Source organism: Amia ocellicauda, chromosome 7, assembly GCF_036373705.1.
Source record: "Amia ocellicauda isolate fAmiCal2 chromosome 7, fAmiCal2.hap1, whole genome shotgun sequence".
Classification (NCBI taxonomy): domain Eukaryota; kingdom Metazoa; phylum Chordata; class Actinopteri; order Amiiformes; family Amiidae; genus Amia; species Amia ocellicauda.
Genome location: NC_089856.1, coordinates 6738755 through 6810843, shown reverse-complemented (window position 1 = coordinate 6810843; position 72089 = coordinate 6738755). Strand labels below are relative to the sequence as shown.

The window sequence follows — 72089 nt, the reverse complement described above, 5'->3', positions numbered from 1 at the left end:
TGATTCTGAAGCTTACATTAATTAATGGTCAGTGAGTTTGCTCAAGATTTAAATATATTTTCTTAATTACAATTTGCCTCTAATATACACTACAAGTTTAAAAAAACTGTCCCAGACCATTGATTTTTTTTTTGTGTATATATATATATATATATATATATATATATATATATATATATATATATATATATATATAAAAAAAATGGACACTGTCAGTAGAAAATAATGTAAGATTTTTTTATTTTTCTTCCCCCAATCCATTTAGTTTTTCTAGTTTCAATATTGGTTAAGGATGTTAATCTGAAACTGAATAAGTCTAATAATTGTCTGAAAATAAGATTTACAAAACAAAACATTGCAAAGTATTTGATATCCTTTTGTAGCATTTCTGTTAAAAGGTAATGGTGTTCTAAAAGATGTACTATTAATACATAGCGAGTTTCATTTTATTTTCGAAATAAGGAGTAAAACACTGTGTAAACAAAACGCAAACAATACTGTTCTTACAGGCAATAACAGTAAAACATTTTTAATCATATAACAAAGTGAATATAACCATTACCTCATAAGTCTAGTCCTTACTTACAAAACAGCTGCTTTATTATATATTTTTTTACTTGGGGAGAGGTTTGTATGAAACTTTATAGTTTTGCTGAAAAAATTACCAAAACCCGAATTAAATAATTCAGATTTCGTATGAAGACTTAAATCCCCACATCACAATGTGAGGGCCTACTCAAATTAACAAGGTGTCATTTTATCTTAAGCTTTTACTTGGTCTCCGACATTTTAAGTCAGACTCTTTTTTGAAAGAGATTACGTCCAAAATATTTTTGTATTTTTGTTTTTAAATTCTCAAATGTTAGGATTTTGAAAAACTAAAGAAACATTACAATTTCAGAAATTTAGTTAATCATTTAAAAAAAAGAAAAACCTCTAAAGTAATTTAAATTATTATTGTGTTTGGTATATTATGTACAAACCTTAGTGACTGTTACACTTAAGAGCACAGTGACATTTTGCTTAGAGTACAGCTTAATTTTACATGTTGTGTTGGTGCCGTTTCTTTGAACCACTGACTTAAACTGCATTACAGTGCTGAAATGTCCATCTTGCATGCATAATTATCTATTAATATATTCTGTTCTGTCTTCTGAATGAACTGACACTTTTTATCCCTGCTAGGGATTTTTGTTTTTCTTCGTTTCAGTTTACAGTTTGTGCAGGTGTATAAATATCATGGACCAAATGTGTAAAGGTAGTGGTAAATCTATGCCTTTGGTCCTGTTTCTGTTCTCCATCGAAGCTGTGAAGTTCCTCAAGTCCAACAGGTTTTCAAAGCCTCTCTAAATAGTCTGCTTCAAACCTCAGAAGGAGGGATAAATTGCTCCCATTAAACCATAAACCTTGTGGCACTTGCCTTGGAGATCTTTAATTAAACCACTGATGGATAATGAGATCTGTAGTTCAAAAGAGTGTCCAGTTCTCTTTATGAGGTCGATTGTTTTTGAAGGCTTGGGAAGAAAGGGAGTTGGTGGGTCATGCAGATGATTGAAATGGTACCTGATTGGCTGGTCAGTCAAGTGCCTTGAGAACAAAGAACAAAGTCCATCCCCACTTTTGTCTTCACAGTGCTCCCTAAGTGGTATTTTTATGAGAATTTCAACATCCCGAACTTCACAATATTAATTACCTCTGCTCAGTAAGCGTCCTATGTTCTAATATTGATTTTAATGCCTTGTGTGTGCTCAGCTTATTCATTAAACTAATGGCTTCACCATATTTTAGCCTTTAATATCTAAGGCAAACCTGCAGTACCAGAATTGACCACCAGTAAATTTAACAAAATTACACTTGCAGACTTGTGTATGTCCTTCAGCAGAAAGAAAAGTGTTTTCATATGGATTGTCATGTCTGTAGCATTTTCAAACCCTTGTTTATGGTTGTTTCCATGTGTCATTCTATTTTTTTTTTTTTGCTTATGCTTTCTTATGCTTTCATAGCTTTCATACCTTCAGACATGACTGGGAAGTGGAGTTTATCCTTTATTTTTGAGCACTGGATTATCATGATAATGGAAGTGGATGAAGGGGTTGAAAATGGTTTCAGATTTTTTCCTACAATACTAGACTCATCTTTTTAGTTGTAATAAATTTATAAAATGGTAATACTGAAGGAAATGCATTAAAGTGTAAAAAATGCATAAAAGGCCTAATCAGGGAGAAAAAACTTAAATATTGTTAGTTATTTTGACTTGTCTAGTTATCCTTCACATTTGTAGTAATTGGTTTTGGTTTAAGTAGTTTTACCATATCAATCCTTGTGTAATGTGTAAAATTGTAAAGAAAAGAAAAAAAGTTAATTTAACACTTGCACATCATTCCTGCATTTTGTGAGAACTGGGAATAAACTAACACTTGAATTGCTACCCAATAAACATCTGTAAATACCTGTATTGAGATCATGTTATGTAGAAGCTGCAGGCTGGTATTGTTTTTTTTATGATTGGTAGATTTTTCTTCTTTCTTAAGTCAAAAAGCAATTGTAAAGATCTGGGTTGATTTTAGGCTCTCTGTGGTTGAAATTGACAATCGTGATGTATGCATGAGTGCCAAATTATAATTGCTGCTGCTATTGGACCTGCTTTCCCTCTAGGTTAACAGTAAAGGACACTAACAGTACTCTCTATTTTAGAGTAGAAAAAACTCAATAATGGGCACATACATGCAGGGGGAGAGACTACTTTTTCATTATTTTCCACAGTTTCAATAATCAACGTCTTTGGATTGATGTTAAAAGGAACTTGTGTCTAAACCAAATAGGCTAAATCCGATTTAGGAACATGAATTTGATTGAAATGCTACAATTTCAATAGTCAATAAATTCTCGATCTCGATCATTATATGGAAACTTAGAATTGCATTCCTCAACAAACAGGATAAAATGACACAATCAATTTTTGCTGAAAGTAATGTACTCATGAAAATAAATCTAGTCTTCGTTTGATGGGTAGTATAGATACAATATGGTTGTTGCCTCCATTCTGTTGGAGAAATCTAACCTTTTTATGGGCTAGAAAAACACGTTTAAAAGGAGACCAGCAACATTCTGCAACCCGATCAGTAATTGTGAAAGTGATGGTGGCATACACTAAAGCATGTAGCCAGAGTACTTGCAAAGGATTGGTATTGGAAAATGTTTTTTAATAACATTAACGAAAGTAGGGTCTAGGAGAGTAATGTACTTGTATACTGTTGAATGTTTTTAAATTGTTATTTTTAAAGAGCATTCTGCAACAGTTATATTCTAATACAGTATACATTCATACAAGAGTAATTTAAGGAATTGAAAAGCACATGCTGTCTAAATGCTGAAGACTGAATTTTTAACTGTTTCCTTTCTGAGTATTGTTGTTGGGTTTAAAATCTAATCTTTGAAATGTGGTTTACTTGAAATCCTATATTCTTCACATCACATTTTCTTGTGTCAAATTTACACTTTTATACTTGTTATTTTAACTCCAGATGAAGTTAAAGAGGTGTGGCAGAATTTGGATTTCATGATCCAGCATTTCATTTATTTTTCATTCTTTGAATAAGTACTACTGTTATTGTTTTAAAAAAAAATTGTTGCAATGTGTATTTTTGTATGCAGTAGGCATTTGAAGTATTCATATTAAAATGAATCCCTTTTCCTGATCTTAAACAACTGGTATATTTGAGGTCAATTGTATTTCCTCACTACAATTTGAAAGCTATGCTAGGTGCTGCTGTAGTGTAAGGAATGGACCTGAAGATATTGACCAGAACTATAGAGGGAAAGGGAGTATGGATTAGTACTATCAAAATGTATTTTATGTCAGTGTTATGTTATATAGAACAAATAGTGAACAGTTGTAATACCTCCATTAAATTTCACCATAAAACAGCTTTAAAAGGTCACAAGTGTTCTTGAAATTACTTATATTTTCGCTGTACCATATCCCAGTTAAAAATAGGTCCCTGCATTTTTTTTTTTTTTTTTTGCCCCCCAATTATAGTTCAACTGCTATGTCCTAGATGTCCCTGTGGCCTCCCTGGTTATAGGAATAGAAATAGAAATCAACAAATTGCTCCTTGACTAATTCAAAAAATAAAATTGAATTAAGATTAGTATAAATGGTACATTAATAAATTGATGCATTAAAAGAAACATCGCTAGGCCCATAGTCAAAACTAAGCAATGCATTTCATTCAGCTAATGCACTCAACAATATGCATATGCACATGTGATTCCATGCACTGATGTGTATAATTTATTTTACACAACTTGTAGGCCTAATATACTTTTAGACCTCACTCGAAAGTCAAGAAATGACCAACATTACCAGAAATAAAGGGCTTTCATTGACTGCTATTAGAAAACCTCCTCCAGTAAAAACATATGCCAAGATGTTGTTTGTGTTTTTGTTTGTCCTGATATTCCCCTGGAAAAAAGTGATAAATGTGAGATTGTTTTTTTACAGCAAGTCAACTGAAAAGGTGGAAATCAGCAATTTGCGGTAGATATTACAAGACAAAAGTTGTACGACTTGCAGGATGTCTGACAGTGTACTTGTAGTTACTGAAGTTTCTACATATGGAAGAGATCAGTATGTTTTGCACATTTTATTTGCTCTCCAATGAGTATCGAATACAGTACATCTGCACTGTGAATTACTCAACGGTTGCACAGGGCATTGTGAAATATTCAAATGCATTTTAAGTTAATTTCTCTGCTAATGTCAGTTCAGTGATCAAGGAATACAATTACATAATTTTTTTTGCCAAATTCAGAACATTTGACATGTAATGCCCGTATAATAAATCTTGCCAGTAACATCTGCACAAATCATTTTCTGAAAGCACACAAGCTGCTTGCATCCATTTAAAAGTAATCCAATATGAAGTCATCCATAAAGTTGCCACCTGAGCCATGCATAAGCCAGTGGGGCACTTGGTGTTCTATTTAGATGATTAAAGGAAGATTATGAATCAATGATTGTTTCATATAAGCAGACTACAAGGCCACCTTACAAATGAAGTGCAGCCTTAACAAGGTTTCATAAAACACAGCACTCTAGTTATAACACCCATGCATGTTCTAATGATCAATATAACACGAAATACACACATTCATTTGATTTGCAGATGTTTTTGTATCCATGCACCCAATGGGAAATAGCATGTTTTATTTATTCCTTCGTGTATTGTTATATATATATATATATATATATATATATATATATATATATTTGCTGTTTAAATAAAATCCATTCACTTTCAATACATATTTGGGTAATTTGTGTCAAACAAACACAATGATGCTTTTGTGTACCTCTGTGTTAAAGTGTCTAATGTCTATGTCAGTGGTGGATACATGTTTTAAAAGGAGGTTTAGGAGTTTACAAGGAATCTTTTCTAGTAAAAAAATATATATATATATTGAGTTTAGTATTTAGTGAAGTCAAAAGGAAACACATTATTTGTTATTTTATTAAACGATAATGATTTGATAAATTACTGATGTACAGTGATGATAATCTTTTTAGATTTTACAATGAATTCTGCTCCATCTCCTGTTACTGCTCTGTCCAGCAGTTCAGTGTTGCTGTCTTTCACATGGACAGCTGGGACAGAAAAGGGTTTTGGTCTTTGGAGACGTGCTGAGGAAGAAAAAACAGGTGATCTTGCACTTACAATCCCATACTTTTGCTTGATTTTGTTTTGCTTATGATTTTAGGGTGAATTTCCTTTACTTTAATTGGAATTTCTCATATACTAAATGTTTTAAATTCAATTGATGATGGAAGTAAAGAACATCTGTATTATTCAAAGTTAAAAACTGAATAACCTTTTTCTGTGTGAAACACCTGTATCGAGATTAGTGTGTGATACAAAAGATGGAGAAAAGCAACAAACTTCTTAAGGATCAGAAAGCCTACCTTAACTTTATTGCTGGGTATGGACACTGTGATGAAAAACTCGCCCCAGTTGGCTGTAGACTCAACGGGCAAGCTCAAGGCTGTTGCCGCCAACATCCCTCTCCCAAGCCACCGCTGCTCTCCTTCATTTCGTACATTGAGTTCAGCCTCACTGATCGACAAGGGGTTCTCCACAGAGACTGGCAGCCTGTATTCGTAATCCACATGTCCACTCAATAAAAGAAGGCCAAAAGCTGCCAATAAAGTCCTCATCACTGTCTGCATCTTATGTGTCAGGTTACAATCCTAATACAAAATGCCTAGTACAAGAGGCAGCATATTTGGCTGGTAGTTTAAAATTCAAAGAACTCAGATGTCGTGACTTCTGATGTCCTCTCAGTGGCAGAGCACAGGAGTGGATCTATGATGCCTGCAGATTACATCACAATGAACTTTAAAGATTAGGCTTCACTCAAGATATGTATTGTTTCAAATATTATATTAATAACAGTATTTATTTGGATGATGCCTGTCAAAGTAACTTAATTATTTATTAATTACATCAAAATACAGTGCAAGATAAATATACAGCAACTATAGTAAATGAAATGTATGATTACACTACAACAGTGTTCTAAGAGGGGTGACTTTCTATAGCCGCTGTATGTGACTTAATCATTAAGTGTATGTGAACTACATTATCTTGGTCATAAAATTTAGGAAGAAATTACTGTTTACAATCTGTTATTAAGTACGAAGGACAGATATCCCCCACCCACATTGTTAATTACTTTCATCAGATATTGACCTTTTCACACTGTAGTTTGTAAATTGACATTTGCTCTAGATTTTGACCTCTTTTCACAAACACCTTTATATGCAACATCTTATTTTGGCTCGGAGTTTGTTTTCAGCTTTCAATTCCAATGAAGCATAAACTATGTGATATTTTGGGTATTTGTATTTTGGCAACAAGATTACTTAAGCCTTTTTATTGGTGTGGGTAGTATGATTGAATGGGAGGTTTTTGTTGTATCATACAATGCTTTTGTTGTTTTAACTGTGACCCTACATCTTGATAGCACTTAGCTTTTACCGCCCAGGATGCAGGACCTCACTTACTGTACTTGCCTGTGTAAATTGTAAATTGTAAATTGTAAAATATATTATATTTTGAATTGCTATGTTTTAGTTAATTAGAATTTGTAATGATTGATGCCTTTTACTTAACTGTATTTTGGACTTTGTTTTGCACTTATGTCGCCTTGGATAAGGGTGTCTGCCAAGAAATAAAAATAATAATAATAATAATAATAATAATAATAATAATAATAATAATAATAATAATATGTGTGTGTAATTTAGTCAGAGGATGAACATGTAGCAAATTGTTTTTGTGGAAAAAGTGATATTGAAAATAATCCAACACCAACTCATATAGGAACTATTTTAAGCAAGGATGTATATTTATATATAGTTAATGGAAATCTGTGTCATGCTTAGTTAAATTGTTTGTCTGGCAACTGACAGAAAAGCATAGTGTAAGGACAATCTTTAATGACTTAAATTATATAATGTGACTGTAATAATATGCTAAGAAATCAATACAAATAATGTATTTGAAAAACAAACAAAAAATATTACAGTGATAGAAGTCACATCTAAAACTTTCAAAACATTAAAACAGAATGTTTTCAGTAGAACACTCCTCCTGTACTGTTTACATAACATCAGGAAGCCCCACCCCTGGATAAATGAGTGAACTGTTCTGATGCTACTTATTTAGACAAATACACATTCACACTTAGTAAGTTATAGTTGTTATTCTAAAATAATTCTCTTTATATGCTTTGTTGCAGGTCCGTTGTATAACCCAGCTAAGAATGCTAAATACCATGGATTAAGGAGAAGGAAACAGTATAGTGTCAGTTTTAAAAAGAGGGTCTACCTGATCTGGTTTGAGAGAGCTGATTTAGGGAATAGTGTATAGAATATAAAGGCCACTTGAATATCTGTGAAGAAATGTCAACACAGTCTTGTCTTCTGGAAGAGGAGCTCTCCTGCCCTGTGTGCTTTGAAATCTTCAAGGATCCTGTTGTTCTCAAATGCAGCCACAGCTTCTGTAAGACCTGTCTGCAACAGTTTTGGAAAAAGAAGCCAGCCCGGGAGTGTCCAGTGTGCAGGAGGAGGTCGTCTCTGAACAACCCTCCTATAAGCCTTGCTTTAAAGCATGTCTCAGAGTCCTTTGTAAAAGATAAAAGCGAAAAACATCCAGGAGGTTCGGAGTCACTGTGTGCCCTGCACTGTGAGAAAGTGAAGCTGTTCTGTTTGGAAGATGAAGAAGTTCTGTGCTTTGTTTGCCACGCTTCTAAAAAACATAACACTCACAAGGTCTGTCCAGTCGAGGAGGCTGCACTGGATTATAAGGTTTGGAAACTTGAGTTTACTTCCCAAAAAGTTATACACACACACACACACACGCACACACACACACTCACACACAAACACACATATATAAATTAATTCCACAACAGCTGAAGTGTATTATAAGCATGTGTTTGTTATAGTTTTTTTATGTGCACATTTCAAATAGGATTAATGTGTCTTGTCCTTCAAAGGTTTGGAGAGTCTGCAAAATAGTGTGTGGTGACATCACAGCTATGAACCAGCACATTTGGAGGGCAAAGTGATATGAATTACAAATAATCTTGAGAAATTAAACATGGTACCCAGCTGTGTGCTTTCCTTCAGCTGAATAGTGGATTACACCTGACAATTACAAAGATTTCCAGACCATAGTGCAGAAAAAGTGTGTCTTTGAAGAAGTTATTAAACGGAGTGTTTTTTCTTTTTTAATCTCCAATCAAAATCTATTTACTTTTAAACCAATGAACCTTGTACACTTGAAAAACCTGTTTTGTGATCTGAGCTTAGAATCCAATATTTTGTAAACATACACTAATTGTGTACTGATAAAAATTTGATAAAAAGTAAAAGGCCACACATAAATAAAAAGGGATTACAATTAGTCAAGCTTATGATCAATACTAAAGCCTGTATAAACAGGACTGTTCTACAAATATATTTTCAAGTTAGACTAATGTAACCTTGGACTGCCCTGCAGCAAAATCACAACTGACTGTATTTGGAATGGTACTAGTATGGGTTCGTATTGTTGCACATTTAAAATTTGAACCATATAGGTGCTGTTTCTTTCCTAAACCACTTCTGTTGTTTGTACCTCACCATAGCCAGTAAGTTATTCTTCAAGATCCACATAACTACAACTGTCCAGAGATGACAGAAGTAATACTCATAACTCCTCTATGGCACAAAATGTCTCTTGGTTATCGCAATCATTTCACTGATCTAAACTATGACACATAACAGGTTCTTAATTTATAAATAATATGTTTAAATGGGCACTCTTAAAAAATGGGCCTACATTTATTGCACATTCAAGCAAAATGCCACATGTTCAGGTGATATTCCTTTGTAGTATTAAGTTATAATTTACCATTATTTCAACAGTTTATCCTAAAACAATATACTTAAAATACTGAATAGTAGTAAACTCCCATAGCATGGTGAAATGAGCTGCACTGGAATTAAAATTCTCTCTCTGCATTTCCAATGAACTGTAAGGAGGTTATGAACAATTGGAACTTCTTATGTAACATTTCAGGAGGAACTCAGGACAGCACTGGATCCCTTGAAATCAAAGTTGGCACGTCTTTATGAAATCAAACAGGAATGTGATGACACGGCGCAGTACACAAAGGTAACTATCATGTTCAATTTTACAACACCAATTAAGCAGTACTACATATATATATATATATATATATATATATATACACACACTCACCTAAAGGATTATTAGGAACACCATACTAATACTGTGTTTGACCCCCTTTTGCCTTCAGAACTGCCTTAATTCTACGTGGCATTGATTCAACAAGGTGCTGAAAGCATTCTTTAGAAATGTTGGCCCATATTGATAGGATAGCATCTTGCAGTTGATGGAGATTTGTGGGATGCACATCCAGGGCACGAAGCTCCCGTTCCACCACATCCCAAAGATGCTCTATTGGGTTGAGATCTGGTGACTGTGGGGGCCAGTTTAGTACAGTGAACTCATTGTCATGTTCAAGAAACCAATTTGAAATGATTCGACCTTTGTGACATGGTGCATTATCCTGCTGGAAGTAGCCATCAGAGGATGGGTACATGGTGGTCATAAAGGGATGGACATGGTCAGAAACAATGCTCAGGTAGGCCGTGGCATTTAAACGATGCCCAATTGGCACTAAGGGGCCTAAAGTGTGCCAAGAAAACATCCCCCACACCATTACACCACCACCACCAGCCTGCACAGTGGTAGCAAGGCATGATGGATCCATGTTCTCATTCTGTTTACGCCAAATTCTGACTCTACCATCTGAATGTGTCAACAGAAATCGAGACTCATCAGACCAGGCAACATTTTTCCAGTCTTCAACTGTCCAATTTTGGTGAGCTTGTGCAAATTGTAGCCTCTTTTTCCTATTTGTAGTGGAGATGAGTGGTACCCGGTGGGGTCTTCTGCTGTTGTAGCCCATCCGCCTCAAGGTTGTACGTGTTGTGGCTTCACAAATGCTTTGCTGCATACCTCGGTTGTAACGAGTGGTTATTTCAGTCAAAGTTACTCTTCTATCAGCTTGAATCAGTCGGCCCATTCTCCTCTGACCTCTAGCATCAACAAGGCATTTTCGCCCACAGGACTGCCGCATACTGGATGTTTTTCCCTTTTCACACCATTCTTTGTAAACCCTAGAACTGGTTGTGCGTGAAAATCCCAGTAACTGAGCAGATTGTGAAATACTCAGACCGGCCCGTCTGGCACCAACAACCATGCCACGCTCAAAATTGCTTAAATCACCTTTCTTTCCCATTCAGACATTCAGTTTGGAGTTCAGGACATTGTCTTGACCAGGACCACACCCCTAAATGCATTGAAGCAACTGCCATGTGATTGGTTGGTTAGATAATTGCATTAATGAGAAATTGAACAGGTGTTCCTAATAATCCTTTAGGTGAGTGTGTGTATATATATATATATATATATATATATATATATATATATATATATATATATATATATGCACTTTACCAGGTCGCTTTTGCAAAATATTGGATTGTGGGTCTAATTTTGAATAATTTAGAAATATCTCTCTTACCAGGAGCTACACGAAGCCACTATTGAGGGAAATCAGTAGTACACTTAATCATCTTTTCCACACTGATCCAAGCAAATTACATGAACAGTAACATCATGATATCTGACGAATTTGCAAATAAATAGATAGTCAACCAAGAACATAACATTTTGTAAAAGCAACCTAGGATATGAAATCAGATGAGAAAACTAATACATAATAAGTCATCATAACTGATAGTTTGCAGGACCTTAAAACAGTATTGCCATGAATGTGTGTTGTTACTCACCATATTGGTTGTTGTTCTCATAGTTGCTTCTGATTTGATAGTTATATACAATACCTGTTTAAATTTGTCTCAAGTGTCAAATAAATGAAAATTTAGGAGCTATGGTACATATACATTGAGATACATTAACCCTTGAAATAAATTCTGGAGCAATGTGTTACTGAAAAGTGTCATTGTACAAATAAACAATAATACTGAGTATACCGAAAAATAGCAAAATAATAAAGGGAAAAATTGACACTTATTTACATACCATACATACCATATATTCCAGAATGTGTTATTTCCACAGATCCAAGCACACCAAACAGTAAAACAAATAAAGAAGGATTTTGAGAAACTACACCAATTTCTAAGAGATGAAGAGGCAGCCAGGATAGCAGCACTGAGGGAGGAAGAGGAAAAGAAGAGTGAAATGATGAAGAGAAAGATACAGAACATTACACGAGAAATACTCTCTGTTTCAAACACAATCATAGCTGTGGATAATGACATTAGAACTAATGATATAGTGTTTTTGCAGGTGAGGATTCCCTTTTCAATTTCATATTTAATTAGAGATTGTCAGAATCTTATGAGCACATTTAAATACAGAGTGCTTTTCAGTCTTGTAGTGAAATGCAACACCCACCAAAAACATTATCCTTAAATACACATGTGTAGCCAATTACTATTATTATTTATTAATCTTGTGGTTTTATAAAACTGAACTTAGATATATTTATTTTTTCAGAACTTCAAGAAGACAAAGAGCAGGTATGTAAACTCCAGCCTGTCTCGTTTCTATTGTATCAAATCCAAAGTCACACAGCACTGACTCCTGACTATGATTGCAGAGCCCAGTGCCCACTACAGGATCCAGAGGGGGTTTCAGGAGCGCTGATAGATGTTGCCAAACACCTGGGCTCATTGAAGTACAGAGTGTGGGAGAAGATGCTGGGGATTGTTCAATATAGTGAGTACTGGAGGGAAAGCAGAGGAAAGGTGTTTGTAATTCTGTTTCCCTGTTTAGTATTCTTCTTTACTTGTATATAGTTATTCCGGCTGTTGGTAGTCTAATATAAATGTTTTTGTTTTTCTTCACTTTTTTGATTTGTGTATTAACTCTGGTGGGGCAAACACAATTATGTTATTTGTCCAGTTTGTGCTGAGTGTTTCCATATAAGACTTGCCTCTAGCCCTTGTATGGGGGATGGGGGGGGGGGACTGGATCCAGTCTTGGATCCAAATAAATGATCAAAATACTTACAACATACTTGATACATTAGCTGAAGTCCTGAAACACTATAGTTCTCAGTTGCTTCAGTTGTTTACATAACATAAATGTATGTGTTTTTCCATTTTTAACATGCAGTTTCCCCACACCCCCAGCAAAATATCACTCTGTTTGAAGGTCACTTCTCATACACTGTGGTGTGTTCTTTGACCTCTCACAGAAGGAAAAATTAGTACAAATTATATTTGGTTTATTATTACAATTATTCCCAAACCGATAACTAAACAGCATTGATCTATGATGTCATAGGCATGGCAAAGAAATAACAGTACAATTTCTCCATATATAGTTAATATTTTGGCAATATGAAATGCATGCAGTTGGTGGATCTATAAATAGACAGGTTCTCTTAATTTCAATTTGGTAGAGCCACAATATGCATTTTCTGTCAACCCACTACCTTCTTTTCATACTGTAGGTATATGTCAAAATCAGCAATGCTATACAATCATGGGAAGCACAAACTCCAACTGACAAAAGTTTAGCCTCATAAATGCCCAGTCAGCCACAGAAATCACTCACTCACTGTTGTGAATCAAAAGGAAACCCTGCCTTAATTGAAACACCCCATCCCGGTCATTCAGTGCCAATTGTGCACCACCCAGTGGGGGATTCACATCAGCAGACAAAGCCCAGATCCATCTGGACTATAGGACTCCACCTATGCTCAGAGCAGAGTCATTTCTTAGTTGAGTCACTTGGAGGCCTCATCCAAGTCAATGTTTATTACTCTTTTGTTTTAGATCCTGTGATTCTGGACCCCAACACGGCATATGCCTGGCTTACTTTGACTGCTGATCTTACCAGTGTGAAAAATAGTGGAGAGATTCAGGCGGTACCAGACAACCCAGAGCGCTTTGATCACTTTGTCTTCATTCTGGGCTCTGAGGGATTTACCACAGGGAGACACTTTTGGGAGGTGGAAGTAGGGGATAAAGTTGACTGGGTTCTGGGCATAGCCAATGAATCCATCAGCAGGAAAGGAAAAATCTCTGGAAGCCCAGATGGAGGATTCTGGACAATATCTTTCTGCTCAGGAGATTACATAGCCATGACCATACCAAGGACACGACTCACCCTGAAGAGGAAACCCCAGAAAATCGGGGTGCAGTTGGACTGTGATAGAGGGGAGGTGTCATTCTTTGATTCCAATGACATGAAGCCACTCTACACTTTCAATGACAAATTTACTGAGAGAGTGTTTCCATTTTTCTGTCCTGGGGTGAATTTAAATGGTAATAACCCTGGTCCTCTGAAAATCTGCCCTGCTAAGGTGGTGGTGTGGAATAGTGCCATATGGTGAAGATGAGCAATTTTTTCCCCCTCACATTAAATCCAAGATTAAATTTGAGTTTGCAGCTGAACTTCACCACAAAGCCCTGAACTACCCTTTTTTAATCACTTTTAACAATTATGACTTTCCATGAAGATTTAAATGGGAATCAGTCAGTATATTATTTGTTTCATGATCCGCTTTCCTGTCTATTGTTCGGTGTGCCCCTTTTTACATTCTAAACCACCAGAGACCATTTTATAAACATATACATTCTGACAGTAACTTTAAAGAAATGGAAGCTATTTATATATAGGTTCAGCTCTAAAGCATCACTTCTTTTCTATCTCTAACAGTAATCCCCAAGTGAAGGCCCACACTAACATGTGAATGGCTTACAGAATTGAAAACATACCTGCTGAATATATATATTTGTATATTTATACACTGATCCAAATCCAGAAATTGAAAATGCACATTAATGTCTCAATACATGAAAAGTCAAAATATATAAAGAATAATACATAATGCTGGCAAACTCAGCAAGGAAAAGGCACAACATCCATGATAGAACCGTTTATCCCAGGCCCTTCTACACATTCCAGAGTTTGGAAACTCGTTTGCAGACTTTGGGCCAAATTGAACTGCATCTATTTTGGAGCCGTCAGACTCAAGACTCACAATACACAACATCAGCCTGGAAGAGAACCACAAAGAGATGAAAACGTGTACCTTAATACAGATTACAGATGAAGACATTGTATCTATTTACAATTAGGTTGTCTGATTGTTGGAGAGATTGGGAATCTGAGACCCATTGTTATATGCAAGAAGAAGATTGTAGGTAATCATCTGACATTTACTTGTCACACTGGAAACTGGTATCTCTCATGTATATAATGTGCAGGTTCCCAGGCAGCAAAATATATTATCTGGGCTTGTCAAGTGGTGGAACCAGTTCTAACCAATTCTAACCCATTGATCCTGGGACTACTTGATCAATTGTACACTGCCATTGGGGACTTCGTAATCACAAGGCAAGACCCTTTCTGCACACTACAAACTGCCAATTGGGCAGACACTGGTCTCTTACAAAAACTGAATCACACCATGACACTGAAGACCAGTGAAAGCTATTCAGATCAGAGAAATGAGACACATATAGACCTTCAATGACTCTCCTGTATTTAATCAGTTAATCAGTGGAGATGTTTGCATTGCAAGGACAGTGGTCTACAAAGACACACATGATTGGATAGCTTAGCTATTATTTGTCTGATCAAAACTATTGCAAAAGTTGTACAAGTTATAATCACTTTAACAACATACATGATAAGCTATTTTTTGTGTTAAAATTGGAAATATATGAGTATTAGAAAAGGGGTCAGTTGAAATAATAAAAACATGGATTTCATTGGCTGTTTGCAGAATGTTCACCTTTACTATTTACTACTTTGTGTATAAACTTTATGATGAAAGTGAAATTAGTGTGTAGTGTAGTAATCATGTATGCACACAATTCAGAAATGTCATCTCTTAGAAACAGTATAGTTATTTACATTTCACACAATCAATCCACTCAAGGTAATACAGTTGCTACTATGATTACAGTAAAGGCATGTAAAGGACTTGAGGTTATAAGTGGATATTTAGAGCAAGTGCCTTCAGAGGAACCAATTTAAATAAACAGCCATGGGAATGTAAAATAATTTGTGCAAGGTCTACGTTGAATTAGAATTAGAATTTTGAGATTAGCTGCTAGCAAGCAAGATAGACTGAATGTGGTTTTATGATTAGCATCTATTTTTCAATTTGACTTTCCCTTATGTTACCTTGCTAATACGGTTATGGACGCAATTAATGTATTGTTTTTGTAGCAATGAGTATGATTGCTAAATTGTTTTACTAATGCTTTAAGTGGTTGAAATGATCTACTTCTTTTTTTATTTTAAATACTGTAATATAACACTGTGTGCCATCTCTGTTCGGTCACAATTAAAGTACATTTGTTAATGGTAGAAAGCCACTTTTTAAAATTATATAAAATGTGTTAATGTTATAATTTAAATGACTTTAATGAGAAATATATTTATAATAACACAAAACCTTGCCCAGGGTTCAAAAGATTTCCCCCCAATTATTGAACATACTGAAATTTTGATTGAGTATTAGATGAAAATTATTGTTCTTGTAAAAAAACTAAATAAAGGCAGTATGAATCAAATGCTGTACACTGTATTCATTAGTTTAATATTAAAATTAATGCATTCTTTGAATACAAGTGATAGATTATTGCAGGCGTCACCAGTGGGCCTATTGTAGGCCACTACACAACCCACTGAGCAGGCACCAGGACCCAACACACACTTAGTATCAAACTATTCACAATACTTAGGAACTTGTGACATTAGAGCAACAATAGTGAGGCAGACCAGAGGTGCCATAATAATTTAAATTTTATTTCCAAGTTGAATCAAGGAAAATTTTGCATGATACAATTCTACACAATATAAAAAGACAGAACACCCACCACTGACTAAGATGCAAATTAGTATATAAGGGGTAGGAGAAGTCTGGGACTACAGCTCTGGCATATAGCAATAATGCAACTTTCAAGCTGCGCTGTTGTCACAGCTGTTCAGATCTTCCCCTCTGCTGGACAGGGGAACCTTCTGTGATGACAGGCGTTGCACAGGAGAGGTGAACCCAGGCACAGAGCTGAAAAGAGTGGTCAGGCAAACAAGGGGTCAAGAGCCAGTGACGGGAACAATGGAGAGAAGGCAGGAGAGTTGTTGATGAGGCAGACAAACAGTCAGGCAATCAGGCAAACCATTCAGAGAGGGCAATCCAGGACTCAAGTATCAAAACAAACACGCACTAGTCAAAACCGGTACCAGGATATACAGATCAGAAATCATACTAGGAGTAATTAAGACATCACAAATGGCAAGTGAAACAAAGGGGTATAAATATGTGGAGCAAAGGGAGGTAGGAGATGGAGGAGGGAGTGTAGAGCAATGGGAGAGGAGGGTTGATGGAACAAGTGCACATGTTAATTGGATGATTGCACATGTTGCTGTGGAATGTCAGAAGTTGGGTTTAGAATTCGGGTGGCTGACTGGGGAAATGTGGAAGGAAGATATCACACCTGGGGTGAAAAATCACAAAAAACAATACCAATCAGTGGTTTCCATAGATTAAAAAGACAGGTTTTTAGCACAAAACAAATAAATACTAATAAATATGCTTTCCCTTTGTGATCTCAACCTCAACCTTTATGGTGTAAAACACTAAAAGAGAAGATTAAAAGAAAATCCACTAATGCTAATCAAAGTTAAAAAGCAGCTATAAAAATAGACTTCAGGGGAGACTAAAAGTAGAATATATATTATTTCATTTTCAGTGCATATGCATCACATAGCTTTGTGGTCTGTACAGTCTTCCTTGGTGCTGCAGTCCATTTAATCTGTGTATCATTAGCTTGCATTCATATCATAAATAATATGTTCATAAGTTAATATTCACAAGGATAACTAAAGTATATAAGAATGTATTCAAACAGAACAATAACAACGTATTAATGTGTTAAATATGTAAATAAAGAGCTTTAGATCACACTGAGTAGGGACCCTTGTGACGCAGGTATACTCAATTGAGCTCAGGGGATTAATAAAAAAAGTATTATTAGCTGACTGGGCTTCTAGTTCTTCTTGTTTAACCTTGTCCTTGTTGAGCTAAAATATTGAATTATTTGCTTAACTGTCTTACTTTAAGCATTGCCTCCAGTGTTGAAATAGATACAAATTTAAAATAACTCCTGCTGAGCTCTTGAACTGAAAACTGGAAAGGGGAACCCCATCTTAAAACAATAATAATTATGCAATAGAGAAAAGAATGACAAGGCGTTTATTAATCGATCTATCAATAAAATCAATCAATTTGATCAATCAATCCATTTCAATCAAGGCAAGTTACTGCAATAAAAACCATGCCTGCTGCGGACCAATCAAAATGTCACCTTTTAGTATGTTTAGCCAAGAACATGAAGAAACCATTTATGAAGTACATTGTAGAACTTTATCACCATCATGTGGACATTTGTGAAATTGCATTGCACAACTTACATTCCACACATATGCACATTACAAATATATACTAAAATACATTACCTGCAGAAGCAATTTGGAACCTGCTAATTTTTTTATTAACTTTGAAAACATAAAAACATGCTGGATAATTCAGTTATATACTTTTATATTTAACATGAACTTAATTTAACTGTCTCTTTATATTTAACATGAACTTAATTAAACTGTCTCTAACAGTTTAAAATTGTTCATAAACTCTGATTAGACCAATTAGTAGTTCAGGTAAGGAACTGAGATCTTATTTGGAACACAAACTAGCTATTGAGTCCTTAGGTCCAGGGTTGGGAATCATTGGTCTAGCATTAGCTGCAAAAGTTCCTCTGCTTTTCCCCAGACATAGGTGGCACTCTCTGTATATTATTTTAGCAGAGAGAGTGGAAAAGAGAAAATCTATTTTAGTAATGCATAGTAATGACAATGGCTGAATAACATAAAACAAAGATCTACACATATTATAAATAACCTATTTACATCTCAAGAGAGATGAACTTGCTTAATCAAAAATAAATTATTATTATTATTATTATTATTATTATTATTATTATTATTATTATTATTATTATTTTTATTTTTATTTTTTTTCTTGGCAGACACCCATATCCAGGGCAACTTACAACATAAGTGCAAAACAAAGTGCAAAAATACAGTTAAGTACAAGTCATCAAATATTTAAAATTTTAAATTTTAAAAGGGCCCCCCCAAGGGCCCCACCCCGCCCCCGCTCCTGTTCACACCGGATAAAACACCGTCAGGCCCCCCTATCCCCCACGCGATCTGTTAAAACTCCGTCAGCCCGCCCCCCCACCGGTGAAAACTATGTTAGCACCCCCCGTATTGGGAGGCCCCGATCAATGGTTGAGCACGGGGCCCCAGAGACTCCAGCACTGCCTCTGATTACAGGAAGATAGAGAGATGATATTAGTATTGAACTGAAGACACAAACTTGAATCTCGGGTGTATCACAAATCTTGAACAAATTGTTATCTACAAGAAGTGGCAAAAGATATATAATAATAATAATTTCATATAATGCTTATCATGCCCAGACATCCCAAATCGTTTTACAATAAAAACAATACAATACTTATTTACAATAAAAGTAAATCCAACTAAACCAAGAGTTTCCCTAAAGCGGTTTAGAGTTTCCATGCAATTGTATTATATAGACCAAATGAGCACGATGGGTCGAATGGCCTCCTCGTTTGTAAACTGTCTTACATAAGAACATACATAAGAAAGTTTACAAATGAGGAGGCCATTCAATACACATCTTGTCATTTGGTGTCCATTAATAACTGAGTGATCCAAGGATCCTATCCAGTCTATTTTTAAATGTTCCCAAACTTTCAGCTTCTACCACATCGCTGGGGAGTTTGTTCCAGATTGTGACAACTCCGTGTGAAGAAGTGTCTCCTGTTTTCCATTTTGAATACCTTGAAGCCCAATTTCCAAATGTAATATGTAAAACTTATGTTAATGTAATACATTATTCTTATGTAATACTCAAGGTAGATTGATACTACTGTATTATTTTTTTCTTAAAACATCAGTGCCACAAAATGTATATTAATCTACCAGTTTTAGTTGTTTTACAAAATGTAAAAGCAGTAGATATTAAGTAAATATAAGGCACATTGGTAATGATTGAATGCAAGTGGAAACAAAACACAAAACAATATGGAAGGGTTACTAATGCAGGCAAATGAACAAACGTCTACTTCTTGTATGTAACGGCAGGACAATGGGGGAATCTGTGGGACTTTGTTTTGGGGGTAGATTGTGATTTTAGTGGGGGTTTAAAATGTACTTTAGCATTATAATCCTCAAATTTGAAGTGTGATGAAATTGTATGATGCACTTTATTCTTTAATGTTGTGACATGCTTTAGCATTGTGTTCCACATATAAAATTAAGATTGATTGATTTCATTTGAATGAGGATTAAAGATTCTCATTGTCCAAAATAAAAAGGCACATATTCCAAAAATGATCGAGCTAGTGAAGTGCTATTACTATTGCTTTTCTATATTTGTAAATTCACAATAATCTGTGAGCAAAAATGGAACCTGCATATTTATAATCTTTTTTGGGAAGAATATGTGCCTCGCTTCATTCAGCTTCATACTCTGCATCAGACTCCCATTAGCAGACTGGAGCTGCACTTGCTCTCCAGACCACAGAGGGATAAGGGGGAGGTTCAAGGTGGTGGTGGGGTGGGGTTGTTCTATCTGTCCATGTTTTTTAGATTGTTCTATATTGTGGTTTGTTTTGTTAGCATGTTTGCTTAATAACTTAATTAAAACCAATATATATATATACACTCACCTAAAGGATTATTAGGAACACCATACTAATACTGTGTTTGACCCCCTTTCGCCTTCAGAACTGCCTTAATTCTACGTGGCATTGATTCAACAAGGTGCTGAAAGCATTCTTTAGAAATGTTGGCCCATATTGATAGGATAGCATCTTGCAGTTGATGGAGATTTGTGGGATGCACATCCAGGGCACGAAGCTCCCGTTCCACCACATCCCAAAGATGCTCTATTAGGTTGAGATCTGGTGACTGTGGGGGCCAGTTTAGTACAGTGAACTCATTGTCATGTTCAAGAAACCAATTTGAAATGATTCGACCTTTGTGACATGGTGCATTATCCTGCTGGAAGTAGCCATCAGAGGATGGGTACATGGTGGTCATAAAGGGATGGACATGGTCAGAAACAATGCTCAGGTAGGCCGTGGCATTTAAACGATGCCCAATTGGCACTAAGGGGCCTAAAGTGTGCCAAGAAAACATCCCCCACACCATTACACCACCACCACCAGCCTGCACAGTGGTAACAAGGCATGATGGATCCATGTTCTCATTCTGTTTACGCCAAATTCTGACTCTACCATCTGAATGTCTCAACAGAAATCGAGACTCATCAGACCAGGCAACATTTTTCCAGTCTTCAACTGTCCAATTTTGGTGAGCTTGTGCAAATTGTAGCCTCTTTTTCCTATTTGTAGTGGAGATGAGTGGTACCCGGTGGGGTCTTCTGCTGTTGTAGCCCATCCGCCTCAAGGTTGTACGTGTTGTGGCTTCACAAATGCTTTGCTGCATACCTCGGTTGTAACGAGTGGTTATTTCAGTCAAAGTTGCTCTTCTATCAGCTTGAATCAGTCGGCCCATTCTCCTCTGACCTCTAGCATCAACAAGGCATTTTCGCCCACAGGACTGCCACATACTGGATGTTTTTCCCTTTTCACACCATTCTTTGTAAACCCTAGAAATGGTTGTGCGTGAAAATCCCAGTAACTGAGCAGATTGTGAAATACTCAGACCGACCCGTCTGGCACCAACAACCATGCCACACTCACAATTGCTTAAATCACCTTTCTTTCCCATTCAGACATTCAGTTTGGAGTTCAGGAGATTGTCTTGACCAGGACCACACCCCTAAATGCATTGAAGCAACTGCCATGTGATTGGTTGGTTAGATAATTGCATTAATGAGAAATTGAACAGGTGTTCCTAATAATCCTTTAGGTGAGTGTATATATATATATATATATATATATATATATATATATATATATATATATATATGTTACAAATCTGTTTAGCCCCTGTATATACTTTTATATCCCTAATTTATTACTGGCACCCTTTGGCACTTAGCAAAGTATACAAACCAGACTTTGGGCACTCCAGCCAAAAAATGGTTCGCCATCCCTGCTCTAGGCTATATGGAAAGCAGATCAGAGATGTAAATTGTTGCCAAACTAAGTTAACACCATAATTTTAAGTTAAACCCTGTACTAGAAGCCAATGTTAAATTATGCTAAAATGTAAGTACAATTTTCATCTAGTTAAGGTTGGTGCAGCCCAGTCCACCACGGTAAAGTTATCTTGACATTTGATATTAGTTTGATTTTCAAATCGCGGTACCAGACAATTCTCAAGTATTCTTTATTTCAATGCTATTCTAGATGTTTCTAAATTTTCTCTCAATAAGTTACAAAATGAAGAAGGACTGGGCACCATGGTAAAGTTAGCTTGACATTTGATACTAGTTTGATTTTCGACTCTACACTGCTACCAGACATGAATGAAAAGAGCTGCATCTGCCCAACCACAAGAGCTAGCATTTTCACATCAACTCTCACCAATTGTGAATTCTTTCACAACCTTTGTTTTACTTGTGAATCGGAAGAATAATTTGTGAAAATCAATAGCACACCACACATTGCCTATAAATGTCTGTATCTCCCCAGCCATAATAGCTAGCGTTTGCAAACCAGCTTTCACATGAAGACCAATTGTGAATTATTTCACATCCTTTGTTTTACTAGTGAATCATAAGAACACTTTGTGAAAATCAATAACATCACATATAGGCAAGCAAACTCCCAGAATCGTTGAAAAAATATGTATCTCCCTAACCACAGCAGATATAGGGTTAAAATATACTTTTATTTAAAAAGACAAATTATGAATTGTTTCACAGTCTATGTTTTTACCTGTGAATACTATGATTTGTGGCATGCCTGAAATTGCTTGATATCCCTAACCACCACTAGCAACAGTGTATCACTGATGCTGGCATGCATCGGGTGCTCCCACAGTTAAAAATAACTTCATGTGAAGAAGACCAGTTGTGAATTGTTTCAGAATGTGAATAGTATGGACATACAATTAAAACAAATAATACAAACACAAGTAATAAGAGAGACACATTGGAATCACTTCACAGTCTGTTTTATTTATGCTTAGTAATCTGTTGTGAAAAGCAATAACATCTCTCACACACCTAGGTCTTCATGAATAACAAAGACAATAACAACAATAACAAGACATATTCAGAAACACAACTAATATTTCCAAAGACATTTGAAAGAAACCTAACATAAACAGAACCCTAATAAAAGCAACAAATTGATTTAAATCAAACTATATACATTACTAAATAACAAAAAATTAAATCTGATTCATATTGACAAGGAATTTAGGATTAACTCTATACTGAGCCAAACTTGGTTATTATTATCTAATTACTAAAAAGCTAGTTTCCATTTTGTCCTTGTATATAATGTGGCACTGCACTGCTACCATGCCTAGGTGGCCTCTAGTGCTCATTTATAAACAAACAGGACACCACCAGTCGTCTTTCTGTTGTTTTGCCTTTTCAAATTCACCTTCAGTCATTTGGATGCAAGTGGTGTGTAGCCATTTCTACACACTATCACACTGTATCTGAAAGAAAGTATATACATGGAATCATAGTCACTGGGGAACATATAGAAAGAGCTTGATGTGAGAGCTGATGTGTGTATACACCGATCAGCCATAACATTATGACCACCTGCCTAATATTGTGTAGGTCCCCCTTTTGCCGCCAAAACAGCCCTGACCCGTTGAGGCATGGACTCCACTAGACCTCTGAAGGTGTGCTGTGGTATCTGGTACCAAGACGTTAGCAGCAGATCCTTTAAGTCCTGTAAGTTGCGAGGTGGGGCCTCCATGGATCGGACTTGTTTGTCCAGCACATCCCACAGCTTTTCCTTCCTTGGACCACGTTTGATAGATACTGACCACTGCAGACCAGGAACACCCCACAAGAGCTGCAGTTTTGGAGATGCTCTGACCCAGTCGTCTAGCCATCACAATTTGGTCCTTGTCAAAGTCGCTCAGATCCTTACGCTTGCCCATTTTTCCTGCTTCTAACACATCAACTTTGAGGAGAAAATGTTCACTTGCTGCCTAATATATCCCACCCACTGACAGGTGCCATGATAACTAGATTATCAGTGTTATTCACTTCACCTGTCAGTGGTCATAATATATATATATATATATATATATATATATATATATATATATATATATATATATATATATATATATATATATATATACACATACACATACCTGTCATTTAAAGCTTTCTTTCTTTTTTGTGTGTGTGCGTGCGTGCGTGCGTGTGCATGTGCATGTTCGTGTGCGTGTGTGTGTATGTTTGTATTCCACAAATCAACTAAGGTAATGTCTAACAGAATACTTATTTACCTTTTTATACAAATAACTTTTGAATAATAGTGTATACCAAGAGAGTACATGTGTGATTTTTCCTTTATGTACTGATATATGGGGGACAAAACTTGTTTCAAAACAAAAAATGTAGAACAATGTTCATACATCAACAGCTGTCTTTTAACTTGAAAGTTGGTTTTAACACACTATCTATTGTGATGAGCCAGTCAGCTCAGTTACTGATTCATTGGCTTTTATTAACCTCAAGCTGTCCAACTGAAGGGAAGTTCTCTGGCTCCATTTTACCTCTATATGTGTTTACAGTGTTTGTGGGATTATGTACAATTGTGTGTAGTTGATTGAATGCTTTCTTTGTTTTAATATGGTTTTATGTTTGTCCTTGTCCATAATAAGAGCAGTTTTTAACTAACTCATGAACTTTTGAATTAGACTTAAAAACTTACTGCCGTGAAATGGGGCCAAGTGATAGCTGGAATGAACAGTGCTGGATCCTATTAATTACATTATTCCAATCAACCGATCTAAAACAGCACATTAATCTATTTTTGGTTTATTGTGAATCCTGGGTTTATATTGAAGAGTTTGCATTGTTTTGTATAGTTGGAATTGTGGTATCTATATTGGTGTGCTTATTGTATGGTTTATTTGATATTTATAGTTGTTCTTTTTCACTGATATTGGTGTTTATTTTAGTATTTTATGAAGGTTATCTGCTGTTAGATGTGGTATGTTATAGATTTTCACAAATTATTCTTATGTTTCACAAGTAAAACAAAGGCTGCGAATGAATTCACAATTGGTCTTCTTAGTGTGAAGTTTTGAAAAGGCTAGTTATTATGGCTGAGGAGATGCAGCTCTTTTTATTCATGGCTGGTAGCGCGAACCAGTATCAAATGTCAAGCTAACTTTACCGCGGTGCCCAGTCCTTCATTTTGTAACTTATTGAGAGAAGATTTAGAAACATCTCCTAGAATAGCATTGAAATAAAGAATACATGTGAATTGAAAAGCCTAACAATATGAACATGTACTTTGAATGAGAGCAGTCTGCTATACAACACCCAACCCCTTTACTTCAGTGCTGGGAAGAATCTCACCTCCATCCGGTGGCAAAATTTACATTGAGTACAATCTTGGTTTTGTCTGAGTTCTGCTATAATGTGGTTTAGATAAGTGGATACAATTAGGCCATAAGCTATAATTCAGAATGTGGCTAGAAATATGGTTCCGTTCCACCAATATGGGGACTACGTTCTCTCAATGGTTTCTTGATCTCATATATGTACTTAAGATGGAAATAAAAGTTATCCATATGAAACTTGCCAGTATTTTAGTAATACAACATCAAACTTCGTACTTTTGATCAAAAATGTATAGTAAAGTTATGGGATCATGAAAAGCGATGAACTTCTCTTCAATTAACAAGCAGATTTATGAAGGTCCTATAGACCTTATTACTTTCTTTCAAATGCCTAAATGCCAGGGAGACTTATCTTTTATGTACAATATAAAGCAAAATATGTGCAATGTCTCAAAGGCACAATTGAAACTTCATCATACTTTACCGTCTTCTACCTATATTTGTTTAAAGCTTTAAATTAACTGCCTGCAAATCTATTAATCATTACACCTTTAGAAATCAATTAATTATCTTAATCATGAGTTCAATACAATTTAGACTTAGACTTCTGTGATCAATATAGCTGTAGCGTTATGTTGGGTGTATTTGGATAAGAGCATTTGGGCTCTGAGCTGAAGCACTGATCTAAAGAAGACCTCCCCCCCCCCCAAAGTTATCAGATTTCCTTAGCTCATCAGCTTGGAACTGGTTTGCATCAAAGTGACAGTTTTGGGGAGGATGGCACCGAGAAGAGGCCAAATAGTTTGGAATTCTGCTATGAGATGTCTGGAGAAAGGGGCCTGTAGGTGATAAAAACTCTTTGAAGTGGATGAGAGCCGAAATCCCGACATAGAGCTATGAACCCAGGCCAACCGGCATTTCCAAAAGATGGCATGGATTGACATCAGTCATAAATCAAGCCCCCCTCCAATAGGACACTGGGGGCTGAAACCGAAATCCAATCTCAAGAACTCAGGGACCAATCACCTATTGATCTGACAGACTATAAGGAACGCGGACAGTCTTTCTGGCTCTCTCTCACCTGAACCAGAAACTCGCTGCCACAGCTCAACCTGTAGCTCTGTTGCCAGAACCGGAACCAGAAACCAACCAAGTCTTTGCCGGCAACAGAAGAGTTAAACTGGGAGAAGGAGATTGAGCCGTACGAAGAATTCTTTTAAAGGACTTTATTAAATAAAGAACTTTACAGACTGCGCATGCCCGCCTGTGCCCACCTGATCAGTGGAGTTTTACAGCTGGACAATTGACTAAGTCGACTGTATACGAAAGTGTCAGTCATTTAAATAGCTATTTGAGTCTTAAAAAACTTGACCCTTGGAACGAGGTCTTTCCTCAAAGACTTCAAATAAGGACGGTGAGAGACCCTGCTTGCCAAGAAGATTTTGTGCACAACCTTGGAGCCTTCAAACCAGTGGAACATCTGTTTGGAAACGACTCTACTTTCGCGAAACCCCAACTTCCAGGTGCATCGACTGAGTGGAAGTTTTTGGACAAAGCTGAACCGGACTGCTTTTGTTCCAAACCACACGGACCTCATGCCGTGTGCTGTTATCTGAGCCCGAAGACAGAGAGGCCTCTCTGCGACGAAGTTCAGATAAGTTTAACAGTTTGGAGTTCATGATTCATGACATTTGAGAAATCAATTAGAAATGTTGATCTGTGATTCATAACTCTAGAATGTGTAATATCATTTAGTTTTCTTAAATATAAATGTGTGTTGCATTAAACTGTTTTGTTGATAATTTTAGAAATAAAATCTGTCAATGCTGAGAAATATCTTCTCATTCCTGTGTAACTGTTTAGTCTGAAATTGACACAAGTTAATAGACATTAGATTATTGGTGGCCCTGCCTATCCTTAATCATTTAATAATAATCAGTTAAGGGAAATTGTGGTAACAAGTAATGATAGGATCTTTCTCGACACCTAAACGTAAATGAGACTGATATATATATAACGAGAAGTTACCAGACATAAATACTAACCTGCGTAGTTGTTTAATGTCTGACTAATAATACTAACGAGAGACTCACCTTCGTCTTACTAACCGGTATTGTAGTCAATGTGTTTATAACCTTTTTTGGTTAACGATTTGTGTGTTATCATATGTGATCCCATGGTCTTTGATTTGGTCACGGAAGTGATTTGTCTTTGATTTGTTGATCTAGAGTTGAATTTTAATTAGTTTTTCCCTTTTGTATAATTAGTGTAGTGCTACATTTAGTCTTTGTTTTTGAATAAATTTGAAAATTTATATCTTTGGAATTGGTGTCTGTGTCCAATTATTACAGAAATTGAGTTCTACAAGATACGCTACATAGCTGTACAGCAGAACTTGTTGAAAACAAGTCCAACTTATAATACAAATAATACAGAAAGTTATCTTATGAATTGTATAATAAACTGATTTAATTATATTAATACAAACATAGTTTTTACAAGCTTTGAAGTGTATAGGAGGATTTAACAACAGGGCAAAATTATCAGGTTGAGTCAGTGATCATTAGAATGAACACAATCATTAATCTGTCACTTTCATCTGTGTCAGACTGACAGTCATCTATTTCATCAGTTAACACATCAGAATCGAGGGACAAATCCTCTGGAGTATCTTCACAATTTTAACACAATCCACGCATTGACAAAGTGGAATGCATTTATCCTTTGCCTTTAGGCATGAACACCTCCCCTGCTGGCATTATTTTTATTGCAGTACGTGTGGTCTTTAAAAAGCCCTATAGCCCTATTTTAAACACACCCACGTCCTCCCCATCTCTCTTTCAAACACTTTCTGTTCCCTACCTGAATCTTTTTTATTTCAAGGTCATCAGGCAATACCCAAGGTTACACAATTGTGCAATATGTAATTCCTTTGTTAAACGTTAATATACCAGTAGGTGACTAGTTAAATAAATGCATCAAGTACAAGAACAAAACTTACATTGAGTGACCGCCCACAACAAATATTCACCTGGTGTACTGCACATTACATTTACATGCTGGTTCATATGTAAGCATTCCTGCCAATATGTATTACTGGAATATTAGATCATGCAAACAGTTTTCTTTCACACTGACTGCAGAGAGTCTGAGCCTTCATTGAATAAATAGTCATATTCTGTGCAGAATGAGGACAGTAAGCACGAGGTGAACGCACCCCGTGTAAACACGCTGACAGAGTGAGGCACTTGTTTGTTATCAATAAAAAGTGCTGAAATGAGAGAGTTGAAAACCAGACTACAAATGCCATGGGTAACTGTGTCTACATTCCACTTCAGCTAATGTCTGGTCAACTACATTGAATGCTATCCATTTCAGGGCACTTTTGACTACTTTACTCCACTGTACTGCTGTTGTAATGGTATTTGTACGTAGATGCTGGGGTGCCAGGCAAGGATTAAACCTTACCAATATAATTTACATTTCTCTTGTAAAATACAAATAATTACAGGGACTCAGCAGCAAAACTAGGTTTTTATCCCCTGAAAGAGAGGAAAACATTAATAGAAATACAAACATTTACAATTTGAATTAATCTCCCTCATGTTTTTGTTATTTTCTTCCAAACATATAACATAGTTTCACAATTACCACTCGCATCACTGTTGCCAGATTGGGGGCAACATTTGTATAGGGAAATGTTGGGGTATATTTTGAACTTGGGTGAATTTAGGGGTGTGGCGCAATCGATTTTTTCCCCCCCTGGACCTCACTTCAGCAGCACCTCACCTGCCCCCACCCACCCGCCGGGCCTCACTTCATCGGGATCTACCAAAATGGCACCTCTTTGTGCCACTTGCAGTTGTAGGTTTCGCTATAATCAACAACCTCATGCAGGTTTTCTTTGAGGCTTTTAAGACTTTGAAACTGGTGCCCTATGTTATAAATGTGTGCAGAAAGTAGGCAAGTTATCCATTGTAATTTGAACCAGCTTTTCAATGCTTTCAAATCTTTTCTCAAGAGCTATAGTTTTCATCTCAAGTTCTTTTGTGGTTCCATGTGGATTTATTTTTTCTCACTTTAGTCGAACTACTGACCCATTCAATCCAGCACACAATGTTATTTTTTGTATCTGGTTTTAATTCTTTGCATTTTATACATCTCTTATACATGCCATCAATGTTGCTATAATGCCAAACAGAAGCCCTTCGAAGCCAAAGGTCTAAGACCAGGCCAAGAGAGGTCTGCCTGCAGCTGCCTGCCAGACCTCATCATTGCGCTGGAACCAATCATCAACAGCAGGGTTGTCGGTTAGTTCTCCAGACCAAAGGAAATGGCCAGATTGAAACCCAAGGATACATTGAAAGGGTGTGAGGCCAGTGGATGAGCTGGTAAAGGAGTTCTGGAAGAAACCAGTTCCAATCATGCGGTGACTACAATAGGAGCGCAGGAAGTGCCCTATCTCCTGATTCAACTGTTCAGTTTGTCCATTGGACTGTGGGTGGTATCTGGATGTAAGACTGATATTGACGTTCAGGGCTTTGAAGAAGGCGGTCCAGACCTGGGATGTGAATTGTGGACCCCTGTCGGAGACTATGTCTTCAGGCAGTCCATAAATCCGGACGACATGGGTAAAGAGAGCCTCCGCAGTTTCCAAGGTGGTGGGGAGACCCTTGGACAGGCCTTGGAAAAGTGATCAACTGCAACCAGGATCGCGGTGAAAGCCCTGGGAGTTGGGGAGGTCGGTGAGAAAGTCGACGGAGATGTGGGACCAGGGTCTGTGTCAGGAGTCGATGAGGGGCTTTCGACTGGGCACATACAGTTCATGCATTAACAAAGTGGGTGACATCAGAAAGGAGTGTGGGCCACCAGAATGCCTTGCAGACCAGGGACAGGGTGCACTGAATCCTGGGTTGTCCTGCAGCGGTTGAAGCCATTGCAGGAGCTGCTGATGCACCGAGACTGGGACGTAGATAAGCAACACTGAGCAGGCTGAGGGAGTGGGATCTCTGGCAAGAGCTTGCTGGATCTGTTCATGAATGTCCCACCTGATGACGGCCACTATACAGGTGGGAGATAAGATGGGTTCCACAGGAGAGACGGAGTGGTACGGGTATCAAATTGGCATGATAGGGCATCGGCTTTTATATTCTTGGTCCCAGGATGATAGGAAAGGGTAAAACAAAAATGCTTAAAGAACAGTGCCCAGCGTGCTTCCCGTGGGTTGAATCTTTTAGCAGCCTGAATATACTCGAGGTTCCAATGGTCAGAGAGGACCAGGAAAGAATGTAGGGCCACTTCTAGCCAATGCCTCCATTCTTCAAAAGCAAATTTAACGGACAAGAGTTCTTGGTTACTGATATTGTAGATGCGTTGGGAAAGTTCCACTCCTACCCCAGACTCAGAATCATCTACCTCGACAATGAAGGGGAGAGAGGGATTAGGGTGTCTAAGAATGGGAATCTGTCCATATCATTTTCCGGGCATTGGCTTTTAGGAGAGAGGTGAGTGGGGCAGCAACGGAGCTAAAATGATGATGAAATGTTCATTAAAAGTTAGTGAATCTAAGGAATCTTTGTAGCTCCTTTATGGTTTGGGGTTGTTGCCAGTCAGTAACTGCTCATACCTATTCCTGGTCCAAATGTAAACCAGTAGCATCAATGATATAACCTAGGAAACTGATGTGTTTTTGATGGAAGTCGCACTTTTCTGTTTTCACATAGTCCATTCTCCAACAGACAACTAAGAACCTGATGGATGTGGAAGACATGCTCCGCAAAGGTTTGGGAATAAATGACGACATCATCTAGTAAGCAATGAAAAAGCGATGTAGAAAAGGTCTCAGTGCTTCATTAACAAAGGCTTGAAAGATAGAGGGAGTGTTCACCAATCCATAAGGCATGACTAAATATTTGTAATGGCCATTTTGCGTAATGAAAGCAGTCTTCTATTCTTTGCCTTCTTTAATGTGAATTAAATTATAAGCACTGCGCAGATTAAGTTTAGTGAAATAACACGCTCCCCTGACTTTTTACAGGGCTATGGGCACCAAAGGCATGGGACAGCGATACTTAACAGTGATTTCATTAAGCCACCTATAATCAATGTATTGTCAAAGGCCTCCATCCTTCTTGATGACAAAAAATAAACTAGCTGCTGCAGGCAAGGTAGATGAATGGATTATTCAGTTCTAAGGCTTCCTTGATATAATCCTCAATGGCTTGGTATTCTGCAAGGGAGAGTGGGTAGATGCGTCCCCTGGGAGGAGAGGTACCTGCAAGGAGATCTATGAAGAATTAAAATAAAATAAAACTTGGGGGGCTGGGAGGGTGAATCACTATGGCAGAGCATGCTGTTCCCATGATTTCCTGAAGTTCAGTAGTTTAACAACACTGATTTTTGATTTGGCTTACTCTCTTGACAGAGTGAATGGGACTAGGTCCAGACCATCAAACCCCCCCTTACAGGGAATGAGACAATGAGCTGCCTGAAATGCATAATAATTCATGCTACAAAGTCCCTCACTTCCCTGTCTACCTCCACTGTCTCTGCCTGTCAGTCTATCCCCCTCAAGTCGAGAAGTCTGCATGAGGAGGGCATCGACTACCTTTAACATTACACTAACAAATAAAAAAGCTCAACAGAGTGGCTAGTAAGGTTATGTGGGCAGGGCCATTTCTAGCCTTTTGAGGGCCCTAAGCAGTTTAATTTTTATAAATGTATTTCAAGTATCTTGCTCATGTTGCAATCAGGAAGTATGGGTTTATATTTATATATATATAATTACAGAACTGAGAACTATCTTTCATAGCCTTGCCATACTCAAATGCACATACAGGTTCAGAATGTGCACCATGCAGAGTGAGTTTTATGGAAATGTCTCCTACCACACTAAAATCCAGCAAGAATCAAAGCAAGGTAAATATTATTATTATTATGATTATGATTATAAGCTGTATATGCTGCAATACAATTATTTAGTTCAATAACATAACAAATATAGGATTTTTACCCTATTATACTGGTTAATTGTTTTATAAATGTACTACGCTAGCACAGTTGTGTTTTTAAATATTATTAGATTTCTATATTATTACTATTATTATTATTATAAGCTGCACATGCTGCAATAAAATGATTGAGTGCAATAAACAAAACAAATATTGGATTTTTAACATATACTGGTGCAATAGCACCAATTTAGGCAAGATAGTTTTTTGATGAACAAATGTGATTCATTTATAACTTTACTACGATAGCACACTTGTGTTGAGAAATTCTGCATTCTCATCAAATATAATTTGTTCGATCAAGGCAGATCAAAAGTTGCTTTATTATAGTTGTGCTTTATATCCATATTTATAACCAAGCATGCTTCATTCATTTTACCTGATTCACATCTGCAGTCTTCTTATAACAAAACACTTAATTATTAAAATGAAACCCACAAAAAAACACTCGTGTTATATATATATATATATATATATATATATATATATATATATATATATATATATATATATATATATATATATATATATATATATATATATATATAACACGAGTGTTTTCTGTACTTCTGTACAGTACATGCAAATCTGGAAAAACAAAACTCATCTTCAACTCAATATCTTCAACAAAAATAAACTATGATTCTTATTTCACAAGCAGATTTTCAGCTTCACCTTAATTTTAGTAAGTTATATTTACATTTGTGTTATTTTTATTTTGCTTTCAGAATTTGTAAATTAAATCAAATGTCACTGTATAATCCTTTGTCAACTTTAATTTGACCAATTAATCTAAGAAATATATATTTACAGCACTTTTTAGATTTAATCATCATTAAAAATAATTACAAAATGTTCATGTATATTATGTATAATGCATACAATTTATAACTTTGTGATTCCATTAATAAAAAATCAACTTTTAGTGACTGAGACAATAAAGCAAGGAAGGAATATACACTCACCTAAAGGATTATTAGGAACACCATACTAATACTGTGTTTGACCCCCTTTTGCCTTCAGAACTGCCTTAATTCTACTGTGGCATTGATTCAACAAGGTGCTGAAAGCATTCTTTAGAAATGTTGGCCCATATTGATAGGATAGCATCTTGCAGTTGATGGAGATTTGTGGGATGCACATCCAGGGCACGAAGCTCCCGTTCCACCACATCCCAAAGATGCTCTATTGGGTTGAGATCTGGTGACTGCGGGGGCCAGTTTAGTACAGTGAACTTATTGTCATGTTCAAGAAACCAATTTGAAATGATTCGACCTTTGTGACATGGTGCATTATCCTGCTGGAAGTAGCCATCAGAGGATGGGTACATGGTGGTCATAAAGGGATGGACATGGTCAGAAACAATGCTCAGGTAGGCCGTGGCATTTAAACGATGCCCAATTGGCACTAAGGGGCCTAAAGTGTGCCAAGAAAACATCCCCCACACCATTACACCACCACCACCAGCCTGCACAGTGGTAACAAGGCATGATGGATCCATGTTCTCATTCTGTTTACGCCAAATTCTGACTCTACCATCTGAATGTCTCAACAGAAATCGAGACTCATCAGACCAGGCAACATTTTTCCAGTCTTCAACTGTCCAATTTTGGTGAGCTTGTGCAAATTGTAGCCTCTTTTTCCTATTTGTAGTGGAGATGAGTGGTACCCGGTGGGGTCTTCTGCTGTTGTAGCCCATATGCCTCAAGGTTGTACGTGTTGTGGCTTCACAAATGCTTTGCTGCATACCTCGGTTGTAACGAGTGGTTATTTCAGTCAAAGTTACTCTTCTATCAGCTTGAATCAGTCGGCCCATTCTCCTCTGACCTCTAGCATCAACAAGGCATTTTCGCCCACAGGACTGCCGCATACTGGATGTTTTTCCCTTTTCACACCATTCTTTGTAAACCCTAGAAATGGTTGTGCGTGAAAATCCCAGTAACTGAGCAGATTGTGAAATACTCAGACCGGCCCGTCTGGCACCAACAACCATGCCACGCTCACAATTGCTTAAATCACCTTTCTTTCCCATTCAGACATTCAGTTTGGAGTTCAGGAGATTGTCTTGACCAGGACCACACCCCTAAATGCATTGAAGCAACTGCCATGTGATTGGTTGATTAGATAATTGCATTAATGAGAAATTGAATAGGTGTTCCTAATAATCCTTTAGGTGAGTGTAAATAGCTACCATAAACAGACACTGACAATTTCCCTCAGGTTTCAAGAATGATCAAATTAAAATTTTCAGATCGACATAACATAATAGGATTATGCACTTAAATCTAAACAATGTGCTTGGTGTTAACCCAGTTGCTGGGGGGCTGTATGCATATAAGGAGGAAGTGAAATGGCTACATTCAAAAAATTGAATATCTTAGAAAACGAACAAGATGTGGCAAATGTTCTAAATTAGTATTTTACAGAGGTGTTTACAAAAGAGAAAACAGATAACATGCCACAGGTTAACAATCAGTCCAGTCAAACTCTAAGACAGATCAGGATAAATGAGGAGGAGGTACTAAAGGGACTAGCAGAATTAAAAACGAACAAATCACCTGGGCCAGATGGTATTTCTTTAAGTAATGTTGGAAATATGGGGTAAATTATTTATAGGCTGCTAACTCAAATATTCCAAATGACACTTAGAACAGGGGATGTGCCAACTGACTGGACAACTGCAAATGTCATACCAATCCACAAGAAAGGAGACAAAACTGAGCCAGGAAATTACAGACCAATCAGTCTCACCTGCATCACTTGTGTTGGAAAAATTGATTAGACAAAAGTATAGAGCAGCAACTAATGAAAATCATATTCTTGGAGATAGTCAACATGGGTGGATATGAGGCAGTTCATGTCTTAGTAATTTATTAGATTTTTTTTAACATGCAACTGCAGCTGTAGATCATGTGAAAGCATATGATATGATATACTCAGATTTTAAGAAAGCTTTTGATAAGGTTCCAAACCAATGACTGATGATAACATTGGAAGCTGTAGGCATTCAGGGTAATATAAGTAGATGGATTATGAACTGGTTGATGTATAGGAAATGTATAGGATGTGGATAAGAGGAGTTGTTTATAACTAGAGTGAGGTTGTTAGTGGAGTTCCACAGGAATCAGTACTAGGGCCTTTGCTTTTTCTAATCTATATTAATGATCTGGACTCTGGGATAGTTAGCAAACCTGTCAAATTTGCAGATGATACAAATATAGATGGCTCAGCAGATACAATCTCAGCAGCACAGGTTATTGAAAGGGACTTAGATAATATTCAGGTGTTGAAGAAATGGCAGCTATACCGCATAGCCAGGTGTTTCCCTTCAATAACTGGAAAGGTAGAGTGCGTTGATCAGAGAAGTTTATTCGTACACAAGTTAACTTGAGAGAATCTCACACAGAGGCGGTCTCAGTGTAGTTTCTCAAAAGTTACATTCCACAGTCAGGCATAGTTATACATAAATATATGTGACATGACGGACTTCTGTCCACTCCTGAAGAGGCACAGATGGCAGTTTTAGATGTCCAGAGGGTCGGCTCCACCTCTGTTGCTGGGTATAGACAGTTTAGGGAGACTTGACTCATGTTGACGATACACGAGGCCAGACACATATATATAATTATAGTGTATACCATCTTTCAGTTCCTCTTTAGCTGCAGACCTTTGAGCACACATACACTTTAAGGAAAACTCCATGTAAGGCATTTCTTATTGATATACAATATTTCATAGAACTTGTTCTGTTCCCATTTACCCTCTTTATAGAACAAGTTCCTTTTTCCACTTAAGACTGAAGCATTCTTTACCCATAGTCAGACAACTCTATCAGTCCTGTGGTTCTCTGTGCACTTCCTCCTTGTGGTTGCCATGTTATTGCTGGCAGTCTGCCATGGGAGACTCAGTAACCAGATATAGCATCAGACATTTAGTAGAGTCTACATTGATCCCTGAGCGTCCTGTAGTCCCCTCTATTACTATTATTTTACCCCATCTTTAGGTGTGGGCTGACAAATAGCAGATTAAATTGCAAGTGCAAGTGCAAGGTATTACATGCAGGTACCACAAATGTCCACTACACTATTACACTATGGGAGGAATAGAACTAGGTGAAGTAACGCATGAGAAAGACCTAGGAGTTTATGTGAACTCCTCACTCTCCCCATCCAAACAATGTGGGGAAGCAATAAAAAAGGCAAACAAAATGCTAGGGTATATTGTCAAAAGTGTAGAATTTAAAACAAGGTAAGTAATGTTAAGACTGTAGAATGCGCTAGTTAGACCTCATCTGGATACTGTGTACAATTCTTGGCACCACACTTCAAGAAATAAATTGTTGCTCTAGAGGCAGTTCAGAGAAGAGCAACCAGACTTATTCCATGTCTGAAGGGAAAGTCCTACTCGGAGAGACTGAGGGAACTGAACCTTTTCACTCTGGAATAGATGAGACTACATGGGGACTTGATTCAAGTCTTCAAAATCATGAAAGGCATTGACCACATCAAACCAGAGGAGCTGCAGGGACACACAGACCTGGGGACCCAAATGGAAATTGGGCTTCAAGGCATTCTTCACACAGAGTTGCCACAATCTGAACAAACTCCCCAGTGATGTGGTTGAAGCTGAACATTTGGGGACATTCAACAATAGACTGGATAGGATCCTTGGATCACTTAGTTATTAATGGACACCAAATGAGCACGATGGGTCAAATGGCCTCATCAAGTTTGTAAACTTTCTTATGTTCTTATTTCATCAGCTGTGATTGGGCAGGCACAAGGATATGCTCACTGTTCGTGAATGAAAACACAGAGTGCAGACAAAACCGAAAGTAGTCAGTCAATCAGGAAGTATGTGGAAACTAATTACTTATGATTACTAGTAAATTAACAAATGCATTGACCTATTAATTTACTATTTAAAGTATTAGTTTGACTCTGGGGGCAGGATTAAATGAAAAATGTCTGCAAGAAGCAAACGTGAAAAGCTGTGGAAGAGTCGCAGGAGGGAATCTCACAGCTCAGCTCCTTGCTGAATTAAATCTAAAATATGAGGAGCTGCGAACTGGGAGGAGATGTATTTTGCTGGCTTGACTTCCGAGATGGGAGGGCAACATGAGAGGCACCGTGAGACAATCACAGTGCTTGAAATTGAAGAGAAACCGGAGGTGGAAGAGCAAGACAGCCCTGCAAGAAGCAACGATGGGTCAATATAAACACAGAGATCTGGCACTCCGTGCTGTGAATCCACAACATTAATCTCCCCGTTGAGACAACACTACAAGCATATACTTCGTAGTGGTTACAAATATGAGTGGAAGAAAAAATAATAAAATAATAATAAAAACCGAAGCCGCCATTAATGAAAGCTATTGCTAGTGTAATTATTATTATTAGCAGACACTCTTATATGTTATCTATCAGCAGGTGGATCAATGGTGTGTAGGGTGAATCAATGTAAATATTTTATTCAGCGCCCACTTCCCAGCTAAGACACAACATCACAACATGAATGTATTTATTTACATAAATAGTAAATAGTGGTTATATTTATCATTGGAAGAAACTAGCAACTAAAACTAAGACGCAACGGTTCATTGGGAGTTTCTATGTGAATGCAAGTCTCCTGTTGTGATCAATATACATTAGCTTGAGGTCCTTATGTACCGGTGCGAGAGCACATAAAGTCTTTCTTCTGTCATAGTGGAGGGCAAATATGTTTTAAATAGTTTTAGCACACTGCATATAACTTGTAATGTAAGCACATTACAAGTGACATAACCCTGCGAATAAAGTACAGTGTTAAGACGCTTCTTTCAACAGATGTACCTGATTGGCCTAGCAGTAGTAACAGTTTTGTGGTGCTCTGAGTGTCTGAAATGTCGAATCCTGAGCGGGGAGCTCTGTCCACATTTGTTTTTTCAAAAGTGCCATGGCACTGTGCCCCCCCCTTAATCAATCAATCAATCAATCAATCAATCAATCAATCAATTTTTATTTGTATGGCGCCCTTCGCAGGATAGCCACAGAGTGCTTTAAAGACTGGTAAACATACAACAAACGTATAGCAAAATAAAAAACATAAATACAATAAAATCAAATATAGACCTGTAAACATTTTACATGATCTAGAATAAAGTGAGTGAACATTTAAGTAAATAAACCATTTAGGCACGGAGGAGAGAAAAACAAAAAACTCCTATGGATGGCATGTAGGAGAAAATGAATCTCTGGGGGTCCATGGCTTAGGGCCTAGGCCTAATGGTTGCCTCCCCTCCAGGCAGTATAGTTATTACAGCAGCAAGGAGATCAGAAAGTTCTTTATCGGTGCTGCTGGCTGTGCTCTTCCCTCTGGAGGAGGCCTCTCGCTGGCCATCGGGGGTGGAGTGTTTGGACCATCAACAGGCTTTGGGTTGCGATGGCTCGTCAAGCCTTGGGTGTGGATGCCCCGATGACCCTCCGTGGTGAGGTGCTTCTGGGATGGGTTGTGCCTCATCAGACTTCCATGGTGGGGGATGAGGTGCCTCGTTGGACCCTCAGAGGAGGCTGTTGCTGGAAGACAAGAGGGCAGTCATGTTCAGATACTGGTCATGCAGTGCAGGACATTTCCAAAGTCCATATATATAGAGAGAGATGCATGAATTATTGAAGCCATGATTTGTCCAAACCTCGGTTACAAAATGCATACATTAGATATACATTAAATCTGTGGTGAGTGCATTATTGCACATGCATTTCTAGGCTGTATCTGAATGTGGCAACAGTGAATGCTCAACTCTGGTACTGCTGTTATGCTGATATATTTTAATAAAAATATGTATGCTAACCTAATAAAAATTTATACCACAGGTGTTCTGACAAACTGAGCTACTTGTCAGAATGAGCTGCCTAGTGAAAGTATGCAGGAGTACTGAACACACCCCTAAATCTACTGGTAATAATTATTTACAGTTAAAATTATTTTGACCTTGTTATTTCATAGTGACTAATTTGCTATGTACACATAGATGACATGATGAGCTACCTAGGGTTTGAAGGGTTAAAATACAGTATGAGTGTTGAAAAACAAAGGGTAGCCTATTCTGATAGGTCCCTTCTGTCTGACAGGATGAGCTACCTCTGTTTTTAAGGGTTAAAATACAGTAATAGTGTTGCAAAACAGCTGGTAGCCCATTCTGACAGGTCCTTTCTGTCTGACAGGATGAGCTTCGTAATGTTTACAGTTGGGGAAACTCATTCAAACCAGTAGCCAGTATTATTCAGACTACCGGGCAGCTCATCCTGATTGGGAAGCTCAGTTTGTCAGAACACCGGCAATCTCTGTTTTATGTGTGAATGGATCCTTGCCGGCAATTTTCCATCATTCAAAGTAGTGTGAATGGGGTGCAACAGGAAAAAAGCAGGCAAATGTTGCCTGCAATTTTCTGGCATTTCATTGTGAATGGGGCTTGAGTCTAATCAGTCTCCTTCTTGCTTGGTCATGCAGTTTGTAGGGACAGCCTGATCTAGATAGGTGAAATAATACAGAGCACTTGTATATAATACCCCCCAAATATATTATACATTATTATTATTATTATTATTATTATTATTATTATTATTATTATTATTATTATTATTATTGTTGTTGTTGTTGTTGTTGTTGTTGTTGTCTTATTTCAGCTCCTGCTGCTGCTGATGATAATGATGAAGATGAAGATGACAATGATTATGAAGATATCCCAGAAGATGAAACAAGTTGCCATATCAAAGAGGAAAATACAAATATACAGGCACAGGCAAAGGGTAAATAAATAGGGTGTATCTCTACAGGTGCAGTTTAAAATTCCTCTTTGAAATGTTTTCAGCCTGGGATGAATTGAAAGTATTAGTTATTTAAAAGACTGATGGTGTAATTCTCATATTTTTTTATACTGAAAGGCCACATGTTCTGAAAATCATGTAATATGATTAACAAGCTTATGAACATGTACATTTATCAGATTACAGTGCTTCTATTTAACTTAACAGTATTTTTTAGCAATGTTTGACAAGACCAACAAGGAGATAACTTTGTAATTAGAATTAATGTATTGTGTGTGTGTGTGTGTGTGAATGCTGTTGGCAGGATTTGTTCTTGATTTGTATGGTTGTTACTTAGTGCACCTGTTAAAAGGGTGTGACTTCGGGTGTACAAGGTGGGAAACAAACACTTCTCTTAATTGTGCAAACAGTAATCTGGGGTGTCGTGTGTAGACGTGTTTGTACTTTGTCAGTTTAAAAAAATCGGCAACTGTCTCTTGTTTTTACATAGCAGCATCATTGTCAACAATTTGATCTACACACACTATGAGTGCTGAGCGAGACTGCCAGGTTAATTCTCAGCATGTAATGGGGAAAATAATAATAATAATAATAATAATAATAATAATAATAATAATAATAATAATAATAATAATAATAATAAAGCAAACGTAGACCAGTGGCCCACACAGGTCCAAACAGACCAGCTCAATGGGGCTTCTCCTGCACTTCCCGATAGCCAGACCACCCATGGACCCAATATTATTATTATTATTATTATTATTATTATTATTATTATTATTATTATTATTATTATTATTATTATTAGATAAGCGTAATACAAAGTGCAAATTCCAATTTACACAAGTGTATACAATATATGAGGTTTTACAACCTGGATTGTAAAAGCTGAGTGCAGACAAGATGTTAGGTTACAGTCTAGGGCCAAAGGAAAGTGAGCATAGGGAAAATCAAAATAATAAGAGTACTAGTAATGCAAGGCAAGTAGTATGATAAAGCATTGTAAAGTGCTATCTTACAGGAGAGTAAATGACTAAATTACAAGTACTATCTGGAAAGATGTGTTTTGCGTAAGCACCGGAAGGAGGTGAAGGACTCTGCTGTTTTGACTTCAGTGGGAAGGTCGTTCCACCACTTAGGGGCCAGGGATGAGAAGGAGCGGCTCTGGAGGAAGGGTAGTGGAGAGGAGGCAGAGTTAGTCTTCTGGCACTGGAAGACTGCAGTGGTCTTTAGGGGATGTATGGGGAGACGAGGGTGTGAAGGTAGCTTGGTGCAATGTAGTTGAGACAGCGGTAGGTGAGGGTCAATGTCTTGAACTGAATGCGTGCTGCTATCGGGAGCCAGTTGAGGGAGTGGAGCAGTGGAGTAGCGTGTGCGAATCGGGGCAGAGAGAATATCAGACGAGCCGCAGGGTTCTGGATGAGCTGGAGCGGCGGGTAGTAGTTGGAGGCAGGCCGGCCAGGAGGGAGTTGCAGTAGTCCAGGCAGGATGTAAGACCTCATATATTGTATACACTTGTGTAATTTGGAATTTGTAAAATGTATCATGCTTTGAATTGCACTGTATTATGTACATTGGAATTTGACATGTTTTATGACTTGAACAGCATTGAATTTTTGTACTTTGTATTGTGCTTATATTTTGAAGAAGTTATCATTCAGCCAAATTATTAAAGACTTAAGTTGAGCTGAGGGTGGAGCCATTCTTCATTAAATTAAGGAGAACATTTAGTTTTATGGACCGAGTAAGACTACTTCAGTGACAGCCATAAAGCATACACATGCTACATAATGTTACTACTAATGAGGAAATCTAGTATGTTGGTTAATATTTACATTTTCAATCAAGACAGTTAACCTGTAAGACTTAATTGATTAAAGAGCAGGATATGAACATATGATATTTCCTGTCCTTTAAAACCCAATCTTAGCAGTAGAGTTTTGAATACCCACATCTATTTACACCCATCTGATGTTTTATAGCTCTGAAAGGTTTCAAAGAAACTGAGATCCACAGATAACGAGTTCTCATCTGGTTTGAATTTATTTGAATTTATAAACAGTAACAATTCAACGTCTTTGCTGTGTTTGTAGTATGATCTACAAATGACACAGTTTTGTGATAGGCGTGAATTACCCACTTCCCACCATTGGCATGGGTTCTTGATATTCACCCTATACATTTCTATGGCCTTTATTTTAACCAGGACCTACATTCTGCTGAAATGTTTTACCAAATGTGAACAAATCTGTTCCTCTCAAGCAGAAAACCACACCTGGAAATTCAGCACAATTTACAGAATAGTGTAAGGCTGTGTGCTGTGATTAACCCTTTACAGGAAGGCAAAGGTGGCAGTGCAGAGTTATAGTCTAGCACAAATCATTAAATATGTGTGACATTAAATTACTGTGCTATTGCTAATTTATTCAGTTGATGGCAGTGTATTGAATTGAACTAAAATTCTCCTGGTAGGTGTAATTAAAAATTAAACTAGTCTTTGTATGAGTTTAGCACAATTCATATTAATTAAAAGAAAATATACATGTATGTTTATCTCACAAGTATACGTTACTCTTAGCTTAAAACATGAATTCAGAAAATGATCCATATCGGCCATAATCAGGAAATTACTTCATTTCTAAATAAAACATAGTTCACTTCACATATAAACTGACTCTAGAGGGAAAAACATCAGCCAATTTTGTTAGAAAACACACTTATATAATAATGAATACAAAATAGAATAATCATAGAATTCTAATTAAAATGCATTATGCCACTAAAAGTTAATTGATAAAATGAAAATTACTTAAGGTTTAAACTAACAAAAGCAAATTTTCTTGAAATGCCTTCAAGTAAATATACTTCTATGTGATTTTTGTCCACATTACATTTCTTTCTTTTTATCTGGCAACTTGCAACAGGAAAGCAATCTAGTCTCTATCATTCATTATCTAGCAGTATTTGGGTGTTTTCATTCTTTTTTTTTTTATTGAGATCCTGATGCAAAAGTGAAATCAGTCTCTAAGACCCAACAGATTGGCCTTTCCTGCATTATCTTGATGACCTACTTCATAACATTGGGGATTCTATTGTTCTTGGGTTATTTGAAATGTAAGTATTTGCAGAAGGTGATATCCCATTGCTAATATGGTGCCTTTTATACACAAATGTGCCAAGGTAATAATAATAATATATATTTTTTATATTGACATTATTTTGGCGAAATATGGCGATTTAATAATAGAAAACGAACTATAAGCTTAGATACAATTACAATTTACTATTTTGTATTGGCAAGTCTATATATAATTAGTAGAAACACAAATTAATTTAAATAACAATTTCAGTTACAAAAGATTAACAAAACGTGTTAAGTTTAATACTATATATGTTATTTAAGAGATTGTACTATAAAAGAAATCAGTTACTGTTAAAGTGTATTTTTTTCTATTATTAAAAGGATTTTTTTAATGTAATTAAATTATTTAAAGGTAATTCTCACAGATATGTGTAGTATTTTACATTTATTCTCTTTACAGGCACCATATTATCAGATGAAATCCAACACCTAAGAGAGGAGCTGAACATCTTGAAGCATAATGGTAAAACAAATACTATTCATAGAAACTGATGAACCAGCTGCTTCTCAGATAATTTGATTATAAGTTCTATAAATGCAGGTAATTCTCACAAATAATATGTATTGGTCCTGAGTGACTTCACACATATTGAAGAACAAGTCCTGTTCTACAGAGTCACAACCAGGTTGTGTCAGAAAAATATTTTTAGTGAATTTCACCCTTGTGGTTGACTTGCTATAAAGGTGGTCCCATTTCCGGTTAACACATAGATCTGTCTCAAAAGGTGTGACAGTTGTAGCGTAAGGTACACGTAAGGTATCACGAATCCTGGAATCTTGTATAACTCAATTTCCGTAATAATTGGACATAGACACCAATTCCAAAGATATAAATTGTCAAATGTATTAAAAACAAAGACTAAATGTAGCACTACACTAATTATACAAAAGGGAAAAACTAATTAAAATTCAACTCTAGATCAACAAATCAAAGACAAATCATTTCCGTGAACAAATCAAAGACCATGGGATCACATATGATAACACACAAATCGTTAAACAATAAAGGTTATAAACACATTGACTACAATACCGGTTAGTAAGACGAAGTTGAGTCTTGATGTTAGTTGGACATCAAATAACTAAGCAGGTTAGTATTTATATCAGGTAACTTCTCGTTATTTATATATCAGTCTCATTTACGGTTAGGTGCCGAGAAAGATCCTATCATTACTTGTTACCACAATTTCCCTTAACTGATTATTATTCAATGATTAAGGATAGGCAGGGCCACCAATAATCTAATGTCTATTAACATGTGTCAATTTCAGACTAAACAGTTAAACAGGAATGAGAAGATATTTCTCGGCGTTGACAGGTTTTATTTCTAAAATTGTCAACAAAACAGTTTAATGCAACACACATTTATATTTAAGCAAAACTAAATGATATTACACATTCTAGAGTTATGAATCACAGATTAACATTTCTAATTGTTTTCTCAAATGTCATGAATGATAAACTCCAAACTGTTAAACTTATCTGAACTTCGTCGCAGAGAGGCTTCTCTGGCTTCGGGCTCAGATAACAACACACGGCAGTCCGGTTCGACTTTGTCCAAGAACTTCCACTCAGTCGATGCACCTGGAAGTTAGGGTTTCACAAGCAGGGTTGATTGGTTGATTTATGGTTCCGGTTCTGGCAACAGAGCTACAGGTTGAGCTGTGGCAGTGAGTTACTGGTTCAGGTGAGAGAGAGAGAGAGAGAGAGAGAGAGAGAGAGAGAGAGAGAGAGAGAGAGAGAGAGAGAGAGAGAGAGAGAGAGACCGAGCGCTGTTCTTTATATGCCTCTCAGATCAATAGATGATTGGTTCTTGAGTTTGTGAGATTGGATTTCGGTTTCAGCCCCCAGTGTCCTATTGGAGGGGGGCTTGATTTATGACTGATGTCAATCCATGCCATCTTTTGGAAACGCCGGTTGGCCCGGGTTCGTAGCTCTGTGTCGGGATTTCAGCTCTCGTCCATTTCAAAGAGTTTTTATTACCTACAGGCCCCCTTCCCCAGACATCTCACAGCAGGGATTCCAAGCTATTTGGCCAATTCTCGGTGCCATCCTCCCAAGACTGCCACTTTGATGTAAACCAGTTCACACGCTGATGAGCCAAGGAAATCTGATAACTTTGGGGGGAGAGGTCTTCTTTAGATCAGTGCTTCAGCTCAGAGCTAAAATGCTCTTATCAAAATAAGTTACACAGTTGAGAGCTACAGTGCTGTGTGACTTGCTTATCTGTGAAAAGTACCTCTTCATCACCTCATGTGTAGGGCTCTGACGGTGACAGATTTATTATATCTATATACTGTTGAAGAATTGTGGGGGCGGAGTGTTGGACGTGGCTTTGTTAAGATATTTGGAAAAAGTAGGACTCTTCAGTTATCTTTCAAGTCAGAAGCACTGCCCAAGGGGGAGGGGTTTCTGCGCATTTCTGTAGGAACCCGATTTAAAACGTCACTCAGAACAGGTCCTTTCCCACTTCCTGTTCTATAAAACGTGACATCAGCGCAGGTTCGTCCTCTTTTGCCATTTCACTGCATCCACAAATGTGAGCTTTCTGTGTCTGTGTGTTGCATTAGACCTTAAATACTAGGTATTTTGGCTTGCTGGCTTTAATGATAGTGTTGTTCACCACGGTTTTGCTACATCTCTGTCTCTATTGTGTGTCTTATCAGTTATATTTATAGCTAATTTCGATCCTGTCCGTTCGCATATCGGAGCTCCGGCTGTGCTTTCGGTTTCAGTTTCGGTACAAAAATAGTACATTTAAAAATAATAATTGTGTTAATATAGTGCCATATATTATCCAATTGCTTGCTATGTTAGTTTTTTGTCCGAAGGGCTTTTTCCTCCACAGCAGGAGTGCTAGCAGTGGCAGTAAAATCTAAGCCCTGGCTGCCCGGGATCTCGTCTGTGAGAGGTGCTCATCTGCCGGCTTGTGCCCGCACTACAGCCAGTGACTGGCTGTAGGAGATCTGACTCTCTTAGCTTGCTGGGATCGGGCTCTGCTGTGCTCCACCATCCACTTCGACTGGTGGCTACTACTCTTGGCCCCCCAGACCTCGTGTCCCATGGTGGCCAACAGTTCCCTGGTCACGTGTGTATGCGCTCAGCAATGAGCTCCTTTCACCCCAGCCATTGTGCCGCTTGCGGCTGACGCACCTTGCTTGCCTGGAGTGGTTGAAGTCCTCTGCCCTGTCTGTCTGGACACCGACAGAAGGCGCAAATTGACCATGACTTCTGGGTCCACTCCAGCGAGTGATGGTAAGGGTTCGGTGGCTCTGGACCTCCAGCTCTCCCCGAGCCCCTCCGTCCCCTCCTCCAGACACGCAGCGTCGGAGACAGCCGTGCCTCCCGCAGGTAGCACAAACAGCAGCCCTGGCCCTAACCCTCCCACACCTCGATACTCCACCGCCAGCCCATGTGCCACTTGACACTGAGGGGAGCCTCTCTGCCCTGTCCAAGGGCAGCAGACAGGTAATCTGGGAGGAGGACTGCCTATTACTCAGCCCGCACGCAGGCTTGAAGTCGGTGGTGGAACTCATGGAGGGGGAATAGGTCCCCCCCTACTCCATTGAGTGACAACACTCCCCCTGCTCCTGTAAGTCAGGAGTGGGAGTTTTGGCCGATAATCCAGAGGGCCGTGGACTGCTTGCAGATCCCCTGGCCCTCTGACCCCACCCCCCCAGGCACCAGGTTTGAGAGGGAGCACCGGCCGCAGCAGCCCACCCAGGCCCTCCTGCTGCTGACGGACCTCCTGGAGGACCTGAGAGCCTCTTAAACCCTGCTGTCCGCAGAGTCAAGTGACTTGGCCTATCCTGACAGGCAATGTTGCGTGACGAGACCCTGCTCCGGAGGGCCTACTAGGCTGAAGCACAAGCGGCTCAACTGCATAACACTGAAAGCCTGGTAGCCCTTTACCTGGCCCAGCTGACTGAGGGCCCCGGACCTAGTCAGTGCATCACAGGCCCCGCCCCCTATCAGAGAGATAGTGGCGGTGGCCGACCTGCTGATCAATGTGATGTGTCATGGTGTAAGGGCAAATGCATGCTCCTTGGCAGCCATTTTGGTGGTGCGCTGCCAGCTCTGGCTGTCACAGGCAAGACGTGTGCCTGTCATGGACAGGACCCACCTCATAGATGCACCCATATCACTGGGTTTTACTTTCAGCCCCTCCACTGAGGAGATGCTGACGCACACTCCCCAGGACAGGGAACAGTCCCTGCAACTAGCCAGGGTCTACCCTGTTACACCCTCGGCCCAGCATCGCAGGCAACCTTCAGGAGCTTGATGTCTTCCGACCTCAGCTCCCAGGCAGCAGCCCAGGCAGCAGTCCTGCCCCCCTCCCAATCTTTGAACCGGCAGGCAGGCGCCCCCCATGGCAGCCTGGTGCCAGGCCTTACGTCCTGACCCCCAGCGGTCCGGCATGGCATGTGCTTCAGCCCTGTGTCATTCCAGCAGTCTCTGGCCCACCCATACAAGTCCCAGCAACCATTCTGAGGCGCGGTGTGGACGTGAGTGAGTGAGCCGTTGCATCGTGTGGTAGTTTGCGTCGAAATCTCCGCTCTCCTGGAGAAGCAAGCAATTTGCCAAGTGGACCCACTTCTAATCGTTGCACTTCCTGGTACCTAGGGTTTACTCTCACCTGGTGCCAAGACGGCGGTCAAGACCCAATTAATTGCCCCATCAGGTCATGTTGCAATTTCTACAGGAGCTGTTAGACCAGGGCAAGTCCCCGTCCACGCTCAAAGTGTATCTGGCGGTGTATATGTCGTGTCTGGATTGACACGACATTTCCTGGCTGTGCAGTTTCCTCCTCGCACCCCTTCACTGCCAACATGGTGACTTGATGTAGTGCTGGACGCACTTTCCCAAGCCCCATTTTAGCCACTGAACTCAGTCAATTCTACAGGTTGGATGTGATGGGACCTAGCTCCCGGCAAAAGAGGACGAACCTGCGCAGACGTCACATTTTATAGAATGGGAAGTGGGAAGGGACCTGTTCTGAGTGATTTGCACAGGGGCCAATGGCATCTTTGATAGAGTGACGTTTTCGATAGGGCTCCTACTGAGGTGGAAACCCCTCCCCCTTGGGCTTCCTTTTTCAGATAACCAGGGTAGCATTCGCAACCAATCATTATATTATTCAATCAAACAGTAGAACTAGTTACTACACAAATACAAAATAAAGGTAGTATTAACAAATATTAATAAATATACAACACAAAGTGAATAAAATAAAGGTTTAAAAGAACAATGTGCAAATTACATTGCAAATTGTTTTCTTAAGTGTTATGATTAAAATCCAGACTTTAAAATGAGCATTTGAAGTAGACATTTTAGATTTAAATGCATATTTTAAACAACTGTATATTAATGAATCAGTTTAAATGTTCTTGTTTTTGTTGTTTTAAAGTATTACAAACATGTGCTTTCAGTTATGTTGTGTGTGGAGGTTTACTGTTCGTTTTAAAAACATTTTATAAATGAAGCCGAAGATTTGTTATGCACTCTTCATTACAAGTTTTTAATCACAAACAATAAGGTCACCGACAAAAGATTGTCATCAAAGTTTTCTTTTAAGCTGTGCTAAAAACAAATAGCACAATAATCATAAATAACAGATTTGGTATGTATTCATATACAAATTACATAAATGAACCCCCAGTAGATACTAAGTATTCTATTCAGTAGCAACATAAATAAAACCTTTAATTTAGATTGAATACTTAATGTCCTACAATGATTGCAAAAAAGCCTTTATTTAAATCCAACATGCACCCACTGCAGTTGTTGTCTTTTCAACTCTTTAGTCTCACCCCTGTTTATTGATAACTCTGGGTACATGTTGTAACTAAGCAGGCTTCCTATTTAAACTATAGAACTACTAGGCATCACTCTGTGGCACAGAATCTGCACAGAATGACTAAAGTGAGTGACTAAGGACACATAGCTCTCAAAAATACAGAAACCACTCAGCCTCAGCCTGGGGTGCATGTTTTTGTTGAGCATGTGGTGGTTGATTGTTAAACTCAACATATTTTGCACTCTGGTTGAGATATAGTTAGTACAGATTGTTTAAAAGTCATTACTTCTTCTTTTTTTAGATTCTGAAAACTTTGCTAAACTACAACATTTTACAGAGGAAAAAGGTAAAAAAATATTCCATATATTTTTTTATGGATAAGGGTGTTTGTTAAAAAAATATATATATACAAAAAATAAAAATAATAATAATAATACATGGACAGAAAACCTCATCAGCCCTGTGAAATACATGGATTAATTTGATTCTCAAACTATGCAGAATAATGTTTTTCATTGTGAAACTTCAATATATGAATCACAGAAGGGAAATTAAACTGATCTGAATCATAAAAAAAACACCAACACAGACTCATACATACACACACAAATATATGATATAGATTTAAAGATATGTTTTGTTTTGCTAAATCATCATTGCATTAGTTCTCATATTAATTGATTACAACATGTTTATAATTTCTGTTTCAGTGCAAACGATGACAGAACTGGTCAAACAGAAAAGTAAGCAATTGCTGTCTTGATACGATTCAGAAGCTGTTATTTGAGGAACCTACTTTACTATATACTATACTATATTCAGTCTTCAGGTCATTACTTATAAAACGTAATATATATTGGTCATTATTCATTCCTTGAGAATAAAGTAATCATATAGTATTACATATTAGTTCATTTAAAATGTTATATTATATTATTTGTCATATTACCTGCTACATTCCTTCCCTTTTCCCTGCAAAACAATGTGACTAATCTCCATAGTCTGGTAATGTGTTTTTTAAATTTGTGTCAAACAAATTAACTGTAACTAAAGCCATGGGTTAACTTAGTTATATCATCTAGGTTCCAATTGCATATGAAAGATGGGATTCTCATCTTGGTCCAACATCAATTGGACACTAAATATCTATTTATACACTACATAAGTAGTCATAAGTATGTGGACACCCTTTCTAATTAGAGGATTCGGCTATTTCAGCAACACCAATTGCTGACATGTATAAAATCAAGCATAGTCATGCAATTTCCTTAGACAGACATTGGCAGTAGAATGGGCTGTAACTCCCCCTTGGGCAGTGCTTCCTTTTTCAGATAACCGGGGTTGTATTCACAACCTATCATTATATTTTGGAGTATAAGAACAAGTTACTTGCAACAAATACAGTGAGCAGCCCTCTACAAAGTGAATACATGGGTTCACATATATAGTAAGGAATGCAGATATAATGCTTACTTTCAACTGATTATTCAAAACTGAAAATAAAAATCATACTCTTATAAACAAATCATGGATGCAATTATTTACTATGTCAAATAATACTAAACGGAAAGATTACAGGCTATTATTGGTACCTATTTTCTCTACTAAAAGTGACAGCACTGCAGCTCAGCTTTATTATTCAGCATTATTATTCAATGCAATTATGAATATGAGCAAAGCTGTATATATATATTTTAACTATCGCAGCATGGCCATTCATTATAGTAGAATGCTTTAAAAATGAACTTACCAGCCTTCTTTCTTTCTTTTTTTGTTTGACAGTTTCTAGCTATCTAAAACCGTTATGTCTATAACAAACAGCAATAAAAGCAGGGAAATTATTCAGATGTAGTACTGAAGATATTATTATTATTATTATTTATAGATATTTTGAATCCAGAATTATATCAAAAAGGAAAAACAAACAACATTAATTCATACAATAATTCATACTAGTGTTTTCTATGGGTGCGTTCACAAGTCACAGACTTTCACAATTTGCATTAACTTTCAGAGTTAATATGGAGCTGCATACTAGCCATGGGATCATCCCCAGTTAGTGCACTTGCAATTTACCCTAAATGTTGAACACATTATTTAGCATATTCATTGTTTATCAAAGCAATCAATAATCAAACTGGGTTTGCACCAGCTTCACTGTGGATGGTCAATGCCCCCTGGTAACCCCCCGTAAAACACCCTCCTCCCTCGTCCTTTTGATTAAACTGCAAAGCAAATGTAAATGGCATTCCCCTTCTGAAGAGAAGAGAGGAGGATGGACAGTTATGAACTCCAAAGGCCTGTTGATGTGGAAAGTGATGACTTTAAGCAGAAAGGCATGATTTGGTCACAGAGAGGTTCACTTGCGAAAACAATACAGGAGGAATGCACAGAGAGTGAAGTGGCCTAAAGGGAGCCTCAGAAAGTGCCTACAAAATGTGCCAAGCACTAAATCAAGGCTCAATGAGAGAAGGCCAGTCTTGATGAAGGGGTAAAGTTGCCATACCCATTTAAAAACTGTTCTGCCAGGAAGTGAACTCGACGTCAATTCTTATGCTGCAAACTGATATAGCTGCCAGGTAGACTGCAAGTGTTGATGGGGACTTCCCCCTCCACCCAACAGCTCCTGCAGGAAACATGGGCAGGAGACATGGTCATGACCTCTGACTAGATATCAGTTCTGAAACAACTGCCATCAGTATGGATATTGTGAACTCGTAGAGAGGGCTCTCACACTCTACAGTGGGGGACAGCCCTGGGACTGAGAAACATAGGTCTGCAAGAGGCCTGGGTTGGGGTGCCATAGCTTGCCATGGGCCTGTGACAATGCTTTATTTTGCTTCCCTGGTAAATTATGCTTTCCTGCTTAATAAACTGTAAGTTACTAAACTATTTTAATGTTGTAACCATTATTAATTTCTGTTTTTTAGCAATTACATTGATAGTGTGGTGGTTTATGGGTGGCATGGTGGCATGGTGGCACAGTGGTTAGTGCTACTGCCTCATTGCTTCAAGTCCTGGCTTGGGACTTGCAGTTTGCATGTTCTCCCCATGTATGCATGGGTTTTGTCCGGGCACTCCAGTTTCCTCCCACTGCTCAAAGACATGCAGGTTAGGTTAATTGGTCTGTTTAAATTGCTGTGTGTGTGTGGCCCTGTGATGGGCTGGCGTCCTATGCCTGCTGGGATCAGTTCCCTGCAACCCTCACCAAGATAAGTGGTTTTGAAAATAGATGGATGTGGTGGTTTATATGTTTAATAGGGAAATACAAAATATGATACATGTAGTGCAGTCTGTTTGTCCATGGGTATCAAAGACTTGCATGGATGTCTCTTGTGTTATCTATAGAGAATGACATAGAAAATGAGTCTTCACTCTGAGGGTTGTTTGCTTTGGTCAAAGCAGTTTATTCATGCAATTGCAGGGAGAGAATCAACAACAGCCAGTCAGTTTATATAGATAGTAAGTTACAAAAGCTTGATTCAAATACATTCCTTATATGGTGATCATATAAAAGTTTCCTTATGAAACAGCAACAGCAAGTGGAACAAAAGCAGAAGTAATAAAAGGTAGAAAGTTCACTGACAGTTTGCAATTAAGCAGTTGCTAAGATACAGAAACTATCCCACCCATTTCACAATATCCCCCACATACAAACTGAGGGGACCAAAATCTGATAAAAAAGACAAATAATAAGAATACTGTAAAATTTGTTTGAAAAAGACAGCAAATATGTTAACACTGTTTTATTAATTCTTCTTTTCTCCTAGATTCTACACAAGTGTATTTCTACAGCTCGTTCCCAGACATAGTGGAAGGAAGAGTGGACCCTGTCAAGTACAGTCAGGTGCTGCTGAACATTGGTAATGCCTATAGCCCTGAGACAGGAAAATTCACCTGTCCTGTCTCTGGAATCTATCAGTTTGTTTACTCAGCCACAACCGGTCGTAAAGGACAGACGGACATCTGGCTCATGGTGGATGGAATACGCCAGATCACAAACCATGCTGATCTCCCAGACCACACAATCAGTAGTTTCTCTGTGATGATATTAGAACTTCGTAAGGACAATTCAGTTTGGATAATGCAGGAAAGAGGCCTGACATGGGCAACAAGTTCTAGTCATACTCTCAGCTTCGGGGGTATGCTACTAGCACAAAGATGACTTCTGAAGTGCCTTTGTCCCTAGAAATTAAAGGCTGAGGAAGTGGAGATTGTTTCTCTGCATCTCATTACTTCTGTACAAAATTTATTTGACAGTGACGGAACAACTTGTATTAAGTTTTTCAAATAAATCAAATAAATATAAATAATAGTCACATTGTCATGTAAATTAATGGTTGCAGAAATAAGCTTCTGTTGTAACAATATTCTAATTTGGTTCTTACAACATTTAAACAACAACTTACATTGTTGTCTCTGGAAGTCTACAAATGTAAATTGTCCCACTTTAAATTCACATATTTGACAACACGGTCAAAAAGTAACATTTTTAGCAGGGTCATAAAATACATTTCTATGCACATGGTTAGATGTAGGTACATTAGATGTTAGATGTTTTTTATATATAATTATTTGTTTTGCTTTTATCATTAAATTACATTTATTTTTTACAGAAAGCTTTGAACAGACATATTATTATATCAAAAACATAACAGGTTTCTTATTTTAAATTGTGTAAATATATACATGTATTTTTCAATAAAGCAGTCATTATGATTAATTATAATACAAATACAGTTAGGTCCATACATTTTTGCATTATCATCATTTTGGCTCTGTACGCCACCACAATGGATTTGAAAGGAAACAATCAAGATGTGTTTTAAGTGTAGATGTTCATCTTTAATTTGAGTGTAGATACATCCAAATTGGGTGAACAGTGTAGGAATTCCACCCATTTTTATATGTGGTCCACCAATTTTAGGGGCTTAAAAGTAATTGGACAAACTAACATAATCAAGAATTAAATTGTGAGTTTCAATACTTGGTTGCAAATCCTTTGCACTCAATGACTGCCTGAAGTCTGGAACCCATAGACATCACCAACAATGCTGATTAGGAGACACACAGTCCTTGCTTTTTGCCATGGTTCTAAATATAACAGGCAGCCATCCAATGGATACAATGCCTGTACTGTGCAACTATAACTTTTTATATACACAACAGTTTGTACATATTGACCCAGACAAGCTATCTTATTTAAACATCTTTGGGAAAGCAACAGCAGCAATGGATAGCAGTACATTAATTACAGATTTCCAGAAGGCATTTGAAATAGTTGTATGTCGCAAAAAGATTAATTAATTAGAATTAATATACTTTGTGAATGGTACTTAGCAGCTGCAATAGTTGTGAGCTACACCAGCAAAAATATATCACTGATGGCAAGAGAGGGATTAGTGCCAGTGTGATGATACAGGATACAGTGGATACAGTGATCGCCGCACTTCATTCACATCCATAAAATGAAAATTAAAGTTTGGCTGGTATGTAAGTGATAAAAGTGACAGAAGTGTGGTTTTCATCACACCTTCTTCCAGTTGAGTTTGGTTTGGAGGTGATGACAGTTACTAGGGGAATGTTTAAAGGCTACTAGTTGCAAAGCAGGAAAGGACTGTTATGATGTGAGCTGGGTCAGTGCTCCTGTCACATTGCTGTGAGTGTGAACTGTTTAGTTATAGGTATATAATAGAAACATACACTGAAGCAAATGCAGTCACTTGGATTACTTTTTTCTGCAATAAGGACATGTTTACTGCAAACGTATGCTTATTTTTTTTGTGTGTATGTTGGTATTCAACAAAGCTATCATATTTGTGTTGCATTTTTTGGTTGCTGGTTGCAATAAATATGTTTGCAGCAGAACTGACTCGTTTGCACTGTGCCTTTTTGACACTATAGGACCGCCCACATTACAGCTGGATTGGAAACATAAATACATATGTAAAGAGGAAGGCATTATAGATAAACCTCCAGACATGGTTGGCTATAATGCAAATGTGTTATCATAGATGCTAAAATGACAAGTACTAAAATAGCATTCAGCTGTGACTTGTGTGATTTAGGCAGTCAGAAAAGGAGAACTACATTTACTGACATATTGTAGGTTTTATTCAGCAAATCTACGACTTATCAGTAGTTATAGGGCACACAAGTATTTCCAGAAGAAAGTTATCAATACTTTTGTGTGAAAAATCTAAAATATGAATCAGAAAAAACAATTCTCTGGCTTTATCAGGCCAGGAAAATTTGTCATGCTTTTTGCTTGACCTGCAAGCATAAAATTAGTTAGTTTACAGATAGGCAAAACAGCACAGAACTTCTCTCGTGCTTGTGCAGAGGCAATTTTGAACCAGATTACATCGAGTCACATGAATCTGTAAAAAAAAAAAAAGGATGTATTAACAGCCTGATTTTGTGGAAAATTTGAGGTATGTTTCTTTACTTCGAAATGACTCAGAATCACGCATTTCAGGTCTCCAGTTGTCAAAATCTTATGGGGGAGGACCCCCAGACTCCCCGCCCTAAATTACTCATTAATGGGACAAAGGGAAATGATAAATACTTGTATCTAATAAGACACAAAATGCTTCAAAGTTTCTATTATGTTCATCTATATGACTACAATAATCTTTAACAAATTAAAATGTAAGTGTTTAAATACTAATTTATACATTTATTTAAACATTTTATTTTGGTACTTTGTCAAATGAATGTACTAAATATAAGCAGCAGGGTATATTACTAATTCACAGAATTGTGTGTGTGTGTTGGAAACGGTCATTTGAAGGTGTGACATGCGTGTGCTCTAACTATAAAAACGAGAGCTGTTTTCCATTGTTCCCACAGAAGTGTCAGATTGTCTCTACAGCACCATAAGGACCTTTCCTCAAGAATCTGCAGTCTTGTAAAACCTCAGATACATGTTTTGGTTTCCCTTACTCTGAACATAACGAAGTACTAGGTTCTAAGTCAGATGAAGGAATTGTTAAAATACTTAGGAGAGGACATAATCAGCCTCATTAGTGGACAATAAGAGCTAAGCTACTGAGCGATGCACATGTTTACAGAAACTGTGCAGACTAAACTGAATAGGAATTCGGAACACAGAATAGACTCCTCTTCTCTACCTGATTTTGCATTTTATTTTATTTCTTCCATATTGAAATAACAGTAAATATAGATATTACTAAACAATGATTATTCTTATAAATTACTATAGCAAAAGCAGAGAACTTATATGCCTACCTGCAGATACCTTTCAGAAAGGAAGAAGACTATTTCCATATTGATATAACCTGTAAATGTAACAAAGCATTAGTTTACTTGGTCCAATCGCTCATTAGCCTTTTTCATTTTCTGTAAATCAACATAACCCTGACAACTAGTGTGTAACTGTTTGCTTAGAAGGAGGTAGTTAAAATACCTGCATTTAACGGTCTCTCTTTTGTGCACTCTTCTAAAGCTGAATAGTGTGTATTTCCCCACTGAGTGAAATACAGACAATTGAGAGATTCCTCTGAATCTGAAGCAAAAGGATTCAATCATCCAATCATTGCCAACTCTCTACTATCATTCCTGTCCTGTCAGCACAACCCTGAACTGTCCTGCCTGCTGCTGATCCCACGAGCGTGCTGAACCCATTGAAAAAGGAACACCTTTCCATAGAACATGAATGTACACCCTTTTTCTCTCTAGCACTGACAAATTCACACTCACACACTCAAGCACTACAACATGCTATATCCCAGACCTAAGATATTGTAGGCACACAATCCTTGGATCCTTTGATCACTCAGTTATTAATGGACACCAAACCAGCACGATGGGTCGAATGGCCTCCTCTCTTTTGTAAACTTTCTTATGTTCTTATGTTCTTATGTAAAATAGCAGTACAACTAGACATTTTCCAGATGGTTCACGCTGCTGAATCCCAAGGATCCAACGAAGGATCTGATCTTCAGCAATGGATGACTCAGACCAGCATGGACCTGGTAGTCCACCAGCTGGACCATGCCTGGGAAATACAGTACAGCCACAGGATGAACTCAACCAGAGAGGCAGCTCACATTGCAGCACTAGGATATGCTGCACAAGGCAGAAATCCAACCAGGAATTACAAATTAAAGAGAAACTATTATAAGAATAATAATTCTACATTGAAAATCAGAATTCTAAATTTTCAGCTTTGTGTGCTGAACTTGATCAAAGAGAATCTGACTTTCAAAGCAAATCAACCCTAGTTGAAATTCTACATGGGGAAACTATGGACAAAAGCTGGGAAATCTGGAAGCTGGGAGTTCTGGAAGAACTGAACAAGGTTCTAGATATCCTCACACCTGTCACAAGAAACTTTACAAACCAAACCCCAACACAGGAACTTCCCACAAGGACCGACGACAACCAGCTAACAGCACATCAACTGATTAACCGGGACCAGTACCTGCAGGGACCCACTGGGACAGACCAACACTCTCAAAGTCCTGTCCCCACAGACCAGACTCCTGCTGATGCTGACAACCAGTGCCACACATCCCCACACCAGCAACATGACAGCCTGGAGACACCAACCAGCTACAGACCCATCCAGCTCATCTCACAGACACCACCACATAGCAACCTACTATGAAAGAGCAGCCTGCCTTGTTCACAGAACATACAACCCTGCCACCCTGGCCTTCTATCAGACACAACTGCCCACCTCTGCTTTCCTGTCCCAATCAACTCACCAGCCACCAGGGTTGGAGTCAATTCAATTTAAATTGAAATTCATGGGCTAATTTAATCTAAAATCTTATACTTTTTTGAATTGATCAATTCCAATTAGAATTCCTAATGATTCTTGTAATTCAAATTAACAGGTGGAGAGGGCTGGCCACATGTGCAGAGTCCTGGACAAAGCACTGATAATAAGAGCCCAGGCCCAGGAAGCTGCGGAGTTCTGCGACCAAGGCGGGGGTGGGCCAGTCTCAGTACAGCGGCTACCTTGGTGGGGTCTGTGGCTACCCCCTCTAATCCCACGACATGTCCCAGGAAGATGACCTGTCTCTTGAGCAGTTCGCACTTCCGGGGGTTGAGCCAGAGACCTGCCCAGCAGATGCGCTCCAGGACGTGACAGAGGTTGGTCAGGGCCAAGGTAAAGTCGGGGGTGTGGACCAGGAGGTTGTCCAGGTACAGGGCACACTGTGACCGGGGGATGGGAGACAGCACCCTCTCCATGAGGTACTTGAAGGTGTTGGGCACGTTGCACAGTCCGAAAGGCATCACTGTAAACTGCTATAAGCCCTGCCCTATGGAGAATGCAGTTTTTGTACAAGCCTCCGGCACCACTTCCACCTGCCACTAGCCGCATGGAGGTCAAGGGCGCTGAACCAGGTGGAGCTCGGTTTATTTTTTTAAATAAACCTATATCTTGCATAAAATGAAACAGCCTCAAGGTTAATTCATGCAGATCAACCTCACCGCTAATGTGAATTCGTATTAGTACATTATTGTGGAAACTTGCGTGTCAACCCAGTTTAGTTTTCAGAGAACTTGACCGCTGTGGTTATATGTGTGGGGGTCACTCGATAAAAGGACTTTATTCAGCAATTATTATTTCTTCTGATATTCGATACTAGATAAAAATTAAAACTCCAGTTTAAAGTCCTAGGCCAATCGAACGTACTTACTAATAAAACAATAACTGTAATGATAAATTAAAACAATTTGTCTATTGCAACATTTTGGCTGTATCTTATCAGATCAACATCCTTTCATTTTATTAAACTATTTAAATAACATTTGCATGAACAATAAAAACACTTCTCTATGCCAAGCATAACTCATTAGGATCCCTAACCAGTACTGCTTCAGTTTTTAAGGTTAAACAAAATCCAGCACATCCTTTAATGGCTTAACAATGGTCAAGATGAGAAACTGTCATTTCTGGGTATTCCTGAGTAAGTGTTTTTATTTTTGTATTTATTTGTTTTGTTTGTTTGTTTGTTTATTACTGATGAAGGCTTGGGAATGTTCTGCTTGTAATATATATATATATATATATATATATATATATATATATATATATATATATATATATATATATAATTAATACTAAAATTGAGTTATTTATATATGGGGAGTAACGGAATACAAGTAGCCGTGTTACGTAATCAGATTACAGAATTTTGATACTTGTATTTCCCTTACGTTCCTCCTGTCAGACGAGTATTGTGATTACCGATACTTCTTAAAAAAGAGTAAGAGATTACTGATTACTTATACATAATTTACATTCAAGTGTACAAGTGTAAGGGAATCTGAAGGGGCCCGTGTAGTATTTTTGCACCATGGTTTGTATTTAGGCGTCTCTGGCCAAAGAGCGGCTGATTCGGCACCATTGTACAGCAAGCAGCAGAATGGAGCTGCTCTATAGTCAGCGATGTCCCAGACAGTAACACGCAGCTCTACTGTGTGAGCAGGGGGTTAACTCGTGCAAGTACAGCAATTGTTCACTTCCAAAGAAAGCAAATGCAACAAATATTAAAGTGCAATGCAAGATGTGCCTACCACTGGACAGTCTGCTTCCGAGGACTAAACTTAAAATAATAATAATAATAATAATAATAATAATAATAATAATAAAAACATCTGGAGGTAAGATTTTATTTTTTAAATGTGTGCAACTGTAATACAATTATGCTTGACATGCAAGTTGAAAATACAAATTTTAATCACAATTATAATCAATACGATTTAATAATTACATATTTTTATGAAAGCATAATAACAAAACGGCAGCACAGAAATAGTAACCAAAAACGTCATTGATAGTTTGTATTTGCAGTACTAATTTATCCTTATCTTAATTTAATATACATACACGTACATACAAATAGTTCCTGTGCATCCTAGCTGGTTCTGCGACCTTAACAATGAAAGACTTAATATAATAGCAAAATAACATCATACAATGTGTTTATAGTCTAAAATAAAACAAATCACACAAACTGAATAAACTGCTGACCCGTGCCGTGCGGTGCTCTTTAACAGGGTGCATTCAGGGGATCAAACCTTTAAACTTTTACAAACCGATAGATTTCACTTAAAAGAAGTAAGATGTCAATAATGTGTTAATTGCAGAAACAAGATGCATAACATTCCTCACTTGTTGATACTTAAAAATAATGCCCTTATTGCATTGATTTCAAACTGTGTTTTCGGTGCTGGTGAATTGAAACCGGTGATGTTAATAACATGGATAACAATACATGGCGTTTAAATCCCCTTTATTATAGCAAGTTGCTTGATCCGTGTATCTTCACAGACAGAACAAAATAAACTGTAGTCTTTATTAGCTACCTTTATAGGTACCTATTTAAGTTTGAAAGAAAATAGGTTTCACTATATTATTTGTTTGTTTGTTTGTTTGTTTGTTTATTTATTTATGTATGTATGTATGTATGTATGTATGTATGTATGTATGTATGTATGTATGTATTTATGTATTTATTTATTAGCAGACGCCTGTGTCCAGGGCGACTTACACTATATCAGTGATTACCAGAAAACTGAAACCAACTCCTTACAATAAAATGACTGAACGTGATGCACCTTCTTTGACATTAACACATTATTGATATGTCTGATTTATGTCGGTTTGTAAAAAATGTAAGGGCATCAATATCAGGCCCGGCACCATGGGGGGCTAAAGGGGAAATATTGTGCCCCCTCACATTATATTTTGATCCGGTTATTAATTGTCCATGTAGAAATGTCTTATGGTAATGTGCATTCTTGTTACAAAACTGACGTCCGTTGCAGCAGATTGTATGTAATTTTACAGTTTCACTGGCTTAAAAAATTATACACTACTACAAAATGCAAAGTATAAATATGCAAGAGAATTAAACTGATGCAAATCTTAATCATCATTATAATTGTTTGAACTGTGGATACAAATAAACAAATTTCAATCCGTCATCCATATTAGAATGAGTAGTACATTTTGTTTCACTTTTTGAATTCGGCTGCTTTTGCTTTTAATAAAGAAAAAAAAGTATTCCAAAAGTAATCTAAAAGTATTCTGATTACGTTACTGACTTTGAGTAATGTATTGGATTAGGTTTTAGGTATTAGATTATTTTCAAAACAAGGTAATCAGTATTCTGTAACAGAATACTTTTTAAAAGTAACCCTCCCAACACTGTGTACCAATATACTATCATAGAGTTTTATTTAAAAAATACATGTTTTACGGAAGATTGCTCCTACTTAGGGGAGATAATGGAAAATGAGTGAGTTCTGGGGGAAGGGGGTACAGTGAGTATTCTGACACAGTTAAATCAGAGTAATCTGGAGAAGGTGTAAAAGATACAAGAGTCTATAGATAGCTAAGTGCAGTCTGGTCGAGACAATGGTAGGCAAGGACCAATTGAACTGGATGCAAGTGCATGCAGGAAGAAAGAGTAAACAGACATGAAGATACGATGAGATTAGATGAGAAGATAAGAATAGGGACAAAGAAATGAAGATCAGGGCATCATCTGCAGAGAACTATTAGGAGAACCCATGCAATGCAATGAGAACAGGTCTAGGGAGAGAAAATGAGAGGATCCAGGAGAAATCTTTGGGGCACACCAGAACACTAAACACAAGAGAGGTTGAGGTGTGGATGAAAAACCATACCATGTCACCTGGTAGGTGTGCCAGGTGAGCTAGAAGGAGAACCAGGCAAGAGCTGTGCCAGGCATTCCAAGGGCAGCAAGGGAAGGGTGGAGATTAGCATGATTCAGCACCAAAGAACTGGCAACCTTTATTTTTGAACTTGGATTTTGAACAAGGATATTGTTTTGAATAGGTTGCTGTATGCTTGTTGATTGTATTATATTATTTACAAGGCAACACGTCACAAACTAGTTTAAAGTTGTATGCAATAGAAATTACTCACTAATAACTCCAACAATAAATAATCTACAGATAATTTGTATGTTGTGCTTTTTTTCATTGTTCAATAGTTAAACTGTCAACATCTTTCTTTTAAAATAATGTATAGTTGTATAAGGAATGCATGTATGATTTTTAGCCAATCTTCATAACAGTTTAACTGAAGCTTGTACTATTATCTTTATAAGATTCTTTTCTAAGGGAAAACACGGTAAGTCACAAGTGTGCAATATTTTTTTTATTTGGGACAGATTTCATGTGAAACTAATATAATTTGATTATATGAATAAAATATGCAATATTATGCTTCTGCTGAGTTACAGCAAATTCATTTGATAATACCTGATTGGCAGCCACTGTTGTGGTTGTCTTCTTCTTTCTCCTTCTTCTTCCCCTCCCTTTTTCCTCTTCCTTTCCTTCTTCTGATTCCTTTGTACAATTGTATACATTTAAAGGTGTTTACCCACCCAATAATATTTAATCACTTTTATATCATGAGCTCAAAACATGATGATATCATGTGTTGCCAATGGGCCTCTCAGACTAACTGTTTTGTTGAGTTGGTTAGGTATCCCAGGAAATGGGCCACTTTATGTTTATGCTCAAGGTCATAAGGTTAACACTTGCATAGAGAAAGTGAGTAGGTATCTTGGAACTGAATTTACAACTCATTAGCCATCAAATAGGAGTTTTCAGGATGGCCTGCGAGGCGTTTTCAGGTTACTTAACATCTGCTGCCATGTAGTAGCCAACACATAAATGAAAAAGATGGAATAAGGAATGATGGGATTAGACGATTATGATCATGGAGAAAGTATTCTCTATGTTAGAGAAATATGCTGTAGCCTAGAATATCTTAAATAGTCTTTGTTCACAGATTGTTGAAGAGTGAAACTCTGTAAAACAATGGCAGATATACAGCAGAAAAATAGACAACAACTAGATTTCCACAACATAGGCTCCTATTTTATACTGTAGTTTTGAACTAGTATCGAAACTTGGTACCTGTTTTATTTGAACAATAAAATAAGCTTTCTTGTTCATAATAAATAACCAAATGTGAATTAAACATTCACATTAAAATTAAACAAACATATATACACCGATCAGCCATAACATTATGACCACCTGCCTAATATTGTGTAGGTCCCCCTTTTGCCGCCAAAACAGCCCTGACCTGTCAAGGCATGGACTCCACTAGACCTCTGAAGGTGTGCTGTGGTATCTGGCACCAAGTCGTTAGCAGCAGATCTTTTAAGTCCTGTAAGTTGCGAGGTGGGGCCTCCATGGATCAGACTTGTTTGTCCAGCACATCCCACAGATGCACGTTTGGATTGAGATCTGGGGAATTTGGAGGCCAGGTCAACACCTTGAACTCATGATTCATCAGACTAGGCCACCTTCCTCCATTGCTCTGTGGTCCAGTTACTGTGCACTGTGTGCTACAGTAGCTTGTCTGTTGGATCGGACCACATGAGCCAGCCTTTGCTCCCCACGTGCATCAATGAGCCTTGACCATCCATGACCCTGTCGCTGGTTCACCGCTTCTCCTTCCTTGGACCACTTTTGATAGGTACTGACCACTGCAGATCAGGAACACCCCCAGTTTTGGAGATGCTCTGACCCATGTCATCTAGCCATCACAATTTGGCCCTTGTCAAAGTCGCTCAGATCCTTATGCTTGCCCATTTTTCCTGCTTCTAACACATCAACTTTGAGGACAAAATGTTCACTTGCTGCCTAATATATCCCACCCACTGACAGGTGCCATGATAACAAGATTATCAGTGTTATTCACTTCACCTGTCAGTGGTCATAATTGTATGGCTGATACAGTGAGGGAAAAAAGTATTTGATCCCCTGCTGATTTTGTATGTTTGCCCACTGACAAAGAAATTATCAGTCTATAATTTTAATGGTAGGTGTATTTTAACAGTGAGAGACAGAATAACAACAAAAAAATCCAGAAAAACGCATTTCAAAAAAGTTATAAATTGATTTGCATGTTAATGAGGGAAATAAGTATTTGACCCCTTCGACTTAGTACTTGGTGGCAAAGCCCTCGTTGGCAATCACAGAGGTCAGATGTTTCTTGTAGTTGGCCACCAGGTTTTCACACATCTCAGGAGGAATTTTGTCCCACTCCTCTTTGCAGATCCTCTCCAAGTCATTAAGGTTTCGAGGCTGACGTTTGGCAACTCGAACCTTCAGCTCCCTCCACAGATTTTCTATGGGATTAAGGTCTGGAGACTGGCTAGGCCACTCCAGGACCTTCATGTGCTTCTTCTTGAGCCACTCCTTTGTTGCCTTGGCTGTGTGTTTTGGGTCATTGTCATGCTGGAATACCCATCCACGACCCATTTTCAATGCCCTGGCTGAGGGAAGGAGGTTCTCACCCAAGATTTGATGGTACATGGCCCCGTCCATCATCCCTTTGATGCGGTGCAGTTGTCCTGTCCCCTTAGCAGATAAACACCCCAAAAGCATAATGTTTCCACCTCCATGTTTGACGGTGGGGATGGTGTTCTTGGGGTCATTCCTCCTCCTCCAAACACGGCGAGTTGAGTTGATGCCAAAGAGCTCGATTTTGGTCTCATCTGACCACAACACTTTCACCCTGTTCTCCTCTGAATCATTCAGATGTTCATTGGCAAACTTCAGACGGGCCTGTACATGTGCTTTCTTGAGCAGGGGGACCTTGCGAGTGCTGCAGGATTTCAGTCCTTCACGGCATAGTGTGTTACCAATTGTTTTCTTGGTGACTATGGTCCCAGCGGTCTTGAGATCATTAACAAGATCCTCCCGTGTAGTTCTGGGCTGATTCCTCACCGTTCTCATGATCATTGAAACTCCATGAGGTGAGATCTTGCATGGAGCCCCAGACCGAGGGAGACTGACAGTTATTTTGTGTTTCTTCCATTTGCGAATAATCGCACCAACCTTCTCACCAAGCTGCTTGGCGATGGTCTTGTAGCCCATTCCAGCCTTGTGTAGGTCTACAATCTTGTTCCTGACATCCTTGGACAGCTCTTTGGTCTTGGCCATGGTGGAGAGTTTGGAATCTGGTTGATTGATTGCTTCTGTGGACAGGTGTCTTTTATACAGGTAACGAGCTGAGATTAGGAGCACTCCCTTTAAGAGAGTGCTCCTAATCTCAGCTCGTTACCTGTATAAAAGACACCTGGGAGCCAGAAATGTTGCTGATTGATAGGGGATCAAATACTTATTTCACTCATTAACATGCAAATCAATTTATAACTTTTTTGAAATGCGTTTTTCTGGATTTTTTTGTTGTTATTCTGTCTCTCACTGTTAAAATACACCTACCATTAAAATTATAGACTGATCATTTCTTTGTCAGTGGGCAAATGTACAAAATCAGCAGGGGATCAAATATTTTTTTCCCTCACTGTATATGGTGTATATTTCGATTGTGTAGATCATGTAGAAACATTTTGATTTTGCTTTGGTGATTGCTTTGAGAACAAGAAATGAGGGCAGACAACTAGACAGCTACAGTCGATGATACCGTGCAGTTAATGAGTTCATTTTGCAGTATAAAAGGTCAAAGTAAAGAAATCATATATAATATGCACACTGTGATGCACCCTTTTAGCTCATAGACATATTATTATGGTCCTGTGTTTTATGCCACTAGCTTGCTTAGGTTCATTCCTCACAGATCAAGGAATTGACCAAATTCAACAAGGTTATTTACAGCTCTCAGGCTTTCCTCCTGCCTCTCCACATTAGGAAAGCATCTGTTTCCTGTATTATCAAGGAGGGGAGCCAGTAAATGAACAGCAGCACATCTGCTACTGCTCATGGTGAATTGCCCCCACCTGGGTCCGGGGAGTGCCAGAATTTCACAGGGCGGTCTCATTGCACCACAATATATACATATATATACAAATAGTCTGTATTGCACTACAGGTATTGTCCAAATCGTATTACAAAGGCCAAATCTCAGGCTGAGTTGCATTGATGTGCTGTTCAGGCCACACTTGTGCCAAAACCAGTAACCGATATGTCTATTAAAAAAAAAAAAAAAAAAAAAAAAAAAAATGAATAAAAGCTAATAAAACTGAATTCAATTTGTAATGGGTTGTGTGCACCATACATTTGTTCTCCTAATGAGAAATTGGATAATATTAGGGGTGAAATGGTTCCCATCAAAATCTGTACTATATGGTTTGCCACCCATGGTTCAAGGGTGCACATGTGTACCGAGTGTGATTCGGATCGGCAGAGAAACCAAGGCATCAGTGATTAGGTCAGTTTGGGGAGTCACAACCACAGAATTAGAATGAATCTGTTTCTCCACGTGGGTCTCAATCTCCCTGGAGAGTAGCTGTCCAATCAACTATTAGAATTTGTATGTCAGTCTACTGATGACATCACTGTTGGCAACACTGAAGTGAAACAGTCAGAAATGAGTGAGTGGACAAGATAAGCCGCCGTTAGAACATCTCCCAGCGTCATTTAAGTCTACTGTCTGGAAAACACTATGGATTCAGTGTTAATTACAATAGTGACGGTAAAAAAGTGGTTGATAAAACAGCAATTGTTTTTAAGCATTGCTCGATACTTGTGGTGTATGTTAGTGGCAACATGTCGAACATAAGTAATTTATGATGGCATCATCCAGGCGTATCCATAGCCAGCACGAGGATAAGAGAGCTGGTGGGAAAAAAGAACACGCTCTCCCTGCAGTCTTTTAGCAGCCTCTCAATACTAGTTCAGACAGTCACAAAGCAATAACTATAGCCTTGGGGGTGTTTATAGCAAAAGAACATCAGCGCCAAGTGAGAGAGTTTTCTCCACTGCAGGGACATTGTTACTGCGAGCAGATCTCACCTTGCAACCAAAAATCACGACAAACTTATCTTCTTGCAGAAGAGCATGAAGTGACCTGAGTTAGAGTGAACTGAGTTGTTCACACACTGTAGTAAAGCCACTTCAGTTTGAGATTATGTTGCACTTTATGTTGATGTATGTAGCATATAATGCACGTACTGTATTTTGTATCTGTTGATTTAGTTAAATAGTGCACTTTTAAATGGAAAACTATTGATCAATAATACGATTTTTTGCCAAATAAGCATTTACTTTGGTATTTGCATAGGTTATGTACCAAATATATACCGAAACAAACCAAAACTGTGACCCCAAAACTGTGATACAAACCGAACCGTGAGTTTTTTTAACTGTTATTGTCACGGCCACAGACCAGCACTCTTCTCCCAGTCCAAACACTTCCACTTTTCCCCACTAGATGTCACCATCAACCATCAATCGATCAATCAATCAATCAACATTCCTGAACACCATTTGCACTTTTTAAGTTACCCTCTATCCCCATTCGCCACGCATCTCCCAAACCTGGTTCCTTGCTTCCATCTGGTCCCCATATAAACCCCTCACTGTCTGTCACAAGTGGCAAAGTTTTGTCAGTGTTAGCTACATCTCCAAGCAGTCTCCCCGTGCCTTGTTAAAGCCTTGTTTCCTTGACCTCCTGATTGACCTCCTGACCACGACCTTGCTCTTCCCCTGATTGCCTGTTTGCCTGATTGTCTGACCTTTGCCCATGACCACGACCACGTCTTTGCCTTACCACTGATAGCCCTGTCCTGCAGATAGTTGACCCCTGCCTGTCTAGACCATCCAACCAGCACCGCAACTGGGTTCCCATATATATATATATATATATATATATATATATATATATATATATATATATATATATATTAATATTGAAGAAAACTCTAAGTGATATAATCCCGTTTATAGTCCCGGTGTCCATTTTAGGACATCCTCACGCATCAGTCGTCCTCGAGTCAAGTATCAAGCATCACCCACTCAAGTCTCCGGTATCAGGATCGTTACTCACCCCTCCCTCAGTCAATCGTCATTGCTCCTCCTCACGCCTCCTCTTCCTCAACCTCAGTGCTCCGACGTCAGGCATCAGGCATCAGGTCTGCTCCTCACACCTCACTACTGTTTTGTTGTTGTTGTTTTTTTGTTACAAAATCACAGCTCCCTGCTGATCCAGTTAATCTTCATTTAAATAAGGTGTGGGTCTTGGACGTGTGGTTGGGTCACTGCATTGTGGTGTGAGAGACCTGGGTTTGAATCCTGCTTTGATACAATACATTGATTTTTACCTTTCTTAATTAATAGAAACACATCTTTGTGCAATGAAATGTGCTGTGTTTACGTAACAACCCTGTGATCTGTTTAAATTACTGTATTGATCATGCCTTTAAATATTTTGAAGAATATGTGATAGAAATCCAAGACTGTATCCTTTAAAGACAAATAGTAATTCCTCATTTAACAGAAATAACGTCAACATATGTATACGTGTATACCTGACCCCCGCCCCATTCTCTTATCCTGTATCCAGTCACTGTTGCCAGATTGGGGCAACATTTGTATGGGGGAAATGTTGGGGGATAATTTTTCTGAACCTGGGGGAATTTAGGGGTTTGGCACAGCTGATTACTGTCACCCCGGACCTTCACTGTTGCTTCACTGTCCTCATCTTGTACTAGCCTCAGTGTTTTCAGAGCCCATTCTTGATGTTGTAGAAATATATTGCAGACGAGCAGAACTATGATCACACTTTTCAGTACTTTGTTTTTTCTCTCCCTGGGCGAACTTTGACAGAGTATTTCTAAAATTAGTATTATCCAATACACAGTTATTTAGAAAACTGAAATCTTATACATGCTAAACAGAAAGCCTAATTAAATCATGGATTTAATATTAAATAGGTAAATGTGCACTAGCCACTTTACACATCAAAACACAACAGTACGTTTCCCCCACCGGTAAGACATGTAAGATCATATATTCAAATCACTCAGCTGAAGCATTAAGGAATAACTAGAACCAATTTTATTGACAAATAGTAGATAAAACATTTAAAAGAATAAACGACAAATGTCTGACCTTGCTTCTCAGTGACTGAGTTCCTGAACTGAACGGCAGGAATACTCTGTACACGACTTGGATCAATTCTAAACAGAAAACATATACACTTATACATATGTTGACATATAATGTTATTTCTGTTAAATGAGCAATTACTATTTGTCTTTAAAGCATACAGTCTTGGATTTCCATCCCATATTCTTCAAAATATTTAAAGGCAATACAGTAATTTAAACATATCACAAGGTTGTTACATAAACAGCACATTTCATTGCGTAAAGATGCATTTCTATTAATTAAGAAAGGTAAAAATCAATGTATTGTATCAATGATTCCCAAGGCATGATTCGAACCCTGATCTCTCACACCACAGTGCAGTGACCCAACCACATGTCTAAGACCCACTCCCTATTTAAATGAAGATTGACTGGATCAGCAGGGAGCTGTAATTTCATAACAATAAAAACAGCAGTGAGGCTTGAGGAGCAGACCTGATGCCTGACGCCTGATTCCTGATGCCTGACGTCGGAGCACTGAGGCTGAGGAGGAGGAGGCGTGAGGAGGAGCAATGACGATTGACTGAGGGAGGGGTGAGTAATGATCCTGATAACGGAGATTGAGTGGGTGATGCTTGATACTTAACTCGAGGACAACTGATGTGTGAGGATGTCCTAAAATGGACACTGTAGTCACTGTATAACTTCACACTCCTACAGTTTGCCAGCTCTCTCAATCATACACAATCATATTTGAATATGCAGAGATAGATTTTATAAAAAAAAATACAATAATCGGATCAAATCAAGTATGCGATTGTGGTAGAATAAAAGCTTTGGCGTCGGGAGTTCTAATCAGAATTTATTAGTGCACGGGAGGAACAGCACAACACAGAACTCAAAGAATTTAGGGTTGCATGACACTGTTCCCCAAAAGTTTTGATACCCCCTCTGGGGCATACCCCCAAGGGGTATCATAACCAGTGTCTGAATGATAATTTCCAATAACCAGCAGTGATTTCATTGGCATTCTAAACTAAGCCTTCCCATCTCATCAATATTATAATCATTACTAATGAATAATAATCATTAACCTCTGAATTGCCAGTTGCAGGTAATTTGCAGATAATACATTGCAAGAAAGGAATGTGAAATACTGATAACCAAGTTAGGAGTAACAGCACACCAAGGACAAAGGCAGGATAGGATATGAATATGTTAATATTTTTCACCCACACGTTCAATCCAACACTGGAAATTGAAAACCAAACCAGCTTTTGGTATGCCATACTCACACTCTAGCAAGACATCAATGTGAAAAACTGAAAATCAATTTTGATAAAGATGGTAACAATGTATAATAAGGTGCTGTTTATGAATGTGCTATTAATGATTTATATATGTTTAATACCTTATTAATAGATACTTTACAAAACATTAATAATGCATTATAAATTCAGTATAACTAAGTTATAGCAATAAATGGAATGACCAACATGTCGAACAGGTAGCTAAAAAGTGTCTCTCTTATACATCATTTATAAACAGGATTATAAAGCAAATGTCACTCCTGCTTTGAAACATTCCTGATAAATTATTTCATAAATTTGGTGAGTTTGTAAGTTATCAATATGTTAAATATACCATAAAAAACTACATTAACAGAGATGCTGCAAGGACTTTTGTGAATTTACTCATGTTTACTACCAATGGATATTACCATTTATAGATGAGCTACAAGGACTTTTGCAGCTCCCAAACTAAAGTGTGAAATTGCACATATGTATTATATTAATACTAATGTCTTGTATATATTCATAGATTAATTGTAAGGACATGTGCAGCCCCCAAACTAAAGTGTGCAGTTATGTGTATTTACTACATTGCTACTAATGTGTTAAAATCATCTATAGATTAGCTACATTTGCAGCCCTCAAACTAAAGTATAAAGTTAACCATATGTATTATATTACAGATAATATGGTAAACATATGCATTCAGTACTCTTTATTCACATTTGATTGTTGTGGTTATTTATAAGGAATTAAAACGGAAACAACTTCAGTATTCATTAAGAAAAGTTTATTTATTTTTTCATACATGGCCTTTTTCTGTTGATGTTTGCTAAATGACTATAATAATAATATAATATGAATACATTTGGAAACACCTGTATTAAAAGCAACTTACAGGGTTTAACAAACATTCAACTAAAATGTACTATACAAATTTTGTCAAGTCTACATATGACAAACTTTAGGAGGCAACTGTATTAACAACAGTGTAGTGTAACCGTACAGTGAAACAACTTCAATATCACTGAAAAAAAAAGTTAAAATTTACATGCACAGTTGGCATGAAAACGTAGATATACTGTAGTGCTGCAGATTCAGGATTGGACACTCTTGTGATGTTTACATAGGTGTATATTTAAAACTTGCAGTAAACCCCAATAAACACTTCATGGACACACAGAGAATTACACAGGGAACTGTTCCTGAATATCATAAACCAGCCTGCCTAGGGGACCATGAGGATGGCGTTTACCTAGCCAGTATGTCCATTCTATCACATTGAGATGTTCTATCAGCAGGCTTTCTGACCTGTTCCCTCTTTGTCTCCATATTTGGGATTTGTAGGTTCCCCATGCAATTTCTTAATGTTGTGTGTGGCATCCAGATGTGGGATCTACAAATGACCTATTTTGATTAACTGAGAAGTGGTTGTACCCGAGAGTTGTCAGATCTCCTCCTATGCTCAAGATGCTCAAGATGTTGCTCCCTGGACGCACATGATTGACAATCAAGGGTATCAAATTTCTTTGAGACCGCCTGTCCACAAGCCTTTGAATAGGTTTATACCCTTTGTCTTTACACCAAGCATGGCAAAAACCCATTTTTTCCATCGCCAAGTGTTAGCAAATCTGTGTCTCCCATACTATTTAAGAAAAAAGTTACTTAGAGTGGGATATCATACATTTGTAAACATTGCAGGTCACTTTTCTTAATTATTTTAAAAGCAAATACTGAGGTAATACTAAGACCACAGATTAACCAATACACTTAAGATGAGTTATTCAACAGAAATATTTTTTGTACATTAGAAAAGTAGCAAACCAATTAATTTTGTGTACACAATGTTTTTTAATAGAAATAAACAAACAATACAAATTGAAAGGTATTTATAAATCCTTTAAAAAAATAAAAGAATCCCTTCTGTTTGTGTCTGAAGT

At 37.8% G+C, this 72089-nt stretch overlaps 2 protein-coding genes across 3 annotated transcripts; both read left to right on the top strand.

The window, feature by feature from the left end:
* Positions 1 to 7778: 7778 nt before the first annotated feature.
* LOC136752632 (zinc-binding protein A33) lies at positions 7779 to 16193 on the top strand. Its single transcript, XM_066708120.1, has 6 exons — positions 7779 to 8368; positions 9627 to 9722; positions 11721 to 11951; positions 12162 to 12184; positions 12265 to 12383; positions 13448 to 16193. Exons 1-6 carry the CDS (start codon positions 7964 to 7966, stop codon positions 14005 to 14007), a joined length of 1434 nt encoding a protein of 477 aa, XP_066564217.1. The 5' UTR covers positions 7779 to 7963; the 3' UTR covers positions 14008 to 16193.
* Positions 16194 to 32068: 15875 nt separating this feature from the next.
* Positions 32069 to 53310, top strand: LOC136752631 (multimerin-1). Of its 2 annotated transcripts, XM_066708118.1 has the most exons (7): positions 32069 to 32159; positions 39916 to 40038; positions 43054 to 43170; positions 43599 to 43661; positions 49297 to 49341; positions 49706 to 49738; positions 52766 to 53310. In XM_066708118.1, exons 1-7 carry the CDS (start codon positions 32087 to 32089, stop codon positions 53158 to 53160), a joined length of 849 nt encoding a protein of 282 aa, XP_066564215.1. In that variant the 5' UTR covers positions 32069 to 32086; the 3' UTR covers positions 53161 to 53310. The 2 variants fall into 2 exon arrangements, with proteins under 2 accessions (XP_066564215.1, XP_066564216.1); XM_066708119.1 differs by lacking the exons at positions 49297 to 49341; positions 49706 to 49738.
* Positions 53311 to 72089: the final 18779 nt, after the last annotated feature.

Bases quoted from the DNA above. Each gene is read 5' to 3' on its own strand.
- LOC136752632 (XM_066708120.1), top strand. From the start codon at position 7,964: ATGTCAACACAGTCTTGTCTTCTGGAAGAGGAGCTCTCCTGCCCTGTG. The intron at 12,185-12,264 runs GTATGTAAACTC...CTATGATTGCAG, and splicing joins TTCAAGAAGACAAAGAGCAG to AGCCCAGTGCCCACTACAGG. The intron at 12,384-13,447 runs GTGAGTACTGGA...CTTTTGTTTTAG, and splicing joins GCTGGGGATTGTTCAATATA to ATCCTGTGATTCTGGACCCC.
- LOC136752631 (XM_066708118.1), top strand. From the start codon at position 32,087: ATGTGCACCATGCAGAGTGAGTTTTATGGAAATGTCTCCTACCACACT. The intron at 32,160-39,915 runs GTAAATATTATT...GTCTTATTTCAG, and splicing joins CCAGCAAGAATCAAAGCAAG to CTCCTGCTGCTGCTGATGAT. The intron at 43,662-49,296 runs GTAAAACAAATA...TTCTTTTTTTAG, and splicing joins GAACATCTTGAAGCATAATG to ATTCTGAAAACTTTGCTAAA.